The sequence below is a fragment of the Nicotiana tabacum genome, chromosome 21, assembly GCF_000715075.1.
Source record: "Nicotiana tabacum cultivar K326 chromosome 21, ASM71507v2, whole genome shotgun sequence".
NCBI classification, from domain to species: domain Eukaryota; kingdom Viridiplantae; phylum Streptophyta; class Magnoliopsida; order Solanales; family Solanaceae; genus Nicotiana; species Nicotiana tabacum.
In genome coordinates, this window is record NC_134100.1 from 4,767,590 (window position 1) to 4,839,678 (window position 72,089).

The 72,089-nt window shown below is 39.7% G+C and overlaps 1 long non-coding RNA gene across 2 annotated transcripts; it reads right to left on the reverse strand.

Moving 5' to 3' along the window:
- Positions 1–15,503: 15,503 nt before the first annotated feature.
- On the reverse strand, positions 15,504–51,301 carry LOC142175510 (uncharacterized). 2 transcript variants are annotated; one of them, XR_012704615.1, is made up of 3 exons: positions 50,835–51,301; positions 42,573–42,640; positions 15,504–15,696 (listed from the first exon to the last, which is right to left on the reverse strand). It is a non-coding gene; the product is annotated as an uncharacterized LOC142175510 (long non-coding RNA). The 2 variants fall into 2 exon arrangements; XR_012704616.1 differs by lacking the exon at positions 15,504–15,696 and adding an exon at positions 39,832–40,106.
- Positions 51,302–72,089: the final 20,788 nt, after the last annotated feature.

Consider the following 72,089-nt stretch of genomic DNA (forward strand, 5'->3'; position numbering starts at 1 on the left):
ATCCACAACAGAATAATCATGGAGTTTCATTTTTCTTAAAAACTCCTCCGCCTCTTCTTCCGTCACAGCTCTCTTTGTTGGCGTTGGATTGTTTTTAGTTTTTCTTAACTCTTCGGGAGTAAAACATCTTCCCGAACGAGTCAAGCCTTGCACCTCACACACTTCTTCCTTGATTTCTTTGCCTTTGTACATTACAGTCACCCGTTCATAGCTCCATGGGATGGCTTTGTTGTTGATGACCGGTAGCTGGATTACAGGTGCAATAATAACCCGATCTGTACGGGCTCCTTCCACGAATACAATGGGTTTGTTAGCAACCCCTGGTACTATCACTTTCGGCCTTTCTTGTTTTGCAGCAACTTTGCTCGATGATCCCCCATCAACTATCATAGATGGTTCATCACCATTTTTGTTCTGCCTAGACACCGGCTTCTCCTCTATTAACTGCTTATCTGGCTTGGTTTCATGAGACTTGATCATCATGACAGTTTGTGACGGCTTCTTTGTCTCCCCATCAGCTTGTATGATTTCTATCATATTAGCCTCTTGATGGGCTGGCATTGGATTTCTATTGATATTTGGGGCTTCGGGGGTTTGAACCTCGATTTTATTAGTATCAATCAGCTCTTGTATTGCATTTTTCAAATGCCAGCATTTCTCCGTATCATGGCCTGGTGCACCGGAGCAATATTCACAGCTAATGGTGTAATCCAGATTCTTTGGAGGAGGATTGGGTAGCTTGGATTGTATTGGTCTCAGCATGTCTAGCTGTCTCAGCCTGTGGAACAGACTAGTGTAAGACTCTCCCAATGGAGTGTAAGTTTTCTTTTTCTATTCCCTTTCTCCCCTGAATGCGGGCCTAGGCCTGAAACCTGGTCCGGGATAGGCTCGTGGGTAAGTATTTGGTGTGACAGGAGCACGCCAATTGGTGTGAACAGGTGGCTGATTGTATGCTTGAGCATGGTTAATGGAAAAATGAGGTTCTGAAGGGTGATAGTAGTGTTGGGATGAATCATGGTGGTAAGCTGATTGGCGAGTTCGTTGTTGATTATAGTAAAGCGGTGAACCTCTGGGTCCCGGCCAAATTCCTGAATCAACTACTGCTGCTTCCTCCCTCTTCTTTCTTCCAATTCCTCCTACCCCGCCTTGAATAGCTTGAGTAGTTGCCTTAATTGCTGAATAGCTCATGATTTTATTTGTCTTGAGGCCTTCTTCCACCATACCTCCCATCTTCACTACTTCGTTGAATGATTTCCCAACCGCTGAAACCAAATGGGCATAGTAAGTCGGTTCCAAGGCTTGAAGGAAGTAGTCTACCATTTCGCTCTCTTTCATAGGAGGATCCACTCTTGCTGCTTGTTCTCTCCACCGAAAACCATACTCTCTGAAACTTTCATTGTGTTTCTTCTCAAATTTTGTCAAAGATAATCGATCTGGGATGATTTCCAGATTGTATTGGAAATGGTATGCGAATGCCTGTGCCAGGTCATCCCAGGTGTACCATCTCTCATGGTCCTGGAGTGTATACCACTCCAAAGCTGATCCACTTAAACTTTGACTGAAATAAGCCATCAATAATTCATCCTTTCCCCCAGCTCCTCTCATCTTGCTACAGAAACCCCTTAAGTGGGCTACTGGGTCGCCGTGCCCGCTGTATAGGTCAAATTTGGGCATCTTGAAACCAACTGGTAATTGTACATTGGGGAATAAGCATAAATCTTTGTATGCTACACTGACTTGCCCGCCTAATCCTCGCATGTCTCGGAACGATTGTTCTAGACTTTTGACCTTCCTGAATATCTCTTCTTGTTCAACATTTTTAGTTGGCTTGTCAATTTCGGTTGGGAGATCAAAACGAGGAGCAGTTGAATTAATTTAGGAGGCTTTGAGGGTGGGCTCCGGGGGGCAATATTGGTTGTCCTGGGCCTAGAATGTAGGCTCACTAGGAGATTTGTGGAATGTAGCAAGGGGAGGTGCTACGAAAACAGGAGTCATAGGTGGAGGAAAATATTGAACGGGTTTCGGAGGTGGAGACTGCGGTGTCTGAGAGGTGGTGCCTCGGTAGTGCTGGTAAATGGGGAAGTTTGGGGATAATTCAGTGGTAATATTATCCTGAGTTTGGGTCATTGATGGAGCAAGGTTATTTGGGTAAGATGGGGGTAACTGTCCTGTAGACCAGGCTTGGTACATCTCAGCCATTTCCTGCTTGAGCTTAAACATCTCTTCTTTCATTTTCCCGACATCCATCTCCTCTATCTCCATACCTGTGTCAACATCTGGGATAGACATACTTTCGGGTATTGGTCCTTTTGATCTTGTGTGATAGTGATAATATGCCAGTATACTCTTTAGAGAAACTAACTGCTTGAATTCTGAAAATGAACAAACTTGTTAGTTTTGAGAGTTTAACACATATATAATCACACGTTGAGATGCAATGCTCCTAGACAAATAATCCCTTTCTATTATGCATTTGCTCGGCTGCTTGTGTCGTCCCAGCTTTCTTGATTTTTTTTTATTGTTATTCACTTTTATTTATTATATATATCTTTTATCGTGGTGGTCGAATCTTAGAGATTGCCTACGTATCATGTCTTACATGAATCAGACCTTGCGTAGTTCGGACTAAAGGCAATCACTTTTATTCATTACACAAAGATGGAATTACATTTAAAAACTTTAAGAAAATAGCTTGAAACACACACACTTAAATCAAAATAAAAGATACAATTCTTAACATCTCACAGCATGCCCCACTTTCCACTTTTGTTGTGAAATATTGGATTATCTGCTCAATGTGGGGCTTGACCTGGATGGCCTCCCAGCGTACGATACATCCTTTCCAACTCCATTGCTAGATGACGAGCAAAAGTGGGCGCATGCTCTGTAAACCTTTCACAATCCATTCCTTGGCAGTTTATATAACTTTGAGATGTGAAGACTGCCAGGTCGTGGATTTGTGCCCTGAAACCTTGGAGACGTTGGTCTTGGTCTTGCAATTGCTGCTGACGAGTGGTGGCTATATCTCTAACACGGTTTTCACGATCTAGAGCTGATTCTAACAGTGCTCGGAGTCTGGCCTGCTCTAATCTTGTTTGCGATCTTTCCCTGTCGAGGTCTGCTTGTTGATGTTCTCTGTTGCATCTTCTTGCCTCTTCTAGTTGTGCACGAAGCTGGTCTTCTGATCGCATCCAATAGTCTTTTTCCTTCTTGAATTGTGCCTTGTCTTTTTCGGATTGCCTATCTTGGCGTTCCTTGTTAGATCTGGATTCTTCGTTTAATTGTTGGATCCTTTCTTTTGCTTTGCTCAATGCCCTTTCATTTTCCGCAAGAATGGAATCATAATCTTGCATTCTTTCAAAGAGATTGGCGATGGTTTTTTGATCCTTCCAGCTCCTCTTTGGCGTTTCAGAAACTCTTTTCATTTTTTGGAATCGAGCATGAAGATTTTCATTCTCACAAGATAGACTCTTTTTCTCGCCTTCGGCTTCTTGTGCTTGCAAATCTTTCTCCAAACTGAAGCTTCTTAGATTTTCTTTTAGGGCATGGATAGTTGCTTTGTACCCTTTTTCCTTTTCTCCCCAGATCAACCGTTCTTGGATTTTATCATTGAAGTTTTGAACATGGGGTCTTTTTGTTGGACTTCTTAGCTCAGGCTCTGGTACATCATCCACGCGAGACCGTTTTTCAAACCACCTTGCATATCCAGGATTTATCTCACCCTTTGTAGCGTCTGGGACTTGAGTATCACTTTTCAAGTATCGGTACCCATTCCACATCTGCTGAAGTAGAGCCTCGGGAATAGTGGCTTCTAGGTGTAATTCGATTACTTGCACACTCAAATCTTCATCATCAGGAACTATTTGATATCTCCCTAATTGCCTTAGGACTCTCAGTGGTGCATACGGCTGAATGCTTCTCAATCCCAATAGTAGTAGATAACTATTTGAGGTTGACATGTGTATTACTTCCCTCATCGGGAGCCATCCCAGAGTCCATTCAATTTGATTTGCCGTTAAAGCCTTTAGATGAGATACCCATGCTTCTATCCCTTCTGGAGCCTGATAATTTTTTGTTCTTTCCTCATAGCTCTCGATGCAATTATCATTGTTTGACCCATACTGTATGATCTTGGGCTGTTGTTGGAGATGCTCCATCACCCACATTTGCAACAAAATTTTGCATCCTTCGAAGACCTTTGCTCCTGATTTACATAAAGTCAAAGCCCGATAAATGTCTGATAGAATGATGGGGACAAAGGTGTGATTTTCTTTGGTGGTGAGGATTTGCACAATTTTTGCGGTGCGAATATCAATTGTTCGCTCTTTGTTTGGAAAGACCATGACTCCTAGAAAAGCCACCATGAAAGCAAAGCGACGGTGAATCTGCCAAGTGTCTTTGTTTTGCTTATTGGTAAGGCCTTTCTCATGAATTTCGAGCCCATCTGACTTTCCGAACCTTAGGCCTTTCTCATGAATTTCGAACCCATCTGACTTTCCGAACCTTGAATACAAAAAGTTGAAGGAACAACATCCATTGATGACATTGCTTTTCCTGATTTGACTGCTGATGTTCAGAAGACCGAAGAATCGATGTACCGAAGGAGCCTTTGTGAATATCAAGCTTTGATTTCTTAGACTTCCGTCAAAACCAGCATATCCAGCTATCTCCTCTAATGTAGGAGTAAGCTCGAAGTCAGAGAAACGAAAAACATTATGAGCAGGGTCCCAAAAAGTTACTAACGCTGCAATCAGATCATCACGGGGTTTAACTTTCATAATTTCCGTGAGATTTCCCAAATGCTTGACGACCCATTTTTGACCATCTTCGCCTAAATCATACCACCACATTTGAAGTTGAAATAGAAATTCTTCTGTACTCGTGGACGAGGGGCTTTGTGTGGTGCTCATTTTGTATCTGAAATTTAATTTTAATAAAGTCAAAAATTCATTTTGAAAATTTATACTAAAAAAAAATCATTTTCGATTTTTTTTTATTTGTTAGATACCTTTATTTCAAGATTTAAAACTATATTTTTTTTTTGATTTTTTTTTAAAAAAACCCATTTTATTCCTCTCTTCTCACCATGATTTCATTTAAGCTGGTCAACAAGCATGTTCGAGGCAAATAAATGCACAAGTAGCAAGTAGGATGCATCATGATGGTCTTTTTATTTCGGGTTCACCTGTCCTAGACAGACCCAACCCCTGTGTTGAGTCTCCAAGGCCAAATGTACATGATGCAAATATACGTTCCTACTAGGGATCCGGTACATGGCTGAGTTATTCTAAGTGAAAAACCTGAGGTTGATTGTTCTAAACCTGGCTTACCCAAACGGACAGTTTGAGCCGAAGCGGGGGCAACGTACCGGGAGCACGAAAGTCTGCCCGGCCTAGTTACTTGTCCCAACTCCGTCTTATTTGGTATGACTTTAACAGAAAGGTGGGTCACGCGCACGTGTACACCAAAATTCAGAAGACTCAGAAAGAAGGGGGTTTCGTAGCAGTTGTATATATTCACAATTCAAATAATATTAAAGCGGTAAAAAGCAACATTTAGCATATTAACATATAAACAGTTGAAAATCATATAGTAAATAAAGCCAAATAACACAGATATTTTAAGCTCGAATTCTTTAAACCCTGAACCAATGGTTTTGGGTTACAGTAACAATAAAATTCCCCAGCAGAGTTGCCAGAGCTGTCGCACCTCCTTTTTACCGCGCCCGCGGGGGCGCGTGGGGAGTTTTCTCCAATTAAAGGACAGTCAAAACAGGATTTATTTAATTATTTCAGAGTCTCCACCTGGGAATTTTAAGGCGTCCCAAGTCACCAATTTTAATCCCTGAATCGAGGAGAATATGGCTCTGTTTATTATTCTGCGAACCAGAAATCCTGAGTAAGGAATTCTGTTAATCCGGAAGAAGGTGTTAGGCATTTCCGAATTCCGTGGTTCTAGCACGGTCGCTTAACTGTTTTTATTATTGGCTTAATTATCTTGATTTTACTAAATACGTTTTTATTGCATGATTTTATTACCGCTTTTTACTTATTGTTTACGATTATAGGGACGAATTACGCGCACGTATATTCGTATTATATACTTTTTATAATTACCGAGGATCGTGCCACGCATACGTGTACACAATAAATTTGTCCATGTTATAGTTTTTATAAAATATATATTCGAAAAAAAAAAATCAGGAACATCATCACCCCTTTTGTTTAGATAATGAACTGCACACCTCGGGTTATATGAAATTATTTAACACCTTTGGAAAAATCCTTTTCTTCAATATTCGCTCGAAATTGCGCGTACGCATCATCCGAGTTTGCTTTTTAAAATATAATCAGGGTACGCGAACGCATCCCTAATTGCGCAAAATACTTGTAATGGTATTATGGATTTTTCACAAATTGTTTATTATATTCATACATTTTTTATGTGAAAATCATGAGAACTCCCATTTTAGAGGCCTTTGAATTCTTTGAAAAGAATTCACAATCTATTAAAGGTTGCCCGTCGATAATTTCCGAGTATAAATTATATTCATTCCAACTATTCAAATTCAAAGAACAGAATAAAAATATGATTAATGCTATTTTTTGACAAATATAACATATATATGTCAAAGAATGAATTGTATATGAAACTGAAAATGAATTATAAAGGAAAGAATATTTTTCAAGAACTTTTATTATTATTAATTAGTGCAAGTTCTATTCCTAATTACCATTGATATAAAGTTTTGCAATTTGTGTTCGCACATCTCATCTTATTCTCATATACTTGTTTTGATCCAATAGGCGAAATTAATTTAATTAATTATGCCTGTGATTGAGTTATATATATAATCAAACCCATTTGATTCTAAATCTATGTGAATTATTACAACTATTAACTTTCACATCGTATAAGTTCCTAAACCCTTTTATTATTAAGAAAGAGAACAAGTCTAATTGACTTAATAAAATGATATTGCATGCAATATTACTTACCATATTTGACATCGTTAACATAACAGATTATACTAACTCGTCTTTCAACTATAGATTAGGAACACAACCAATGTTATGCCAAAAGATAGCTAATTGCAACCAATCATCATCTAGCTTTAAACAACAACTAATTAACTAACAAAATAAACTAATAGCATATTTTCTTTGATATTTCCATATTATGCTATACCTATCTAATAATACCGTAAAGTGTAAATAAAGCCAACTTTCTGCCATGCTTCCTATTTACATTATTACAAATTTCAGCATGGATAACATTATTACAAAGTGAAAAAATAAGACAATCAACTTGCAGCCATCAAGTCGAACTCACTACTGGCTATCCAACATGAAATCAAAGTTGAAACTTAAATGTTTAAACTTAAACGATAGGAGGCAATATTACAATTTAAAATTTCATTTATTTGTCATGTTGAATCTCTTTCCAATATAAAGTTTAAGAGATATGTACCTGAAAATGAAGGTAGAAGGAGTAAATTTCAGCAGTTGCAGCAGTAATAAATTCAGCAGAATATGCCAAATAATTCAGCAGATTTGAGCAACAAACAGGATCCGGGGAACCCAAATGAACAGTGACGATATTTTTAAAAGACACTGCAGATTTTAACTGAACAATGAAATCAAATAAAGTTGAACAGATTCAACAAAAGAACAATATTTCAGATTTCAGTTTCTTTTCAGTTTCAAATTCCCATTTTTCTGATTTTTCTGTTTCTGCTGATGTATCTGTGTGTGTGTGTGTGACTGTTCTCTTTGTTTCTTTTCTGTTTCTTCTTCCTCTTCAGATTCCGAAAAAAAATTGATTTTTCTGCTTGATTTTCCACACTCAAATTTGACTTTTCACTCTCTTAAAATCTGCTAAGTCAGATTTTCTTTTGAACTACTGATTTTCTCTCTTTCCTTTCTTTTCTGTCTGAAAAGGTTCCTAAATCAGATTTTTTCTTCTTCTCTTCTCCTAAAATCTCTCAAACTCTCTTCAAGTCCCCCCTATTAAGCTGTCCAGCTCCCTGTATTTATACAGGGCTGGTCCTATACTTTTAAGTGCTTCTTGGACCCCTTTATTCTTTTTAAAAAAGAGAAAGTTCCACTACAAACTACTTTTTAATACTTTATATGATCCTATCCTGATTTTAAGCAGCCCCATTACCCTTTGTTTCCCATTAGTATCTTAAATTATAGCCATTATATTCCACTTCCAGCACACTAGCACTAACACTGTTTTTTACTGTTTCATTCCTAGAAATGCCCTGAAATCCTACTGTTATTACTGCCCATTAATACAAGATCAAAATCTATTATGAAACAGATTTAAAAATCTGTTCAAACCTAATTATCAACCTGATTTAAAACAGCTAATACCAATTCTCTTAAGTTCCTAACACAGTTGTATCTACCCAACAATTGTGAAATTGAATTTACCTAACATCTCAACAACATCACACAGAATTCAACAGAACAATTCAAACTAAATTTGAAATATGTATGAATGCAGGGGCATTGTCAGTATACTGACACTGCCTGAAACCAACTGCTCAGAAATTAATACTCAAATGTTTGATAAACTTTCTGACTTATTAAACAAGAACCAACTAATTAGCAAGGACTAACTAACTGATTACAATAACATGATAATAGTCAATCAAAACAGGTGAGCAGGTTATTACAATGTATTATCATAAACGGGGATTCATAATGTAACTAATCGACGAACTTAATCGAGTCGATTACACACATTGTAAACAAACATAACCAACAGAAACATTTCACTTTAGGAATCAAGTAGACGGGTAGGGGACAGTATAACAAAATTGACTAAAAAAATATGAAAAATTAAACAGACTAATGAAAACAAACATAGAATACACATAGAATGCACATAAGAAACAGAAATTACCTCTGAACCTTTAAATTCAACTGAACTCAACTCGACTTGGATTTGGACTTTGTTTGAAATCAAACAGACCTTAGTCGAAGTATTTTCCACTGAAAATACTTCGACTAAGGTCGATTAAACCTCAATCTTTATTCAATCTGGACAGAATCCAAAAGTCTGGTATTTTTAGGGTTCTTGAAAGTTCGATTTGGGATTTACTCATTTCTGGTTAGATTCGAGGGAAACCAAAGATGTTCTAGGCACGAGGGAGGTCAGGGGGTAACTGGTGTGAGTTTGAAGTAGGTTAGGATAAGGTCAGGTTGTACTCGAATCTTCAAATGAAGATTCGAGTAGTTCCAGTATGATTCGAACCATGCAACTAACAGATCCTTGGTGAGGGAATTTAGGAGAAACTGTGGTGTTATTTTGGAGGTCATCGGAGAAGATAAGGTTTTCAGGCCAACCATCGATTTAAGATTCGAAGAGTTGGGGCCTGATTCGAAGGAAACCAATGTTAGATCTGTGTAGAGGATGTTCAGGGGATTCTAGGGTGTTATTTTGGTGACCGGCGGCGTTGATGCCGCCGGGTTTCAGGCGGTGGGATCCTAGGGTGGCTAGGGTTAGGAGTGGGGGTTTGGGGACGATGATGAATAGTAAGGAAGGGGGGGTGTTTAGTTAGGGGGCCGGGGTAGGGGTCTGGAACTTATATAGGGGAGGGGTGGATTGATCTTGTCCGTCCGATCAAGTAAGATTCACGGTCAGGATCATCTCACTTAACCAAACGACGTCGTTTGGTTTAACGTTGGGGTCGGACTGAATCGGGTCAATGGGTCGGGTTACGGGTTACGGGTAAGGGTAGGGGATATCAGCCGTTGGATTGATTTAATCCAACGGTCCTTGATGGAGTGTGACCAAACGTCGTCGTTTGGATTTACTCCTGAGTTGGACCGGACAGGTTGGTTTGGATTGGGCTGTGAGGGGGGGAATTAATTCGATTTGGGCCTGGATTTTAATCCAGGTCCGATTTGGTGTATATGTATTATTTTTTATTTATTTTTTTTCATTTTTTTCTAATTAGATTTCTAATTTTAATTATAAAACAATTTTAACTTCACAAAATATATTAATTATTCTATAACAATTATTTAACACATAGACAAAACATCAATCACACAGTGGAATATTTAAAATAGAACTATTGCATATTTTTGTGATTTTATTTAAATTATCTTTTAAATGCATAATTAAATCCTATATGCATGCAATATGTATTTTATTTTATTTTTTCATTTTATTATGACAATGTAAACACTTACGGACATAACACAAGTATTTAACACCACGCAAATTCAAAAATTATACTGTAAAAGAAATTTATTTTATTTTTTGATTTATTTTGGAGTAGTTTTTCGTAAGGCAAAAATCACGTGCTCACAACCACCGTGCCGATCAGATATTAGACAAATACCTAAACGCTGTTTGACAACGTGCTCTTTCAGGTGGTTCAAAAATAGTGTCCACGTCTCTGTGCTTTCATTGGCACAAATAGAAAAAGCTAGAGGAAATATCTGTCCATTAGCATCCACTGTCACGACTATCAATAGCTTGATATCGTACTTTCCATAGACATGAGTTCCGTCTATGGATATTATGGGCCGGCAATGCGAAAAACCATCAATTGTTGTCTTAAACGCCAAGAACACGTTGCCTTTCTTTTCGTAATGGTATGGCCATATTCCTGGTGGACTGATGTAATGCACTCTTTGATTTTATACCTTATGGATGCTTCGAGTTGCGGAATAAGTACAAGAGAAATCAAGTCAATATCCAAGTTGAAGTGATTCCCGTTGAATGTGTCAATTTCGCATGTGTGGGTGGGAATGTATTTACCCACTTTCCACATACCTGTCTTCTTCTTGGTCGCATGCAACATCCAATTACATGGCCAAAACCACCTAAGACAAACTGCCTTGTATACCATCGGACTTGACTCCCATACCTGCATCTCACGACACTCTTTTATGTTGTGCATTTTACAAGCCCTGCTTATGCGCGCTTTATTAGAAAAAAGTATCCCCTTTGCAAGCACCGTTGGTCTAGACTCATCCCATTTTTCTGTCCGGATTTCATCAAAATCCCTTGTGAGAGATTCCATATCCGGCACGGTTGGCAAGTTATCAATGTAAGGAATCTCCCTTGAATGAAATGGCACTTCGAACTCGTACACTCTTCGTCTAGGGGGGTCTCTCTTCAAATCAGGTCCTTCCTCCTCATCCTGCGCATCACCATCCTCACGAGGAAATGATGTCTCATCTCCGAATTCATCAGCATTGTTATCGTAATCAACGTTCTGTTCCTCACTATGTGCATTTGCCAGATCCCGATGTAATACATCGTTTTCGGGCAATTGAGTGAGTACAGGTGGTTCAACTTGCTCGTTTTCATTGCACAACCAACAAAAATATAAGCTACTGAATTAATAAATGCTTTCCATATGGCTATATCACTTCACTTACAAGTCGTAATGTGATGAAATTCCATGATGGACGTTTTCAATTAGGTGATGACTACCGGATGAGCCACTTGTAAAATTCATATCCGGTCGGTACCCCCTATTAAATATATGGGCATTAATACAAATTCAATACACCAAAAATATACATAATTAACACAAATGAAAATTGAAGTTTACCACTCGTCTTGTGAATTATCGAAAGCAGGGTATAAATTATTTTCTCGCTGCTCATTCGCCGGCGGTGATAAGCTTAAATCAAGAAAAACTCTTTTATCCGGAACCTGTCCGGCAAAAACTGCTCCAAAATAACCACCCGATGACTGGGGGTTATCTCTACTACGCACAACCTCATTTTTTGGAAGGTCTTCGACCTTCGCGTACATCTCCAACATTGTGATTACAAGAAATTCCCGGCATTCATCCGGAGTCCTCAGAAAATCATTCATAGTTTTATCATCGTCGATGTTAAACTCTGAGTAAAAAGCAATCCCTTGCGGAGTGACAGAATACAGATATCTTCCGATTACTTTAAGTATCACTGAACGTTTCCTCACACTCATTTTTTTGCATAACAACCATATCAATTTATCGTACTCCATTGTAAGTGGCAATTTAACATGACACTGAGCAGGTAAACTGTAGCCCACAAAGTTATTCTCCATCACAACCTCATCCCCCAATATCATGAAACTCTTATTCTACGCCCTTCAGACATAATGAAAAAATGCTGGAGAATGTAACAACAATAAACGTTTCAACAAGAGTATGAAAATGGGTAGCCGGGAAATTTCTACGATATACACCTTTTGAATGAATTTCCATACAATCCTAACCTCTTTATATAGGAAATGGCTAGCCCAAATACTGGACGCTATACATAAAGTTTTATGTATAGCGCCGGGTATTTGGGCGCTATACTATTAGTGTCAGCTTTTTATATATAGCGCCCAAATACTGGGCGCTATACATTAATGACACGATTAACGTTAATGTATAGCGCCCAGTATTTGGGCACTATATATAAAAATATCATCTTTTTTTCCCATTTATTAAGGTGCTACTTGTCCAAAAGAACCATATTTTGGTTCCGGACTCCCATTTGTGTTGAACGGATAACCAAAGTTACAGATAAATCTTAGTGGGCGTTTGGACATAAGAATTGTAAAATTCCGGAAAAAGTGGAAAAAAATTTAAGTGAAAATGGTATTTGAAAACTAGAGTTGTGTTTGGACATGAATATAATTTTGGGTTGTTTTTGAAGTTTTGTGAGTGATCAGAGTGAATTTTAAAAAATAACTTTTTGGAGTTTTTCAAATTTTCGAAAAATTCCAAAACCCATCTTTTAGCGAAACAATGATTTCGGAAAAAGTACAATTTTTCTAAAGTCCAGACTGGCTCTTAGTAGGCGTTTGGATATAAGAATTGTAAAATTCCAAAAAATGGTGAAAATGTTTTTCAAGTGAAAATGATATTTGAAATTTAGAGTTGTGTTTGGACATAAATTTCAGTTTGGGTTGTTTTTGAAGTTTTGTGAGTGATTTGAGTGAAAATTTTGAAAAACAACTTTTTGGAGTTTTTCAAATTTTTGAAAATTTCCAAAATGCATTTTCAAGTGAAAATTGAAAATTTTATGAACAAATAATGATTTCGAAAAAAAGTGAATTTTTTTGGGAAAAAAGAAAAAACAATTATGTCCAAACGGGCTCTTAGTGATCATCAACACAAGAAAAGTAAACCATCTGTTTTATTTCTCCTTCACCATTCTTCTTTCCTTATAAGAACCAAACATATTGCAATAATAGTCATCCTTTATCAATTTTCTTGTTATTGATCAATATAAAAATTTAACCCAATTTATTTTAAAAGATATTCGAATCCTGTCCCTGCAATATATAATATTTTTAAATATTACTAATGTTAGAATCAACTTTTAAATAAGCATATGTTGACATTTAGCATGTTTAAATTATTACTAATATTTTAAAATATTAGTCTCATGTAATCATAGACCACGTGAAGGTTATGAGACATAATTTTTTAAGCCAACCAATAGACCTTTCTCTATTCACCGTCAAATCCTAAGCACCTCCCCCACCAAAGTTTCAATGGTAATTTGTTGAAACATGAGTCCATACACCAAAAAATGACATATTTATAACCGGATATGAGTTCACATACTCATAATATAATTCTAAATAATCAATCTGAATCATATATGCAAAATAATAATACGTATATTTACAATGCATTAAATATAATTCAAATCAGAGGCGGACCGAGGATTTGATAACTACGGGTGTCATTGTCTTTAATAAAATCTACAACTAGTGAAGGACATTGAATTAAGTTGTACATTTAATCGATTCGATGCGTTTTGAATTAATTCGGGTTAGGTTAGTTCGATCAATTTGAATTAATTCGATTCGATTTACACGATTTTTGGTGTATAAATAAAAATGTGATCACCAAACCATATTAGTTTTGTTCATTTCGATGTAGTTCTCTCTATCCAAATCCTAGTGACTAATGTGAGTAAACATCATAAAACAAAATTTTAAATTAGCAAAGACACCCCTTCAATCTACATGCAGTTAGATTAATGTTATGTTTATTGATTCCATCATCCTAAAGGAAATTAAAAATTAAAAAAATAGATGAATAATGAAGAGAAAATTATTAAAATCATCTTCATACGAATTTTTGAAGGTCTATAAAAAGAAAAAGAGCAGCCCGTTGCACTAAGCTCCCGCTATGTGCAGGGCCCGGGGAAGGACTTACAGCTCGAACCCGTGAACTCCTGGTCTATAAAAAGAAAAGGAAGCAAATATATATTTTGAATAAGTAATAAAAATGGATTGCACAAAGAGAGAGGATGTCTTGATCCCGGGTCCGGCGCTTGGAATCTTGACATTTCAACCATGGCACCCAACAACTATTTTATTATTGGGGTGCCACCTCTTAATAAAATCAACTTTTTTGTGTGACATATCAATAAATATATACAAATTTATCTGAGTGTCAGGGTGTCGTACCACCCCTAATGCCCTACATAAATCCGCCTCTGATTCAAACCGTATAAATCAACATACGTGAAATTTATTATGTCAATCTAGCATGTAAACATTTTACCAGCCCATGTAGATTGCAAAATTAATCATATCACATATCTAACAATTTTATGCGCATATATCAAGTCATGTGAATGCACAACAAGTAACAATAATATATCTTATATATTATTTTCGTATCCACATAAGTACTCGTCACTTCATATATATATATATATATATATATATATATATATATATATATATATATATATATATAGTCTTAGTGTACGCACCTTGTTCAAGAAAAGCTCAACCTTCTAAAATAGCTCTTTCCCTCACAAAATCCTCCAAATTGCTCCAACTTATTCACATGACCACTTAACAAAGTCAAACAACACGTTGGACTAATATCCATAATTTAAGACTCGGTCAAAGTTAGAGTAACCCCAAAAGGCCAACCCTAAGTCAATTCGGTCAAACCCCATAACTAATTTCATATTGACGTTATTAATAGCCCTAAGAGTTTAAATTTATGCTTAAATTTCTATTTATAGTCCATTTAGGTATTTAAATCATCAATTTAGTGATTTAGGGTTGATGTCTTAAATTTCAATTTCGCCTATCAAATTTCATGTTCAAATGATGAATATTAAGATAAATTCATGATATAAACTCAAGGACATATTTATATCACTTACACCAAACTTTTGATTAAAAATCTAATCCAAAACTCTCAGAACCGAGCTCCAAAGATCTCATAATGATGCAGAATGAAATAAAATTATGAAACTAGACTATTTATACTTTTTTATTTTTTATACTCATGTTGTAGGCCCCGCGGCGCACGCACAGGCCTTGTACTCTTGTCATGACCCAAAACCTCATATGTTGTGATGGTGCCTATAGCAATACTAGGCAAGCCGACAATCACAATTAACCATGCATCTTTAAATTGAAAACATAATGAAATAAGCTTAATAGTGAAAATCTCATAACAACTGATAAGAAAATACCACAGCTCAATACAAATCCCCCAAAATCAGGGTGTCACTGATTACATGAGCAACTAAATGACAATACAGTCTAACAGCTAAAAACGACTGTCTAGAAGGATAGAACAGTGCAAATAAGCTAAAAAAGGAGAGTCGAGGTCCGCGGACACCAAAGCAGCTACCTCAATAGCCTCCAAGCAGATGAAACTCCACAGCTAGCAATCGTCGTGTCCAGAAGTATCCGGATCTGCACACGAAGTACAGAATGTAGTATGAGCATAACCGATCCAATGTACTCATTAAGTAACAGGACTAACCTTGGGCTGAAAGCAGTGACGAGCTCAGAAAGGTACAGTCCAAACTCAAATTATAACAGTACAGATATGACAGAAAAAATGACAATAATATCTCAGAGAAAACTTGTAATCAGTTGGTACATAGTACAAGCATGTAGACATGCTTTCAAGTTAACAGTTTCAGCTCAACACGGATAAAAATATGCCAAGTATGATTGATATAAGGAATGCTACATCTCTATATCTACATGTCAATGTACATGTCGCATATAATGCATCACAATGATAGCCTCACATACTCCCACTCTCAGAGTACTTAATTTGACTGTCTCAACTTTTACGCATCACACTCCGTCACTCAGCATTGTACGGTACCTACGCGCACTGCTAGTATGTTAGACTTTGGATGGTCGGATCCTGCCCAAGCGCTAGTAAAAACCTGTTGCGGTACACAACCCGATCCCATCATGAATCAATAATACCTGCTGCGGCGTGCAACCCGATCCCATCATGAATCAATAAAACTTGATGTGGCGTGCAGCCCGATCCCATCAATATCACTCACAATCAGGCCATCGGCCTCACTAAGTCATTAATCTCTCCAGTCTTTCGGGTTCACAACACGCATGCCAATCAGCCCAAAACAATGATACATGATATAATAATAAATGGTAACAGAGACTGAGATATGTTATGCAAATGATGAATGCGACTGAGTACATAACTGCAATTTAAGAAAATAACTCAACAGTAAAAGAACGACCTCTATGGGTCCCAATAGTATCAGAGTATAGCCTAAGCATGATTTCTAAAATGAATCATAGCTAAATTTCTCTAACACATGGAGAATACATGAATAATATCAAGATTTGATAACTACATAGTTTCATGGAATCAACCGAGTTATAATTTCTACGGTGCTCGCCCACACGCCCGTCACCTAGCATGTGGGTCACCTCAACACCAACCATATGTCACGACCTAAAACCCGACCCGTCATGATGGCGCCTATCATGGAACTAGGCCAGCCTCAACTCAAGAATCCAACACCGCATAAGTATATTTTTAAACAAGAAACACAGAAGCAACAATTCATTAAGGAACATTTTTGAAAACCAAAATAAAATCCAAATTTCGATACAACTGCCCAAAACTGGGGTACCACTGATTTCATGAGCATCTAGAGGAGAACATAGACTATTACAATGTTTAAAGAAAACATACTGAAATACATCTAGAGATAAAGAGGGAGAGTCAAGGCCTGCGGATGCCGTGCAAATACCTCAATAGTCTCCTAAGCCTGCAACCTCGATCAGCAATTGACATTAGGACCAAAAGTGTCTGGATCTGCACGCAAGGTGCATGAGGTAACGTGAGTACACCAACTCAGTAAGTAATGAGTCCAAACTATGGACTGAAAGGTAACGACGAACTCAACCTCGACGGATATAATAGAGTTAACGTACAGAAACGTAGGCATGCTTTTAGTTAAATAGACAGCTCAAAGCAATAAGGTAAATACAGATCTGAACAGTTTAAGATATGTAACTCAACTGCCTCTACATGCCAATGCACCGACTATATGAAAAACACAATGTACTCCCACTCTTAAGTGCTCAACCACTCGGTACTGAATATGGCCATTCGGCCCAGGGAAATCCATCCCGGAACATATACAACACTGACTGTGAGTCACTCAGTACCGAGGAAAAAGGGCAATCCAACCCTGAAGAGAAATCCATCTCCAAGTATATATGTAAATACTCAACCACTCGGTACCGTATATGGCCATCCGACCCAGGGAAATCTATCCTGGAACATATTCATCACTGACTATAAGTCACCTGGTACCAAGGAAAAAGGGTAATCCAACCCTGTGGAGAAATCCATCTCCAGATATTAATACTTCGGACAAATCCATGTCCTAGGAAATCCATCCCTCAATAATATCATCCGCGCCCACTAGGGGTGTGCAAACTCCGCAGGGGATCCTACGACCCAAGAACTATCATAATCAATATAACTGTTGCAGCGTGTAGCCCGATCCCATAGCTGTCCCTCATAATCAGGCTCTCGGCCTCACTTAGTCATCACCCTCCAATCTCACCCACGAGCTTACAATGTCACGGAAACTAGCCCGGAAACAATGATATATTATGCCAATAACAACAACTGAGACTGAGATATGATATGAAATACTTGAATATGAATAAGTACAAAATAATAGTGAAATCAGTGAAATGGCAACAAGAAACGACCACTAGGGGTCCCAACAGTATCGGCGTGAAGCCCTAACATGATATCTAGCATGTTTTGCAACTCAATTACTTTATCACATAATGGAAACACGGATATCAATAAGAAGGAGTCATTAAACAATGCCACGAAATGAACCAGGTCACGATTCTCACGGTGCACGCCCGCACGCTCGTCACTTGGCATGTGCGTTACCTCAATACTAACCACATAACATGTAGTTCGGGGTTTCAAACCCTCAGAACCAAGTTTGAAAGCGTTACCTACCTCAAACCGAGCAAAATCCTACTCTGCAATGCCCTTGCCTCTCGACTCGGCCTCCGAATGCCCCGAATCTACCCACAAGCAATACAATACGATCAATATAGGCTAGAGGAATCAATTCCACAAGAAAAATACCAAATTCATAGCCAAAATCCGAAATTGTCTCAAACCCGGACCCCGGGCCCACATCTCGAAATCTAACAAAAGTTACAAAACCCGAAAGCCCATTCACTCATAAGTCTAACCATACTAAATTTATCAAAATCTGACATCATTTGCCCCTCCAGATCCCCAAAATTCACTCTCCCAACCTCAAGCCCTAATCTCCCAAATTTCACCTCAAAAACTCCCCAACTAGGTGTAAAATCAATGGGGAAATACCATTATTGAAAATAAATAAGCACAAGGACCTTACCTCAGTAATCAGTTCAAAACCCTCTTCAAAATCCTCAAAAATTCGAGTTCCAAAATGTGAAAATGGTGAAAAATCTTAAAGTCCCGTTTTTATATGTTTCTGCCTAGCAATACCGCACCTGCGGTCCAAAATGTCGCTTCAGCGATGCTGCATCTGCGGTTAATCACACGCACTTGCGAGCCTCGCCCGCTTCTACGGTCCTTGCCTTTCTCGCCTTTTCCGCATCTGCGCTTACGCAGATGCGTACCAACCCTCGCACATGCGCTTCCAGACCAAACCACTCTTGCCCGCACCTGCGAGCACCTCTTCGCTTCTGCGGTCCGCGCCAGTGGGCTCCCCACCGCAGGTGCGAAAACACTAGAACCAGACCACTTCAGCAATTCTTCAAACTTCAATCTTGTTCCGTTAACCACCGGAAATCCACCCGAGGTCGTCGGGACCTCAACCAATCATACCAACGCATCCCATAACATCATACGAACTTAGTCGAACCTTCGAATCACTCAAGACAACATCAAATCACCAAATTACACTCAGATTCAAGGCTAAGAACTTTTAAACTTCCAAATTCAACCAACGATGCCGAAACCTACCAAATCACGTCCGAATGACCTCAAATTTTGCACACAAGTCAAAAACGACACCACAAACCTACTCCAACTTCTGGAATTCCATTCCGACCTCGATATCAAAATTTCCATTGCCGACTAAAATCACCAAAATTCTAACTTTCGCCAATTCAAGTCTAATTCTACCGCAGACCTCCAAATCACATTACAGACGCACTCCTAAGTCCAAAATCACCTAACGGAGCTAACAGAACCATCAAAATTCAAATCAGGGATCGTTTACACATAAGTCAACGTCCGGTCAACTTTTCCAACTTAAGCTTTCAACTAACAAACTAAGTATCTCAATTCACTCCAAAACCACTTTGGACCTAAACCGACTAACCCAGTAAGTCATAATACAGCTTTAGAACACAAAAGAAGCAGAGATAGGGGGAATGGGGCTACAACTCTCGAAACGACTGGTCGGGTCGTTAAATCCTCCCTCTCTTAAACAAACGTTCGTCCTCGAACGAGTTTAGAAACATACCTGAAGTCTCAAATAGCTATGGATATCTGCTCCGTATCTCCCGTTCAGTCTCCTAAGTAGCCTCCTTCACGAGCTAACCTCTCCACTGCACTTTCATTGAAGCTATATCCTTTGATCTCAACTTTCAGACCTGACGCTCCAAAATAGCCACCGTCTCCACATCATAAGTCAAGTCACCATCTAACTGAACCGTGCTGAAATTTAAAACATTAGACGAATCGCCGATATACTTCCGGAGCATAGAAACATGAAATACTAGATGCACACCTGACAAGCTAGGTGGTAAAGCAAGCTCATATGCCACCTCTCCAATCCTCCGAAGCACCTCAAACGGCCCAATAAACCGAGGACTCAACTTGCCCTTCTTCCCAAATCTCATAACACCCTTCAGGGGTGAAACCTTCAGCAAAACCTTCTCCCCAATCATGTAAGACACATCACAGACCTTTCTGTCGGCATAACTCTTTTGTCTTGACTGCACCGTGCGAAGTTGCTCCTGAATCAATTTCACCTTATCCAATGCATCCTGAACTAAGTCTGTGCCCAAAAACCTAGCCTCACCCAGCTCAAACCAACCTACTGGAGATCTACACCGCCTCCCATATAAATCCTCATACGGAGCCATCTAAATACTCGACTGATAACTATTGTTGTAGGAAAACTCCGCGAGTGGAAGAAACTGGTCCCATGAACCACCAAAATCAATGACACAAGCACGCAACATGTCCTCCAATATCTAAATAGTGTGCTCGGACTGCCCGTCTATTTGAGGGTGAAATGTTGTGCTCAACTCAACCTGAGTGCCCAACTCTCGCTGCACGGCCCTCTAAAACTGCGATGTAAAGTGTGTGTCTCTGTTTGAAATGATGGAAATTGGCACCCCATGAAGGCGAACAATCTCTTTGATGTAAATCTCTGCCAACCAGTATGAAGAATAGGTAGTACACACAGGAATGAAGTGTGCTCCCTTGATTAGCCGATCCACAATCACCCAAATAGCATCAAACTTCCTCGAAGTCTGTGGAAGCCCAACTACAAAATCCATGGTAATTTGCTCCCACTTCTACTCTGGAATCTCTATCTGGTGAAGCAAGCCACTCGGCCTCTGATGCTCATATTTCACCTGCTGACAATTGAGACATCGAGCTACAAATCCAACTATGTCTTTCTTCATCCTCCTCCACTAATAGTGTTGTCTCAAATCCTGATACATCTTCACGACACCCGGATGGATGGAATACCACGAGTTATGGACCTCCTCACGAATCAACTCCCGAAGTCCATGTATATTGGGCACACATATCCGGCCCTGCATACTCAATACCCAGTCATCACCAATAGTCACATCCTTGGTATCATCAAGCTAAACCTTGTCCTTGAGGACAAGCAAATAAGGATCATCATACTGACACTCTCTGATGCAATCAAATAAGGAAGACCGAGAAACCACACAAGCTAGAACCCGACTGGGCTCCGAAATATCCAATCTCACTAGCTGGTTGGCCAAAGCCTGAACATCAACCGCAAGAGGTCTCTCCCCAACAAGAATAAATGCAAGACTACCCATACTCACTGCCTTCCTACTCAAGGCATCGGCCACCACATTAGCATTTCCTAGATGGTACAAAATGGTAATATCATAGTCCTTTAGTAGCTCTAACCATCTCTGCTACCTCAAATTGAGATCCTTCTGCTTGAACAAGTGCTGGAGGCTGCGATGACCAGTAAACACCTCACAAGACACACCATAGAGGTAGTGCCTCCAAATCTTCAACGTGTGAACAATGGCAACCAGCTCCAAATCATGAACATGGTAGTTCTTCTCATGAGGCTTCAACTGACACGAAGCATAATCAATCACTCTACCCTCATGCATCAAAACACACCCGATACCGATCCGAGAGGCATCACAATATACTAAATAAGACCCAGAAGCTGACGGCAAAACTAATACTGGAACTATGGTCAAGGCAGTCTTGAGCTTCTAAAAGCTCGCTTCACACTCGTCCGACCACCTGAATGGAGCACCCTTTTGGGTCAATTTGTTCAAGAATGATGTAATAGACGAGAAACCTTGAACGAACCGGTGGTAATAACCCACCAAACTAAGAAAGCTACAAATCTCTATGGTTGAGGATGGTCTGGGCCAACTCTGGACCGCCTCTATCTTCTTTGGATCCACTTGAATACCCTCACTGGACACCACGTGCTCCAAGAACGCCACTAAACTGAGCCAGAACTCACACTTGGAGAACTTAGCATAAAGCTTCTCTTCCTGACTCGCTGCGACACAATCTACAAATGAAGGGCATGCTCCTCCTAGCTACGAGAGTACACCAGGATATCATCAATGAATACAATAACAAACGAGTCGAGATAAGGCTGGACCATACTGTTCATCAAATCCATGAACATTGTTGGGGCATTGGTCAGCCCAAAAGACATCACAAGGAGCTTATAATGACCATATCGGGTCCTGAAAGGTGTCTTAAGAATTTCCGAGTCGTGATACCAACTTGTCAGACCATCTGCTGGGCCTTGAAGAATGAAATCACTCTACTGGGAATATAATCCGATGAACCTCGCCACTAAATCTGTGGTACTCTCGGCATAGCCAACGTCACCGTCTTAGCATAATAGTCCAGAATAACATGACACAGAGACAACCAATACATGCCCAATATTACATCAAAGTCAACCATACTAAGCAACAACACATCCACTCTAGTCTCTAGTCCCCTAATAGTCACTACACATGACCGATATACACGGTCCACAACAATAGTAACGCCCATCGGTGTAGATACATGAACAAATGAAATAAGAGACTCGCAGGGCGTATCCAAATAATGAGCAAATACGGCGACACATACGAAAAAGTGGAACCAGGATCAAATAATACATAGGCATCCCTGTGGCAAACTGAGATAATACTTGTGATCACAACATCTGAAGCAATAACATCTGGTCTGGAAGGGAGTGCATAGACACAGGCCTAACCGCCACCTGATCAGCCTCCCCCTCTAGGGCGACCCCTAGCTGACTAACCTCCACCCGGGCTGGTTGGGCGGGGGGTGAAGTAACTGGTGCTGAAGTCAAAGGCTGACTCCTCTGCTGGGGTGAACCTCACGTAAGGCGAGGACAGAACCTCTTGATATGACCCAATTCTCCACACTTAAAGCAACCTCTATCGGCCACTGGCAATGGGGACTGAAGGGAGCCCCGAGCACCGGGATACCCGCTAGAAGGGTCAGGAAGAGTAGGGAGGAGTTACAAATTAAAGATAGCTAGAACTCTTCCACCATGGAAGAGTATAGCATTAGAACTTTAGTTAATCTTATTCTACTAACTCTATATATTTCAGGATGTTCTCATTTCACTGGCACACACAAACGCTGAAGTTAAATGAGAGTTGAGAGCAAAATAAAAAGGTATTTTGCAAGCAATTCCTATGTGATTCAAGTGTCCAAACTGAGGCTACATGAAGCAGATAGAAGAACCAGTTCCAAGTGTCTGCCTTTTATTCTAGTTCAATTGTAGTATGGCTTTTGAGTTATACCTTTCAGCTTTCTTATAAGCAAATTGTACTAGGTACTCTGAGTGTAGTGTTCAAGTTAAAGTTAACTTGAACTTGTCGCAACAGTCTGAGGTTGGTTCCCACAAAGATTTAAAAGTAATCCTTAGGTTTACAAGAGTTTTGTAAATGCTGTTTTTGGCTCAGTGATTTAGTGAAGTATTGAGAAAAATTCTACTGGGTATTAGGTCATAGTTTTTTTACCTTTTGAGCCGGGTGTTTTCCACATAAAAATACTTGTATTCTTTACTTTCTGTATTTATTACCGCAATAATAGTATAAGGAACACATAGAAGAACCAGGTCCTTCTATAATCTGTGCACGTGAAAAACTGGACAGCGCACAAATCACCCCCACGCTTGTATGGTATTGAAGTATAAAACATTAACCCAAAAAGTAAACCATGGGCCCACATCTCGGAATCTGACAAAATTATCAAAATCCGAATGCCCATTCAACAACGAGTCCAACCATACAAAAATTACCCAATTCCAACATCAAATGGTCACTCAAATCCCCAAATCTTACTCTCCAATCCTCAGTCCAAAATTCCCTAAATTCCACCTTAAAAACACATAATCTAGGTGGGAAATTCTATGGGTATTCAGTATTAATAGATAAAAACGACCAAAAGTTGCTTAACTCTTCAAATCTAGTGAAATCCCTCTCAAATACCGCCTCCAACCGAGCTTGCAATGTCCAAAAATGAAGAAATCTCGGAACAGTTCGAATTTATATTCTGCCCAAGCATTTTCATTTCTGCGGTCCATTTAGCCGCTTCTGTGGACAACACTCAACACCCGACCTACCGTACCTATGGCCCAACCATCTCACCTGCGAGACCGCTTCTGTGGTCCACCCTTCGCTTCTGCGCGTTCGCTTATGTGCATTCCTCTCCACTTCTGCGATCGCTAGCCATACCTACTAAATTCCGCATCTGCAGAGACTTGTTGCATTTGCGGGCTCGCTAATATGGAAAAATTCCTCGCACTTGCGACCACTGCCGTTCCTACAAGACCACACATCTGACCCCTGGCTCGCTTCTACAGTCTTGCACATGCGACCAATCCTCCGTAGGTGTGATGGCACCAGACATCAACAACATCAGAAATTCTTCTAAGTCCAATTTCAATTCGTTAGCCATCCGAAATCCACCCAAGGCCCCCGGGAACTCAACTAAGCATATCAACAAGTCCTAATACATCATACGAACTCACTCAAAGCCTCAAATCGCATCCAACAACACTAAAACCACGAATCGCACATTGATTCAAGTCTAATGAACTTATAAACTTCTAACTTCCAAAACTAATGCCGAAACATACCAAACCAACTCCGATGACCTCAAATTTTGCACACAAGTCATAAATGACACAACGTACCTATTCCAACTCCCGGAATTAAAATCCGAGCCCGATGACAACAAAATCAACCCTCGGTCAAACTTCTTACCTCTCCAAACTTCAACTTTTCCAACTTTTGCCAATTCAAGCCAAAATCATCATACAGATCTATATCCGGACACACCCCTAAGTCCAAAATCACTATACAGAGCTATCAAAATCATCAAGACTTCATTCCGGAGTCATTTACACATAAGTCAATATCCGGTCAACTCTTTTAACTTAGGCTTCCAACCTTGGGACTAAGTGTCCTAATTCATTCTGAAAAATCTCCGAAACCAAACAAACTACCCCGACAAGTCACATAACATCAAACAAATACAGAATAAGTAATCAATGGGGGAACGGGGCTATAATACACAAAATGACTGGCGGGGTCGTTATATTCTCCCCCTCATCAACAAATATTCGTCCTTTTTAGAATCATACCTTGTCTCAAATAGGTGTGGATATCTGTTTCGCATCTCCCGCTCGGTTTCCCAAGTTGCCTCCTCAATAGGATGCCATTTCTTCTGCACCTTCATTGAAGCTATATTTTTTTTACCTCGACTTTGGAATATACCGGTCCAAAATGGCCATTAACTCCACATCATAAGTCAAATCATTATCTAACTGAACTTTAATAAAGTCCAAAATATGAGATGGATCGCCGAAATACTTCTGGAGCATGGAAACATGAAACACTAATTGAACACTCGATAGACTAGGTGGCAATGCAAGCTAGTAAGCCACTTCCCCAATCCTCTCAAGCACCTCAAAAGAGCCAATATATCGAGGGCTTAACTTTCCCTTCTTCCCGAACCTTATAACACCCTTAATGGGTGAAACTCTGAGCAATACCTTCTCTCCCACCATGTAAGCTACATCACGAACCTTCCGATCAGTGTAACTCTTTTGTCTAGACTGCATCGTGCGAAGACAATCACGAATTAACATAACCTTTTCTAAAACATCTTGAACCAAGTTAGTACCCAATAGCCTAGCCTCACCCGACTTAAACCAATTGACCGGAGAGCGACACCACCTCCCATACAATGCCCCGTACGGAGCCATCTAAATACTCGATTGGTAACTATTGTTGTAGGCAAACTCCGCGAGCCGCAGAAACTGATCCCTAGAACCCCCAAAATCCATGACACAAGCACATATCATATCTTCCAATATCTGAATGGTGTGCTCGGACTGTCCGTCGATCTGAGGGTGTAATGTTGTACTCAACTCAATCCATGTGCCTAACTTTCGCCGCACTATTCTCCAAAACTGCGATGTGAACTGCGTGCCCCGGTCTGAAATGATGGACATCAGTACATCGTGAAGGTGAAAAATCTCGTGGATATAGATCTCAGCCAACCGCTCCAAAGAATAGGTAGCCTCAACTAGAATGAAATGTGCAAACCTAGTCAACTGGTCCACAATCATCCAAATAGCATCAAACTTCTTCAAAGTCCGTGGGAGCCCAACTATGAATTTCATGGTGATATGCTCTCATTTCTACTCCGGAATCTCAAGCCTCTGAAGCAATCCACCCGGCCTGTGATACTCGTACTTCACTTGCTAACAATTTAAGCACCGAGCTACAAACCCCACTATATCTTTCTTCATTCTCCTCCACCAGTAGTGCTGCCTCAAGTCCTGATACATCTTCGCGGCACCAGGATGAATGAAATACTGCAAACTATGGGCCTCCTCAAGAATAAACTAATGTAACCATCTACATTAGGCACATAAATTCGACCCTGCATCCGCAACACCCATCACCCCCAATAAAAACCTCCTTGGCATCACTGTGCTGAACCTGTCCTTAAGGACAAGAAAATGGGGGTCATCACACTGACGCTCTATGATGCGATCATATAAAGATGACCTAGAAACCACATAAGCTAGAACCCGACTAGCCTCCGAAACATCTAACCTCACGAACTGATTGGACAAAGCCTGAAAATCTGATATAAGCGGCCTCTCATGGGATTAAATGCAAGTCTACCCATACTCATCACCTTTCTACTCAAGGCATCGGCCACCACGTTGGCCTTCTCGGGATGATACAAAATGGTAATATCATAGTCCTTTAGCATCTCTAACCATCTCTGCTGCCACAAATTTAGATCATTTTACTTGAAGAAGTGCTGAAGACAACGATGATCCGTAAATACCTTATATGACATGCCGTAGAGATAATGCCTCCAAATCTTCAATGCATGGACGATAACTGCCAACTCTAAATCATGAATGGGTTAGTTCATCTCATGAGGCTTCAATTGGCATGAAGCATAAGCGGTCACTCTACCCTCTTGCATCAAGACACACCCAATATCAATGCGAGAAGCATCACAATATATTGTATAAGAACCCGATGTTGAAGGCAAAACTAGAATTGGAGATGTGGTGAAGGCAATCTTGAGCTTCTGAAAGCTCTCCTCACACTCATTCGACCACCTGAATAGAGCACCCTTCTGGATCAACCTGGTCAAAGGCACAACAATGGACGAAAAACCCTTCACAAAGCAGTGATAATATCTGGCCAAGCCGAGAAAACTCTGAATCTCAATAGCCGAAGACTGTCCGGTCCAACTCTAAACTGCCCCTATCTTCTTCGGATCCACCTTAATCCCCTCACTGGACATCACGTGCCCCAAGAACGCCACCGAACTAAGCCAAAACTCACAACTTGGAGAACTTGGCATAAAGCTTCTCCTCCCTTAACCTCTGTAGTACAATCCTCAGATGTTGTGCATGCTCCACCTGGCTACGTGAGTACACCGGAATATCATCAATGAATACTATAACAAATGAATTAAAATATGGATGGAATACACTGGTCATCAAATGCATGTATATTGTTGGGGCATTGGTCAGCCGAAAAGGCATCATAAAGAATTCATAGTGACCATAGTGGGTCCCAAATGTCATCTTCAGAACATCCAAGTCCCAAATCTTTAAATGGTGATACTCATACCTTAAATTAATCTTAGAGAACACTCCAGCTCCCTGAAGCTGGTCAAATAAGTCATCAATGCGCAATAAAGGATATTTGTTCTTAATTGTAACTTTGTTCAACTGTTTATAGTTAATGCACATCCACATAGTACCATCTTTCTTTTTCACAAACAGAACCAGTGCACCCCAAGGCGACACACTAGGCCTAGTGAATCCCTTATCAAGAAGCTCTTGAAGTTGCTCTTTCAATTCCTTCAACTATAGAAATAGGCTGAGTGTCCTGCACCAAGTCAATACCAAAATCAATGTTCCTGTCAGGTGGCATGATCGATAGGTCAGTAGGAAATACATCTAGAAAGTCTTGCACTACCAGAACAGAGTCAATAGTAGGAGTATCAGCATCAACGTCTCTCACAAATGCCAAATATGACAAATACCCTTTCCCAACCATCTATTGGGCCTTCAAATATAAAATCATCCTACTGGGAACATAGTCCAGAGAACCTCTCCACTCGATCCTAGGTAATTCTGATATCGCTAACGTCACGATCTTAGCATGGCAGTTCAGAATAGCATGACATGGGGACAACCAATCCATACCAGAATCACATCGAAATCAACCATACTAAGCAATAAGAGATCAACTCTAGTTTCCGATCCCCAATAGTCACCACACACAACTGATACACATAGTCCACAATAATAGAATCACCCACCGACATAGATACATGAATAGGTGAAACTAGGGACTCACGGGGCATATCCAGATAATGAGAAAAATATGATGATACATACGAAGAAGTGGAGCCAAGGTCAAATAATAAAGAAACTTTCCTGTGGCATACTAAGACAATACTTGTGATTAGTGCATCTAAAGCAACAACCTCCGGCCTGGCAAAGAAGGCATAACATCGAACTTGACCTTCATCTGATTGTCCTCCCCTCTAGGGTGACCTCTAGCTGCCTGAGCCCCTCCCCGAGCTGACTAAGTGGGTGGTGAAGTAACTAGAGCGGAAGTCTCAACCTAACTCCTCTACTGAACTAGACCTCCCAAAAGACGGGTCAATACCTCTTCACATGACCAAACTCTCCACACTCGAAGCAACCCCACTCTGATAATGGAAGCAAGTACTGAAGCGGACCCCGAGAACCAAAATAACTAATAGCGGGACCTGGAATAGATTAACCCTAAACTGATGGAGCAAAAGATGAACTCTGAGTTAGGAGGGCATTGAGAGATGACTGACCCGGACAAGCATTGTATAAACCATGGCTAGATGATGCACCACGATGAACAGGACGAGCCATAAGAACGGGCCTATAAGGACAACCCCTGCTATGGTGGGACTGCCCTCCAGAAGAAACACCACTGAAACTACCCAAACCACGAGGCTTCTTGGCCTCCCTCTCCTCAGGCTCCTGACTACAGACCTGCTCTAGCTTCCTAGCAATATCAACCACCTCATCGAACCTAGCACCCAATGTAAGCTCTCGAGTCATAACAAAGCACAATACATAGTTGAGGCCATCAATGAACCTCCTAATCATCTCACTCTCTATAGGAACCAACCAGATCGCATGATGATCCAACTCTAAAAATCCCATCCTATACAGGGTCATGGACATACCTTCTTAGTGTAGCTACTCAAACTACCTCTACGACTCCTCCCTACGGGTCGGTGGGACAAAAATCTCCAAGAAGAGAACGAAGAACTCGTGCCATGTAAGTGGTGCAGTGCCGACTGGCCTGATCAACTCATAAGCCTCCCACCATCTAAAGGCTGCCCCCGACAGCTAAAAAGTAGTAAATGAGACTTCACCAGTCTCCAGAATACCTATCGTGCGAAGAACCCGCTGGCACCAATCTAAGAAGTCCTGAGCATCCTCTGACTCAGTCATATTGAACAATTGAGGCTTAAGCCTCCCAAACTGCTCTAGCCTCTTCTGCTCCCCATCACTCATCGGTGGACCCACCTAGGCCTAAGAAGTTGCAACCGGCTAGGTTGGTAGTGCCCCCAGTGCCTGAAGTCCCTACACCACCTACTTTAAGAGTACGGGCAACGAGAGTCTGAGCACCTCCCCTAGCCTTAGAAGTGGCTGGTACGGCCTGAACTAAAATTGCCTAAGCAAGGCTAGTGCATACAGTCAATATCTGGGCTAGAGCCTCTTAAAGGCCTGGAATCATAATGGGCACAGCTGGTGTCTAAGATGGTCCCACCGGCTCAACCATATCTGGGATTTACTCTTGAGCTGGAGCTACTGGTGGGTTTACACGTGTTGCTCTAGCAGTTGTACGAGCTACACCCCAACCTCTACCGCGACCCCGGCCTCTCGTGGCCCTAGGTAGTGGTATTGGTGGCCGTTGGCCCGATCCGGTAGCACATGTCCTCACCATTTATGAGAGAATAGAATAACAGAAGTTTAATTTCCGGAATCAACAAATCCATATGACAAGAATACAAGAAAGTGGAGTTTTCCTAAGGGTTCGGTAGCCTCTCAAAGATAAGTATAGACATCTTCGTACCAATCTGCAAGACTCTACTAAACCTGCTCGTGACTCGTGATACCTATGTAATCTAGTCTCTAATACTAATTTGTCACAATCTAAAACCTCACATGTCATGATAGCGCCTATTACAATACTGGGCAAGCCAAAAATCACAAATAACCATGCATATTTAAATTGAAAATATAATGAAATAATCTTAATAGTTAAAAATCTCATAATAACTAATAAAAAATACCGCAACTCAATACAAAATCCCTCCGTTGGCCCAAGTACAGGTGAAGTTTTACAGACTGACAAAAGAACTCAAACATGGACCAGGTCCATCTTGTGAAGCACAGTCAAGATCAACTCAAACATGTGAGATGCACGTGAAGGAGATAAATCTAACTTATCAGAAGTAATATCTCCTGATCTGATCGAAAAGGTTGCATATTGGATAAGGAGAGAAAGACTCCTTACATGAAGAGAACGCAGTTTAGGAAGAGGATAGTGTTAGAGTTTGAGATCAAATTGAACTCTTCTACGATAGAAGAGTAGCATCTATATCCCAGTCAATCTCTAATTACTAACCCATTATATATCAGTGTTGTTCTCTTTTATAGGTAATGCATATAAGCAGAAGTTAAACATAAATTAAGAGCAAAAGAGCAAGGCAATTTTGCAAGCAGTTTATGTGTGATTCAAGTGTGCAATCCTGAAACTACTTGAATGAGATAGAAGAACCAGTTCCAAGTGTCTATCTTTTATTCTAGTTCAATTGTAGTAGGTGATTTTACATTGTACCTTTCAGCTTTTATAGAAGCAATTGTATTAGGTAGTTAGAGTTTTCAAGTTAGAGTTAACTTGAAGTTGTCGCAACAGTTGAGGTTGTGTGCCACAACGGAATTAGAGTTAATCCTAGGTTTACAAAAGAGTTTTTGTAAATGTAATTTTTGGCTCAGTGATTTTAGTGGAAGTTTGGGAAAATCCTACTGAGTAGTAGGTCGTGGTTTTTTCACCTTTTGAGCCAGGTATTTTCCACGTAAAAATCTCTGTCTTCTTTATTTTCTTTATTTATTATTCTACAAACAGTAGTAGTTAGAACACAAAGAAGAACCAGGTCCTTCTATAGTTCACGTTAAGTAAAAATTGGGTACCACACAAATTACCCCCTCCTGTGTGGTATTGACGTTTAAAACATCAATTGGTATCAGAGCGGGTTATCCTTGAAGAGGTTAACACCTTAGGAAAAGATCAAGATGAGTGCACCACCTGGAAACTAGGAAGGGCAATCCACTGCTAGGCCTCCACTCTTTAATGGTCAGTACTATTCTTAGTTGAAGAACATGATGAGATATCACATCATAAGAGAAGACTATGAGCTCTAGGACATAGTCACTGATGGTCCCCTGGCTAATACAAAGAAGAATACTGAAGGAGTGGACGTGCCAAAGACAAGAGCTGACTACACTGTTAAAAACTTGAAGAAATGGGAAAAGAATGCCAATGCCAAGAAATGGCTTGTGTGTGGACTAGGTCCAGACGAGTACAACAGGATTCAAAGTTGTACCACTACTAAGGAGATATGGGACATTTTACAAGTGGCTCATGAAGGAACTCCTCAAGTAAAGAGATCAAGAGGAACACTGCTATATTCTCAATATGAGAATTTCACTATGAAGTAAGGAGAAACTATACAGGAGATGTACACAAGGTTCACAACACTAACAAATGAACTTAAATCTCTTGGAAGAATTATCCTTGAAGAAGATAAGGTTGAGAAAATATTGACAAGCGTCTTACCAGTAACTTGGGAAAGCAAAATCACTGCTATTCAGGAATCAAAGAACATTGCTACTCTCAAGTTGGATGAACTTATTGGAAATCTCACTGCCTATGAACTGAGAAGGCAAACCATGAAAATGGATGTACCCAAGAAGGAAAAAAGTCTGGCTCTCAGAATAGCTGAAGGTGCAGATCTGGAGGATGATGAAATGGCCATGATCACAAGGGATTTCAAAAAGTACCTAATGAGAGGAAAGGGTTCTTCAAGAGGTTCAACCTTCAACAAAGTAAGGGCTCCTGAGAAACAAACCAACGAGGGTTGCTACAAATGTGGCAAGACTGATCACATGATCAAGAACTGTCCTCAGTGGGAAATTGAATGGAAGAAGGAAAGGGCTGAACGAAGGAACAGAAAGAAGGAACAAGTTAAACCTAAAAGGAACAAAGGATCAACAAAGGCTATGGTTGCTGCTTGGGGAGAAACATCAGATGAGGATTCAGAAGATGAAGCTGGATATGAACAAGCACTTATGGCCATCAGAGAATCAGATGATGAACAAGAGGTCCAAGTGAAGAAGCAACCAATTATGGTACATGGATAGTGGTTGCTTAAAACATATGACTGGAATCAAGAACCAATTCCTTTCACTTGAGGACTTAAAAGGAGGTAATGTCTCCTTCTGAAATTGGAAGAAAGGTGAGATTATTGGGGTTGGAAAGATAGGTAAGACAGACTCACATTCTATTGAGAATATCTACTTGATAGATGGCTTGAAATATAGCCTAATCAGTGTATCACAACTATGTGACAGAGGTAACCTTGTAGCATTTACCTCTACCAAATGCTTTGTGATTAATCTTACCACTGACAAGATTATTTTACAGGGAAAAATAGTTAACAATATTTACATTGTATATTTGTCCACTCTTTCAGAAAATGAACTCACTTGCTTCAGTGTGTTGGACAATGATACCCTCCTGTGGCACAAAAGACTTGGTCATACAAGTTTGAATCAACTAACAAATTAGTCTCCAAGGACCTGGTGATAGGTTTACCTAACATCAAGTTCAAGGAAGGCAATGTTTGTGAGGCCTGTGCAAGGGGAAGCAGGTAAGATCATCCTTTGAAATCAAGAAAATGGTAAGCACAACCAGGACGATGGAACTGGTTCATATGGATCTCTGTGGTCCAATGAGAACTTTGAGCAGAGGTGGTAAGAAATATGTGATAGTACTTATTGATGATTACTCTAGGTTTACCTGGGTATTGTTCTTAACATCTAAGGATGAAGCATTTGCCACGTTTACTGCCTTTGTTAGAAAAACTCATAAACAACTAGGTAATCAACTTGCATCAATCAGGTCTGATCATGGAACTGAATTTGAAAATGCTAAGTTTGCTAAATTTTGTGATGAGCATGATATAGATCATAATTTTTCTGCCCCTAGGACTCCTCAGCAAAATGGAGTAGTTGAAAGAAAGAATAGGACTCTTGAAGATATGGCTAGGACGATACTTCTTTCTCGCAAACTACCCCATAACTTCTAGGTAGAGGCTGTAAATACTGCATGTTACATCATTAATAGATGCATGACTAGACCTCTTGTAAAGAAGACTCCCTATGAGTTACGTAAAGGGAAAAAAACAAATATATCCCATCTTAGGGCATTTGGATGCAAGTGCTTTGTGCACAATAATGGTAAGGACTTCCTAGGTAAGTTTGATCCCAGAAGTGATGAGGGAGTATTTTTGGGATATTCTTCACATAGCAAAGCTTATAAAGTGTTGAATAAAAGAATTTTGTGTGTAGAAGAAAGTGTACATGTAGTTTTTGATGAAACTAACATTCTTTCTGAGAAACAGGATCATGAAGATGACGCTATTGGGTTGGTAAAAGATTTGAGTGAAACCTCAGCTCAACCTAAAGTTGCACCAAAAGAAGGAACATGTGATGGAATAGGTTCTTCCATCCAGGGCAACCTGATAGGGGAAACAGAACAAAGAGGAACTGAAATCAATCCCCTAAAGGAACCTGTTCATGACCCCGTTCCTCAGCAACAGAACATGGGAGAAACATCAAGTAGAAATCAGTTGGTTGTGAAACCTCACAAGTATCAAAGTTCTCATCCCATTGAGAACATAATCACTGATCCAACCTCTGGAGTTAAAACTAGATCACAGTTAAAGAATCTATGTGCTTTTGATGCTTTCCTATCTCTTATTGAACCTAAAAATGTTGTTGAGGATTTGCAGGATGCAGATTGGGTAAATGCAATGCAAGATGAACTCAATCAGTTCGAGAAAAGTCAAGTTTAGCATCTAGTTCCAAGTCCTAAGGATAGATCAGTAATTGACACTAAATGGGTCTTCAGAAACAAGCTTGATGAAGATGGAAAAGTTACAAGAAACAAGGCAAGACTGGTTATCCAAGGTTATATCCAAGAGAAAGGTATAGATTATGATGATACCTTTGCTCCAGTTGCAAGACTGGAGGCAATAAGACTCCTCATAGCTTTTTCAGCGCACATGGAATTCACTCTTCATCATATGGATGTTAAAAGTGCCTTCCTAAATGGCTACCTAAAAAAAGAAGTGTTTGTTAAATAACCTCCAGGGTTTGAGAGCAAGGATTGTCCAAAACATGTGTACAAATTAGACAAGGCTCTCTGTGGACTCAAGCAGACTCCTAGAGCATGGTATGAACGATTGTCCAAATTCCTGCTTGAAGATGGCTACAAAAAGGTAAAATTGATAGTACTCTATTCTTGAAGGAAAAAGGTAAAGATCTTTTTGTGGTACAAATATATGTTGATAACATTATTTTTGGGTAAACCATTGACAAACTAAGTAAGGATTTTGCCAAATTAATGGGGAGTGAGTTTGAAATGAGTATGATGGGTAAGATTAACTTTTTCTTAGGTTTACAGGTCAAACAAAATCCAAATGGAATCATGATCCATCAGCAGAAATATGCAAAAGAGTTGATCAAAAAGTTTAAAATGGATGAATCAAAGGAAATAGACACTCTCATTGCAATAACTACTAAATTAGACATAGATGAACCTGGTTCATCTATTGATCAAAAGTTGTATAGGGGTATGATTGGTTCACTTTTGTATCTTACTGCCAGTAGACCTGACATAGTTTTCAGTGTAGGTCTTTATGCTCATTTTGAGGCAAATCCAAAGAAATTTCACTTGACTGCTGTTAAGAGGATATTGAGATATTTGAAAGTCACTATTGATTTGTGTCTTTGGTACCCTAAAGGAAGTAATTTCAATCTAGTAGGGTATGCTGATGCTGACTATGTAGTTTTTCTTGTAGATAGGAAGAGCATCTCAGGTATGGCTCATTTTCTTGATTAATGTCTTGTATCATGGGCCACTAAAAAGCAGAATTCAGTGGCCTTATCCACTGCTGAGGCTGAATATGTTGTTGCTGCCTTTTGTTGTGCTTAATTATTGTGGATCAAATAACAGCTGATAGATTTTGGCATTGAAGTTGGTTGTATTCCTATCTTCTGTGATAATACTAGTGCTATAAGTATGACAAAGAACCATGTTCATCATAAGAGGACTAAGCATATAGATGTTAGACACCACTTCTTAAGAGATAACTATGAGAAAGGATTGATAACCATAGAATTATGTGCCACTGATAAACAAATTGTTGACATCTTTACTAAAGCACTGAGTAGAGAAAACTTTGAAAGGAATAGATTGGAATTAGGGATGATTAAAATCACCTAATAGGACAAGCTCAGAATGCATAATGAAAAAAAGAAAAAAATAATAAAAATTTGGCTAGGAAATCTGAACTTGTGTAAATATCTAGATTAATTTTTACTCAGCTTCATTTGTAATTAGTATATTCCTATGACATATGTTAATATGACTCACTGATCTCTTACAAATATTTCTATATTATGGTAAATTAAGGCATGATCAAGAGAATTCTAAATGAAGAACATGGTTCATCAGTATTGGTTCATCTGAATGCTAAGGTATGTTTTCTATACTTTGCACGATTAGAAATATCAATATTTAAATCATGAGCAGAAGTCCTACAATTGTCCAATTCCATAGAAAATTCTATCCGTCTATTTTTGAACTAGTTCCGACAGTATTAGAACTCTAAACCACAAAATTTGCCTAAAATCTAGGGAAGCTTAACCGTTCATTCAAACCTGAAATTTCAGGTTGATTACACCTCTAATTGACCACTACTAAAGCTGCCATTATACATTAAATGTGTATTTCTCTTTAAATAAGAATCATTACCTCCTACCATCTTTATAATTCTAAACCGTCAAAATCCTTCTTTACTTTCAATTGCTTTCTTCTCCAAAGCTCTAACTCACCAATTCTCTCAAGAAATCAGCGATAATGACAAACCCATAAGACAACCCTGGAACTCCTCCACAGCCCACTCCCTCTGATTTATCTACCTCTCCTCCACCTAGCACGACTCCCAAACCCAGGCTAAGAAGGGTAAAAATGCTTGCTCGAAAAACAGTAGCTTCTGGGCTCTCTCAAGGAAATTGAATGAGAAATTAAAGGCAAGTCAGATTCAAGACTCTGACTGTAACTCTGATTCTGAGTCATACAAATCTGCTAGTGAGGGGGAAAGACCTGGTTCTTCTGACTCTGAGAAGGCTCAAGAATCCCCTTCTAAGGTAAGTTCTTTTTTGACTAAGAATGTAGAAAATAGGTTTGTTTTAGTTGGGCCTATTAGGGATATGGAATTACTTGAGTTACGAAGGAGTGGAGGTAAAAAAAATCTGAAAAAGAAAAAGAGAGAGAGGGTGCATATGGTAACGAGAGGGGAAAAGGGAAAGGAGTGGCTAATCATTCACCCACTACTGATTTTTCTGTACCTGCTATTTGTGGGGTTGAACACGAAAATGTTGAAGAGAGTGGCAAGAAGTCAGGGGAAAGTGGTTTTGGTGAAGCTGTTGAAGGGTTAGTTAATCTAAGCGCACAAGGAGATGAACCTGGTTCATCAACTGAAGAGACCCTAGCAGACTTGTTGAAAAAGGTTGGGGCAAGTTATGATCCAAAGAAAAGAAGAACTCCTACACCAAAAACCCTCAGTGATCCTAAACCCTCCAAGAAAAGAAAGGCTTCATCCCCAATAACTACTGAAACTTCCTTGTCAAAGGGAAGAGCCACAAGAAGCAGGATGAAACAGAGTGAGAGTGATCTACAAAAGGCTCTGGCTGAGAGTAAGAAGAAAATGATGGCTAAAGGAAAGAGTAAGGTTGCAGAGTCCTCAGAAGCTGTTGATATTGAGGAGATGGAACTGGTCCATTAGAAGAAAGTTACAACAGTGGAGATTCAGACCCCCAAGCCCAAAAAGCCCAAGACTTCTTCCAAGAAGTCTTTCTCTGTGTCTGAGGCTGCTGAACCTTTATTGGCCAAGAGGAAAAGGTCTGCAGTAAAAAGTAAACAAGTTAGAGTTTCTGAAGAGGAGGAATGGAGTGGTTAAGAAGAAAGTGAGTCTGATGGTGAACAAGATAAGCTAGCCAAGTTTGGCAAGAGAAATTTTTTGAAGGGTAGATTGCTGAAAGACCTGTTGAAACCAGGAATGATGAGACTGGTAGATGCCTTAGCTGCTCAGGGCTGGAAGGACATGGTCCTTTAGATGGATGGAATGCTATCCAGGAATGAGATCATTGAGTTCATGGCAAATGCAGAGGTTAGGGATGGCAGAGTTAGCAGCCTGGTGAAAGGAGTTCAAGTGACCTTTGATGCAAAGAAGCTAGGTGAGATCTTTAACATACCCTCTTAAGGGTTTGATGACTATACAAGGCAAAGGTGGCCATGTCTGGACTCCCTTCCTACTGTCCTTGAAATTACCAGGAGGTTCTGTGATGCTGTAGATGTGAATGAGGCTAGGGCTGTTCAGAAGAGTGAAATGAGGCCACATCACAAAGTGATTCTTGAGTTTGTCAACAAGTTCCTACTGCCCAGGCAGGAGAGAAGGCATATTTCAAATTATATGGACTTAGTTCTGATGGAGTGCCTGGAAAGTGGAAGGCAAATTAGTTGGCTTGCATTCATCATCAAGCTACTGGACAAGGTCATCAATGGCTCCAAGGCTCATACTACTCCCTATGGCTTTATTCTGACTACGGTTCTGGATAGGTGCAATGTGCCTCTGAAGAAATAGGAAATGACCTCAATCAAGGAATACTTTGGCATTAATACTCTACTTGCTTGTGACTATTTAGTCAATGCCATCCCAAATGAACCTGGTTCATCCAAGAAAATTCCTATCAATAGTAAAGTCAGGGCTCTTATTCAGGAAAGTGAAGCCAAGGATGCTGAGATAGCTAGGCTAAAGGCTCGTGTGGCAGAGGTGGAATCTGAGAGGGATGCTCTCAGAACTGAGTTCACCAAGGAAAAGGAGAAGAATGATGGAATTTTTCACAATATGTTGAATCTTCTTCAAGCCCAAAACTAACCCTCTAGCTCTCCCAAGCCTTAGGAATTCTAGCCTCTATCTCCTGAACCTGTCTAGTACTTTCAGTGACCCGGATAGGGATATTTCTTTCTTTTTGCTCATATTTTGAATGTTTTTGCTTTCTGGTTGTGGATTGTGGTAGCAACATATCTTCTATCAATGATATTTACTATTTTTGCTCTTGTTCAATGTTAATCATTCCTTGATAATTTAAATATGTTTGCTTGATTATTGAAGATTGATCCACGATTGCACTTGCAGTTGCCCCAGTGGCCATGAGTACTTATTAAAATCTGGGACTCACACTTTGTATGCAACTTTTTGATGATGCCAAAAGGGAGAAGAGATATTGTGCTTTACATATTCTGAAACATTTGATCCTGGTTTTGTCAATGATGGAGATTCAGAGATAGGGACAAGTACTAGGGGGAAAACTATTGGAGTTATTGCTTAAAGTGATATTTATAACTTAACTAACTTGGTCCTTGATGATAAGTGAATTGTCTAAACTTTGTATTGATGGTTAAGCTGAGTTCTTACAGGATCCAAGTAAGTAAAAACACAAATTTTATCATCATCAAAAAGGGGAAATTTATTGGCCCAAGTACAGGTAAAGTTTTGAAGATGGAAAAAGAACTCAGACATGGACCAGGTCCATCTTGTGAAGTACAATCAAGATCAACCCAAACATGTGAGATGCACATGAAGGAGATAAATCTAACTTATCAGAAGTAATATCTCTTATCTGATCGAAAAGGTTGCATATTGGATAAGGACAGAAAGACTCCTTCCTTGAAGAGAACATAGTTTAGGAAGAGGATAATGTTAGGGTTTGAGATCAACTTGAACTCTTCTACGATAGAAGAGTAGCATCTGTATCCCAGTCAATCTCTAATTACTAACCCATTAAATATCAGTGTTGTTCTCTTTTATAGGTAATGCACATAAGCAGAAGTTAAACTTAAATTGAGAGCAAAAGAGCAAGGTGATTTTGCAAGCAATTTATGTGTGATTCAAGTGTGCAATCCTGAAGCTACTTGAATGAGATAGAAGAACCAGTTCCAAGTGTCTATGTTTTATTCTAGTTCAATTGTAGTAGGTGATTTTACATTGTACCTTTCATCTTTTATATAAGCAATTGTATTAGGTACTTAGAGTTTTCAAGTTACAGTTAACTTGAAGTTGTTGCAACAGTTGAGGCTGTGTGCCACAACGGGATTAGAGTTAATTCTAGGTTTACATAAGAGTTTTTGTAAATACAGTTTTTGGCTCAGTGATTTTAGTGGAAGTTTGGGAAAATTCTACTGAGTAGTAGGTCGTGGTTTTTTCACCTTTTGAGCCAGATGTTTTTCACGTAAAAATCTCTGTCTTATTTATTTTCTTTATTTATTATTCCTCAAACAATAGTAGTTGGAACATAAAGAAGAACTAGGTCTTTCTATAGTTCAGTTAAGCAAAAATTGGGTACCACACAAATCACCCTCCCTCTTGTGTGATATTGACGTGTAAAACATCACCCTCGAAATCCATGTGTCACTAAGTATATGAGCAACTAAATGACAATACAGTTTAACTGCTAAAAATAACTGTCTAAGGATAGAACAGTGCAAATAAACTGAAAAGAAGGAGAGTCGAGGTCTGCGGACACCAAAGTAGCTACCTCAAGTACCTGGATCTGCATACAAAGTGCAGAATGTAGTATGAGTACAAGCGACCCAATGTACTCATTAAGTAACATGACTAATCTTGGGCTGAAAGTAGTGACGAGCTCAGAAAGGTACAATCCAAATCAGATTATAACAGTACAAATATGACCGAAAAAATGACAATAATATCTAAAAAAAACACGTAATCAGTTGGTACACAGTACAAGAATATAGGCATGCTTTCAAGTTAACAGTTTCAACTTAACACGGATAAAAATATGCCATGTATGACTGATATAAGGAATGCTACATCTCTATATCTACATGTAGAACCGCCAAAATGGGCTTAGACCGTGAGGCCAGCCCAACCCAACTTGCTACTTGGGTAAGGCTGAATTCGAATTTTTTTAGCCCATTTAAAACTGAGGCTTATAAGCCCGGCCTAAGTCAGTCTGTTGGCTTTTGAGGCTTGACTGAGGCTGGGCCTAGGCGGTCCCGTGGGCCAAATATTAATTAAATTCAAATTTAAATATTTAAAAAAAGTAAAAATTAAAAAAAATATTAAATAATCCATATTTTCCAACCTTAGATTGCTCATTTACCCTTCCATATCAACTAGAATTTATATTTTTGATATGCATGTAGTATGACAAGATTAGTTTTTCTTTTGATCAATTAACAACGAACTAGGAAAGTTTTAAGTGGCCAATCATTTTTTTCCAAAAGAAAATATTACTTTAACTGGCCAATGATCAGTTTTAAGTGGCCAATCATTTAATTATTATAGGAAGATGCGGAGGTCGAGTATTAGAGTTGTAGGTTAGGAGATAGTTGAGTTTTTCCTTACTTCGCACCTTTGTAAGACTAGTCTGGTAGAGTTTTTTGTCTAAGATAGTTAATGGCAATGTTGTGTCTTACTATTTTGCCTTTCAATGCAGGGCCTTTTGATTAGCTTTCGCTTTTTCTTTGCATCTTTCTTTTAGATTCATATTGTTCCTATTTTTCCTACGATTTCTGTGGTGATACTAATATTGTCTCATTTTTGTCTTTTTATTTTCTTGAGTCGAGGGTCTTTCGGAAACAACCTCTCTACTCTTTCGGGGTAGGGGTAAGGTCTGCGTATACACTACCCTTCCCAGATCCCATTAGTGGGATTTTACTGAGTTGTTGTCGATGTTGTTTGTTAGCATAAAAAAGGTCAAGTTTTAATACCCAAAGAAAATTGACAACACTAGCAAATATCATGAATTTTAAAATTTGTATGTACTATAATGATGAAATCAACAAATAATATTAAACCTAAATTAAAAAACCTTAACGTATAAACTTATTGAAGCAATTCTTGAACCTAAGGAAAGTGAAAGAAAAGTACTAAAAATATTTATGTAATGTTAAAAAGAAGAGCTAAAGATATAGAGAATTTACATTTCAATTACGAGATTCCTTGTCAAATATCAAGATTCTTGTACAATCTAAATAAACAAAAATCGTTCATATGATTAAGAGATTACGTCACAAAAAATATCTAAAGATTTGGAGAAATATTTTTTTCTAAAAATATTGAAGGGTTGGCCTGCCCTAACCCGCGACCCTCTTAGAGCTGGGCTAGGATGGGCTGGTCATTTTAAGGCCCATATAGATGGAGGGCCGACCCACCCTATCCCACCAAATTTAAAAGCCCACGAGGCTTGGGCTAGGCTTGCCCGTTTTGACAGCTCTATCTATATGTCAATGTGCATGTCGCATGTAATGCATCACAATGATACACGTACTCCCACTCTCAAAGTATTCAATCTGATTGTCTCAACTCTCACTCATCACACTTAGTCACTCCGCACTGTACGGTACCTGCACTCACTGCTAGTATGTCAGACTCCGGAAGGGCGGATCTGCCCAAGTGCTAGTAAAAACCTACTGCAACGCACATCCCGATCCCATCATGAATCAATAATACCTGCTGCGGCGTGCAGCCTGATCCCATCATGAATCAAGAAAAATTGCTGCGGCGTGCAGCCTGATCCCATCAATATCACTTACAATCAGGCCATCGGTCTCACTAAGTCATCAATCTCTCCAGTCTCTTGAGGTCACAACACTCATGCCAATCAGCCCAAAATAATGATACATGATATAACAATAAATGGTAACATAAACTTAGATATGATATGATGAATGCGACTGAATACATAACTATTGTTTAAGGAAATAACTCAATAGCAAAAGAACGACCTTTGTGGGTCCTAAAAGTACCATCATATAGCCTAAGCATGATTTCTAACATGAATCACATCTAAATTTCTCTAACACATGGAGAATACATGAATAAATATCAAGATTTGATAACTACACAGTTCCACGGAATCAACCAAGTGACAATTTCTACGGTACTTACCCACACACCCGTCACCTAGCATGTGCGTCACCTCAACACCAATCATATAACATGTATTTTAGGGATTCATACCCTAAGAACCAAGTTTAAAAGTGTTACTTACCTCAAACCGCGCAAATCTCTACTCCAACAGGCCCTTGCCTCGCGAATCGGCCTCCGAACGACTCGAATCTAGCCACAAACAACCCAATATAATCAACACAAGCTATAGAAATCAATTCATATGATAAAGTAAGGTTCTTTAACAAAAGTCAAAAAGTCAACCCATGTTGGCCCAAGTAAATTTGTTTTGATGATTGGCAAAGGAACACACGCATGAACCAAGTTCATACACAGTGCACACAAACACAGGTAGATTCAAGCACAATGCATGCACGTGAAGGAGATAAGCTTAAGTGGTTATATCTGATATCTCCTAAATGAAAAGGTTGCATAATTGATAAGGAGTAGGACTCCTTACTCAAAGAGAATTCTATCCTAGAGAAGGGATGAGTTAGAAGTTGAAGATAACTTGAACTCTTCTACCGTGGAAGAGTATAACATTAGATCTCTAGATAATCTTATTCTACTAACTCTATATATTTCAGGATGTTCTCATTTTATAGGCACACACAAACGCTGAAGTTAAACGAGAGTTGAGAGAAATATAGCAAGGCATTTTGCAAGCAATTCCTGTGTGATTCAAGTGTGCGAACCTGAAGCTATATGAACCAGATAGGAGAATCAGTTCCAAGTGTCTGTCTTTTATTCTAGTTCAATTGTACTATGACTTTTGAGTTGTACCTTTCAGCTTTCTTAGAAGCGAATTGTACTAGGTACTCTAAATGTAGTGTTCAAGTTAGAGTTAACTTAAAATTGTCACAACAGTCTGAGGCTGGTTGCTACAAAGGGTTAGAGGTAATCCTTAGGTTTACAAAAGCGTTGTAAATGCTGTTTTTGGCTCAGTGATTTAGTGAAGTGTTGGAAAAAATCCTACTAGGTAGTAGGTCATGATTTTTCACCTTTTGAGCCGGGTATTTTTCGCGTAAAAATACTTGTGTTCTTTACTTTCTACATTTATTATTCTGCAACAGTAGTATAAGAAACACATAGAAGAACCAGGTCCTTCTATAATTTGTGCACGTAAAAAATTGAATACCACACAAATCACCCTCCCTCTTGTTTGGTATTGATGTATAAAACATCAACCCAAAAAGCCAACCCGGGCCCACATTTCGGAATTCGGCAAAATTAACATAATCCGAATACCCATTTAACAACGAGTCCAACCATATCAAAATTACCCAATTCCGACATCAAATCATTACTCAAATCCCCAAATCTTACTCTCCAATCTCTAGCCCAAATTTCGCTAAATTCCACCTCTAGGTGAGAAATTCAATGGGTATTCAATATTAATAGATAAAAACGACCAAAAGTTGCTTACCTCTTGAAATTTAGTGAAACCCCTCTCACAAATCACCTCCAACAGTGCTTGCAAAGTCCAAAAATAAAGAAATCTCAGAACCCTTCGAATTTATATTCTTCCCACGCATTTTCGCTTCTGCGGTCCATTTAGACGTTTCTGCGAAAAATACTCAACACCCGACCTGCCGCACTTGTGGCCCAACATCGTGCTTGTGAGACCGCTTCTGCGGTCCACCCTTCAATTTTGCTCTTCCGCTTCTGCGCACTCCTCTCTGCTTCTGTGATCGCCAGCCACACCTACTAAACTCTCTATCTGCGGAGACTAGCGGAAAACTTCCTCGCACCTATGACCACTGCCCAACTCACACAAGACCGCACCTGTGACCCCTGGCTTGCTTCTGCGGTCGTGCACCTACGACCAATCCTCCGCAGGTGCGATGGCACTAGACATCAGCAGCATCAGAAATTCTTCTATGTCCAATTTCAATCCGCTAGCTATCCGAAAGCCACTCGAGACCCTTGGGACCTCAACCAAGCATAAAAACAAGTCTTAAAATATCATACGAACTCGCTCGAAGCCTCAAATCGCATCAAACAACACTAAAACCACGAATCGCACATCGATTCAAGCCTAATGAACTTCTAACTTTGAAAACTAATGCCGAAACATACCAAACCAACTCCGTTTGACCTTAAATTTTGTACACAAGTCATAAATGACACAACAGACTTATTCCAAGTTCCGGAACCAAAATTTGACCCCGGTAATAACAAAGTCAACTGTCGGTCAAACTTTTCAACTCTTCAAACTTCGACTTTTCCAACTTCCGCTAATTCAAGCCAAAATAATCTACGGACCTCCAAATCAACATCAAAACACACTCCTAAGTCCAAAATCATCATACGGAGCTATCAGAACCATCAAAACTCTATTTCAGAGTCATTTACATAGAAGTCAACATCCGGTCAATTCTTTCAACTTAGGCTCCCAACATTGGGACTAAATGTCCCAATTCATTCCGAGATATCCCCAGAATCAAATCACCACTCCCACAAGTCACATAATAACAAACAAACATAGAATAAGCAATAAATGGAAGAACAGAGCTATTATACTCAAAATGACCGGCCATCTCGTTACAACTTTGGTAGCACGATCCATGTCCCTTGCGCCTGCACTAGACCTTGTGTGATGGCGTGGCACAAGCACCTAAGGCATGCCTGCATTTTCTACTTTTTCCAACTTATTGAATGGAAAATCACCTTGAGACTTATGATTCGTTACTGCTAGAGATTCCATGAGATTGATAGTATTATTGTAATATTGTAAAGTTATACTTTGTGTATTGTTTTGAGATTGTGGAAATCATATTTATTTAAAATAAAATATTTTCCGAAACTATTATATCGCATTGTTCATGGAATGAGTAGAATATAATTGGTGCACTTGGTGCTAGTTTAAGGCAATGGGGTCGATCACTTAATCATCCGAAATTGAGGTATGACAATTTGTAGAAAAAATAGAATTCACTGCAAAAAAAGAGAGGTGAAAGTTGGCAAGATGAGAGATGACAAATTTTAGGTACGAGACGGTTCAAATAATTAGGCTCCATTTGTTTGTTTTTCTTCCAGCCTATAAAAAATTCGAACTTGGTCCAATCCATTGTATTTAAATATGTCACTCATATTATTTAATCTTTAATATCTCTAGTAACAAAATATATTTACAATTATGATTCTATGTTATTAATCTAATGAGCTAAATTTAACATAAATGTCAAAAGGAGACACTATAATCTTAGTGCACATGATATTATATTAGGACTATGAATTAGAGATGTATCATAATCAACTACCAAAATTTGATCTCGCCCAACTATGCCTTACAAAAATGACTAAGCTAGCGCCGTAAATATAATGTCTGGTCTGAGAGTCCAGAGTTGAATCCCACAAAGAACTAAGATTTAGCTACAAATATTAAGATATTATTTTGATGTGCCGTGGAATTTTGGCACTTTTGATACAAATTACTTAGATTTTAGCTTGTCTTTCAATGCATTTTTAGTTAATTCTTATCAAGTTTTGATGTTTTGAAGTGCATGAGACTTGAGGACCCAAAAACATGGAAAAGAAGTCAAAAAGTCACAAAGGGACAGAAATGCTGCAAGTATGCGACCGCAGAAGTCAAATGCGGATCACATAACCTCCGCAAAGCGAAGCAGAGCTTTTGGCCAGCTGAAAAGAAGAATATGCGGTCGCATAACACTTTTGCGGACCGCATAATGATCGCATAAATTCCAACTGAAGTTGCTGGCAAATATGCTGCGATGGAACATGCGGTCACATAACAGATATGCAGCCCGCATAATTGGAATGTGGCAGAGATCTGGACTTCAAGACCTATAAGTATGCGATGTTGCGGACCGCATGCATGGTCTGCGATCATTATGCGATCGCAGAAGGTCTCTGCAAGGGAAGTTTTGTCCAACTTTGACCCCGACTTTTAGTACACTATAAAGAGAATAACTAGAAGTTTTGTGGGTCATTAAGTCTGAAAAAGGGGTAACATTGAAGGCAATGAATACTCCATTAATTTGGAAGCTTGTGAAGAGAGAATCTTGCACTTTTGTAAGCTTTATGTCTTTATTTATTGCTTTGCTTTTGTATTTTAGTATAAGTAGCTAGTTTTACATATTAAGGTTGTGGACCCTAAATGGGTGCAATGTTAATGGGTGTTTGACACTGAATATATATATAATGCTTGGTTGATATTTATTCATCTCTTGTGCTTTATTTATTGTTGGTGGTTGCAAACATTAACATATTCCATTTTACTCTTTCTTTACTTGGAAAAGTGGATTAGAGTTTGGTAGAAGTGAATATCAAGAACTCAAGACTTTAAACCTTGTTTAATAGAATCACTTAGGAATAAGTGGGTTCTACTTGGCATAAATTGGTTGTTCTTAAGTGCAACTATTTTATATTTGGGAAAATCATAAAGAGAAAATACTACCCAACCATTGAAAAATATTGGGTAGCTATTAGAAACCATTTGCATATCAAAAGGACCTTCAATTAGAAATATATCATATTAACACTAATAGCATTAAATTTTATTGATGGGGACATAACCTTGGTTTACCTAATCAAATTAATCACATTCTCATAATAAAATTAGTTATCTTATTAAATCATAATTACATCATTCTCTTGTTAAGCTAAAGGAATAGAATTACGACTTAAGTCAAGTTTCACACTACTCAAGTAACCTTTTCACACCTATTCCATGTGAAATTCGACCCCAACCTTGTTGGGTTATTATATTTGACACTGACCGCCTTACACTGTTTAAATAAAGTGTAATTTGAGCGTATCAAATTTTGGCGTCGTTACGGGGAATACGGTTTTGAAATTACTAATTAGTGTGTGCTTTACTTTACGTCTTCTTCTATTCCATCACACTTTGCTTGTTTTGCTTGGTGTTGATAGGAAAACATGGTCGAATATGATGAAGAAGAGAATCCTTTTGCGGATATAGATGAGTACATTGAGGATATAAATGCTATTGTACCTCCGAGAGTTGACACTACCACTTTCAAGGTGGAACACGGTTTAATCCTAATGCTCAAAGCAGAGGTTTTTTTTAGAAATTCCACCGATGATGATCCGACACAACATCTCAGAAACTTCTTGGGTATGTGTACGATGCACAAACAGAACAACGTCTCAGATGATGCCCTAAAATTGAGGGTGTTTAAGTACTCACTGACTGGAGAGGCGAGGAAATGGATTCAAAATATACCACCAAATTCCATCCATTCTTGGCATGAACTTGTCCGAGCATTCCTAGCTAAATGGTTCCTGCAAAGCAAGAAATCTGAGCTCTGGGATAAAATTTTCTTTTTCAAGCAATTACCGGGAGAACATCTACATGAGGCATAAGATCGATTCAAGTTATATTTGGTGAGGTTGCCGAATCATGGTTTTACGGATTTTATCTTGTTGGAGAAATTCTACATGGGTTTGGATGCTATGAACCAACCTATAGCCAAGAATGCAGCTGATGGATCTTTTATGGATAAAACATTTGCGAGGATCACACAAATCCTTGACAAAATGGCTAAACATAACCAAGCTTGGCACTCAGAGGACACCACGGGTGGAATTGCATATGGTACTCTTTCCTTGACAAACATGAACCAAGAAAGAGATCAAGTAATTGTCGGGCTTGCCACCAATGTCAATGTGTTGACAAAGATGTTCACTGAAAGCCAAACAAAAAAGGTGAATGTGGTGGAAGATGTTCAACCCACATCAAATGAAGATTATGAGGAAGCAAATTATGTCAACAACTCTCAATGAGGTTATCAAAGGCAACAATACCAAGATTCAGGACAACAAAACCAATGGAGGCCTAACCTGCAAGGGCAAGGCAACAAACAATAGCGAAATGACCAAGGTAGTTCAAATCAAGGAAATTGGAGTAACAACAACAATAACAACTTTTCAAATCGGAGTTCAAACCCTTATGTTCCACCGAAAGGGCAATATTCCAATTCTTCGCATTGGAAGGAAGGTTCTTCAAGTGATTCCAAGTTGGAAAACATGCTTGAGCGAGTATTGCAAAATCAAGATAGGTCCGACACTTCAATGAGGAATATGACCGAGCTTGTCGGTTCACATACCGCATCTATTCAAAAGTTGGAGATGCAAATGAGAAACCTCTCAAGAGAGCAAAATCAGTGGGAGTATTCCAACTTTCCATTGCATGACAATTACAACTTGGAGTGGGAAAGTACTTCAAGGAGGAAATGAACAAGTGGTCGAAGTGGAAGATTCCAAACAAGAAGTTGAGGCACAAGTTGAAGTGGCAATTGTTGTTGAAGCTAAAAAGGTCCCGAAAGAGGTGAAAATTCAAGAAGTAACCTGGGAAGATGTTAAGGAAAAGGTGAAAGAGACGCCAAAAACTCTAGCACCAATTCCTAGACCCCCTCCTCCTTTCCCTCGAAGACTTTCTAGGAAGGTTGATGATAGCAAACTCAAGAATTTCTATGGCATTCTCAAGCAATTATCGGTAAATATTTCATTTATGGAAGCATTTCAAGAGATGCCGGGTTTTGCTAAGTATTTGAAATACTTGACACCAAGAAAAAAACCACCAAGAATGAAGTGGTGAATGTGACTCATCGGGTTAGTTCTATCATTGCAACAACCACTGTTAAAAAAAAATAAGACCCGGGAGCTTTTATCATTCCATGCACTATTGGGGCGCGCGATTTTGCAAGAGCTCTTTGTGATAATGGGGCTAGCATCAATTTAATGCCTCTTACTATTTATAAGCAAGCAGGGTTAGGTATGCCGAGGCCTACAAGTGTGAGGTTTGTCACACCTCCTTTTTACACACTCGAAGGTAATATAAGGGAGTTTTTCCATTTTAAGTGACATTATTCGAAATGAGATTATTTATTTCATTTTAGAGTCGCCACTTGGAATATTTTAATTGGTGTCCCAAGTCTCCGATTTATTTTTTAATCCCAAATCGAGGAAATTTCGACTTTCCTTTTGAAGTCTGCGAACCAGAAATTCTGAATAAGGAATTCTGTTAACCCGAGGGAAGGTGTTAGGCACCCCCGGATTCCGTGGTTCTAGCACGGTCGCTTAAACTATTACAATTGGCTTGTTATCTGATTTTAATACTTGTTTTAACCTATGATTCAATTTTAACTTTATAAGCGCTTTTATTTAATTATTATTTTTTAGGAAAGATTCAACGTCATCTAAAACATGTCTTGAACCACGTCACATAAATGCACCCGCGGTCCACAACACACTTTATCCAATGTTATTGAGATTTGGATTTGGGTCACATAAATGCACACCCGGGTGTAGGAAATTAATTTAAATTACACGCCTAAAGCAACTACGCACTTTCAAGTTTACGAGGGCCATGAAAAATTTAACTAAATGACACACCTCGATTTCTAAAGGATTAAAATTAATTAAATGAGGGCCATGAGTTTAGGAATTTTATTTGGCATGGCACACCTCAAATTATTTCAAATTGTATTCAACTAAAGCAAACCACGATGTTCATAATTTGAGATTGTTATTTTTCTGAAATCTACAACAATAACAATGTAATAGAGGTTTGTTTTCCAGCATCCAAGACAAAAAAAACGTTTCTTCTTTTGCCACTGAAGTAAATAACACATCTGAACACCTATACTTTATATTCTCATGACATTTCTCAAAGGTATCATTACCATCTTAAAGAATTCCAAGCATATGATCAAGAATAAGTAACCAGCTACTTCTGGTGCATGATCTTATTAGAATTAATTCTCAATCAGAAACTTATTAATGAAGAGGTTGGCTTAGAATACGCTTATTAAAGGAACTCTAATTAGAAGCTGTAATTCTCTTAAACCTTCAATGGATACTAAAATGGAACCACTGACTCATGCATTGTTGAGCTTCACTCAAATTGCCAATTTCCAACCCATTCAACCAAAGATAAAAAAAAAACCCATAGAAGTGTAAATTTTGATCCTCACATTCCAAACAACATCACGGCAGTTCAATAATCAATGTCACTGCTTTGTGCTCAAAATCTCAACATCGTGAAAAAGGAAAAGAAAAACAGCATGGTACATACTTCAATTCTAACATGACAACTTAAAATAAACCAAGACTAGGGAAACGCATATATGCTGCTTCAAAGTCAGTGACACTATTTTAACTGTGCTAAGCATTTTGAGCAACAGAGGAAATAGAGTCACGATAATTCCAGGCAGCCAAAATGTAAACAATCTCATCCAATCTTTAAAAGACAAGCGGTCATAAACAGACATAACAAGGTAAATACAATGAGCATACAAAACTAAACATGGACAACAACATGAATAGTTCAAATTTCATTTGCCTAGTTGAAAAGAATTACAGAACGGTCTTGACATACCTAGCAGCGAAAACGGAAATAAATTTCATGAAGACGAGGCAAAGGTTGAAATCTTTCAAGGTAAAGCCCAGCAGAATATTTTCAGCAGGAGCAGCGACAACAATCACAAAGCTGAACTTCTATAGCTTATATAAATCCAAAAAAAAAAGTTTGAGCTTTGAAATCAGTTTTTTCGTCAAACTTCCTCTTGAAATTTCAAGTTTCCTTTCTGTTTTTCAGCTTTTAGTGAGAGAGCAGGTGGACGAAACTTCTATCCAAACAACTTGAAGTTGAAATCGAGCCGATTGACTGTGTGCATCCACTGCTTTTTGAGCGAGAGGTCAAGAGCATGGATAGAGAAAAATGAAGTTTCTTTAGAGAGGAGCCTCTGATTTTTTGTTTCCCTTTTAGGTGTAATCAGTGAGGGATTAGATCTGATTGTTCTCAAGAGGAGGAGCAACGCCGTTTTCTCTTAAATCTGAAGGAGAAGCTCCGCCTTAGATTTTAGGAAAGTGGGGTTTTTAAAGAGAGGAGTTGGGCCAATCCGGGTCATAGGCTGGCGGGTTTGGGGTGAAATTTGGATAAATTTGGGCTGGTTTTGGCTAATTGGCCCAATTCCGAAATTAACAAACTCCTTTCAATTTTAACTATTTTATCCTCTTTTCTTTTCTTTTTTAATTAAAATCTAAATTAATATAAAATATAAAATTAATCTAATTATCTAATTATAACATTTATAAAAATCACTTAATCCTAAATTAAGAAAGAAAAATCATTAATCTAAAACTAAATGGTAAAAATGTAAAAATGAGCCTTTTTTTATGATTTTCATTTTTAATAAAGCAATTAATTAACTAATTAATCCTAAAAAAAGGTATAAAATGAGGCTTAAATGCCATGCGTGATATTTTGGTATTTCATTACTTAAATAAAATTTAAACATGCACAAAATACAAACAATTAAATAAAACTCTACAAAAATTCCTAAAAGGGCAAATAATTAACAAAAAATCTATTTTTTTTTTGGGATTTTATAGGAGTATTTCGTATAAGGCAAAATCACGTGCTCACAAGGTTGCAAATGGCCGAACGTTCAATAAAGAGACTAGTGGGAATTGTTAATGATGTTCTTGTGAAAGTGGGAAAGTTCCTCCTCCCCGCTGACTTTGTGATCCTTGATTGTGCTGTTGACAAAGAGATCCCTATCATCTTGGGGAGACCATTTCTTGCTACTGGAAGAGCACTTATAGATTCATAACGAAAATAGATCAAGTTCCGAGATAATGACGAAGATGTTAACTTTCAAGCGAGTAAGGGTATGAAGTTGCCACATGCATATGAAAACATCTCAGTCATTGATGTTGTTGATGAGGTAGAAGATGCAATCGAGATAAAGATGGAAGAACAATGCCTTGGTGAGGCGTTGGCGGTTATTTTGGTAAATTTTGATGGTGAAGACATGGAGGGATACATGGAATAGGTGAATGCATTAGAAGGACTTGGGTCCTACACTTATGCTCCAAAGAAACTTTCTCTTGACTTAGAGAACAGAGTCACTCCTCTCGCCAAGCTTTCAATTATTAAGCCGCCGCAACTTGAGCTCAAGCCACTTCCACCGTACTTGAGGTATAAATTTCTTGGCTCTAATGACACTCTACCGGTAATCATTTCTTCTTTGTTGAATGATGTGCAGGTAGAACAACTGTTGAATGTCTTGAGGGAGCATAGGCAAGCAATTAGGTGGACAATAGCGGACATCCGAAGGATTCCCGCCGGAATTTGTGAACACAAGATACAATTAGTGCAAGAGATCAAACTAAGTGTGGATCATCAAATAAGGTTAAACCCTTACATGCAAGAGGTGGTAAAGGTGGTAAAGAAAGAAATCATCAAATGGTTAGATGCAGGGGTGGTCTAACCGATTGCCGATTCTTGGATGAGTTTGGTGCAATGTATGCCAAAGAAAGGAGGCCTGACCGTGATTCGAAACGACAAAAATGAGCTCATCCCAATGAGAATAGTGACCGGATGGAGAGTTTGCATGGATTACCGGAAGCCAAACAGTGTGACTTGCAAAGACCATTTCCCTATGCCTTTTATTGATCAAATGCTTGATCGGCTAGCGGGAAGGTCATTTTATTGCTTCTTGGATGGATATTCTGGCTATAACCAAATCAACATCGCCTTGGAAGATCAAGAGAAGACGATATTCACGTGCCTATATGGGACTTTTGCTTTTAGCCGTATGCCATTTGGGCTATGCAATGCTCCGGCTACTTTCCAAAGGTGCATGATGTCAATCTTCTCGGACATGGTGGAAGATTTCTTAGAGGTGTTTATGGATGACTTCTCTGTAGTGGGTGATTCCTTTGAGCATTGTCTTTACAATCTTTGACAAGTGCTCAAAAGATGTGAAGAAACAAACCTTGTGCTAAACTGGGAGAGATGTCACTTTATGGGGGACGAGGGCATTGTTTTAGGCCGCAAAATTTCCAAACAAGTCATAGAGGTTGACCGGGCAAAGATTGAAATCATTTCCAAGCTTCCTCCACCCACTTCAGTAAAAGGTGTCCGAAGCTTTTTGGGACACACCGGCTTTTATAGGCATTTTATCAAGGACTTCTAAAAAATTGCAAATCCCATGTGCAAGCTCCTTGAAAAATATGCAAAGTTTTTATTTGATGAGAAGTGTCTAAATGCTTTTGAGGAATTAAAAGAAAAGCTCACCACGACACCTATTATTGTCACACCTGATTAGTCTCTTCCATTCGAACTCATATGTGACGCTAGTGGTGTATCTATTGGGGCAGTGCTTGGTCACCCGATTAATTCGCTGGGTCCTTTTGTTCCAAGAGTTTGACTTTGAAGTCAAGGATCAGAGAGGGACAGAAAATTAAGTTACAGATCACCTGTAACGACCCGATCGATCGTTTTGCTTTTTAGAACTCCGTTCCCCTAAATAAGACTTCCTATACTTGCTTTAACTGATTTATGACTTGCGGGGACAGTTGGTTCAGGATTTGGAAAAGTTTGGGTTAAAATCGGAACACTTGGTTCCTTAAGGTTGGCCTAAAAAGCCAAGTTTGAATTCGGTCAATATTTTGAGTAAACAACCTCGGAATCAGGATTTGATGGTTCCAATAGGTTTGTATGATGATTTGGATTTGGGCGTATGTGAGGATCGGGTTTTGGATGACCCGAGAGCATTTCGGCGCCTAATTGTGAAAGTTAGTTCTTGAAGAACTTTGAAGTTCTTTAAAATTGGTTTGGAGTGAGTTTTGGTGATATCAAGGTTCAAATTGAATTTTGAGACCGAGAATATTTCTATAATGTCATTTAAGACTTGCACACAAAATTTGGTGCCAATCCGAGTAGTCTAAGTATGATTCGACGCATTCGGCGAATTTGGAAAACTTGAAGTTCAAAGTTTGATTCAATTTAGTTTTGGCGTATGATTCTTGGTTTTGTTGTTGTTTTTTGCATTTCGAGAATTAGAGCAAGTCCTTATTATGATTACAGAACTATTAGTGCCTTTGGACGGGGTCCCGAGTGACTCGGGTGTGTTTCGGACCCCTTGGAGCTAAATACATGATACCAGATCTGCCTAGTTCTGGTTTCCTTCTTCGCGAACGCGAAGGAACCATCACATTCACGTAGAAGGGGTTGGGCTGGGGGAGAAATGCTCTTCACGTTCGTGATATCTATTCCCAGAAATGCTCTGGGTCAGTGACCTTCGCGTTCGCGTGAGGCGACTCGCGTTCGCATAGAGTAGAGTAGCTGGGCCTGACTAGCTTTGTTCTTCGTGTTCGCGTAGGTCTAGCCATGCTAGCCTTCGCGTTCACGTGTCTATGGTCGCTTTCGTGATGAAGGCCCTTCAGAAGGCCTGAGCCAATAGCCTTCGCGAACGCGAGGCCCCTGTCGTGTTCACGATAAATGGGGCAGCTGGGCAGTTAGTTTAAAATCTGGACTTATGCTTAGTTGGGGTCATTTATTGTATCCTTGGGCGATTTGAGAGCTTCTAAAGAGGGAAATTCAACCTAGCAATTGTGAGGTAAGTTATTTCTACTTAATGTGAGTTTAATACTTGGTTTTTGGGTAGATTAACATATAAAAATTAGTGAAAATTATGGGATTAGAGTAAAACCTAGTGTTTTGATAAAAACAACATTTAACCACGAAATTTGTTATGTAATGGAGTAAAAATCATATATTCTCGATCCTTAGGTTATGGGTAACAACTTTCTTCCAAAATTTCCGAAAATCCGGGTACGTGGGCCCGGAGATGAATTTTAGGAATCTTGTAATTTGGATTGGAAAATCACTCTAATGGTTGGGATATAAACGTTTTAGCCTATATTGCCTATATTGATTAGTTTCTATGCTATTTGGATAGTTTTGGAGTGTTTGGCGCCAAATTGAGGGTTTGGGCTTAAGCTTGGACCGGAAAGTAGACCGTGAAGCGAGGTAAGTCTGTTTTCTAACCTTGTAAGAGGGAAATCTCCCCATAGGTGAACTGAATAAATATGTGATTTGATTGTGGGGGGGGGGGATGGTACGCACTAAGTGACGAGAGTTCGTACGTAGCTATTATTCATGTTATGTCCGAGTAGGTTCTAGGCTTACACCATGCTTTGTGGGTATTGTTATATGATTATAAATTGCTGAATTGTGTTGATTGAAGCTTCGTTGAGAATGTCATGATTTCAAGGATTTCAAGTAATAATTATTTTGAAAAGAATTAAGGAAAATATTTAAGTTGTATTTATACTTAACCGCGTCACAAGTATATTCCGCGAGCGGGTGATTATTTCCACTACTCTCATAGGAGCGGGCCGTTCTAATCGGAAGGTTGGTAATTGTATATATATGGTTCGGTCCTTTCGATCCTTGGTAGTACACAATTTACTTTTATGTTGGATCGGGTTGAACGTCCTCGGTAGAAATTGTGTGTTATTGGAACCGGAACCTCTTATAATCCGTATGATTTATTGCTTGAAAGATCACTTGTTTTAAATGAAGGAAATGCCTAGATTTATTAATTTGATGAGAGGATTTTCAGTATTATTTCTTATTTGAACTTGTTGCTATCTATGTACATTGTGAATTGGAATATTGAACTTCATTCTATTACATTTATTGACCCTAGTAAGTGTCAAGTCGACCCCTCGTCACTACTTCTTCGAGATTAGACTAGATACTTACTGGGTACATATTATTTATGTACTCATACTACGCTTCTGTACTTAATTATATAGGATCTGAGGCAGGTGCATCTGGCTACCCGTCTGGTGAGCATTCTTGATAGTTGGCCGAGATTCCACGGTGAGCTGCTCCTTTCCGATGTTGTTCAACAACATGATGGAGTCTCTCTTTTGTTTTTGATTGTCTATTATATTTCAGGCAGTAATATAAATGTATTCTTTTGTATATTCTACTAGATGTCCATATACTTGTGACACTAGGTTGTGACACACACATTAGTAGACTATTCTTTTGGAATGTAATCTCTTAATTATGATATCATTTGGTCAAATCATTTTTAAATTGCCTAAACTTTTCATTATCATTGAATGTTTTAAATTTAATCTAAGTAAATGTCAGAAATGTTTTAGTAACATAAATGGAACCCACTAGTTGGTTAATGTTGGCTTGCCTAACCTCGGTGTTGGGCGCCATCGCGACCTAGATTGTAAATTGGGTCGTGACAACTTGGTATCAGAGCACTAGATTCATGTAGGTCTCACAAGTTATGGGTAAACCTGGTAGAGTCTTACAGATCGATACAGAGACGTCTGTACTTATCTTCGAGAGGCTATAGGGTGTTAGGAAACTACTCTTTATTCATCTTCTATCGTGCAGTTGATGGTATACTAAATTTCCTTCTTCTATTCTCTCACAACTTGTGAGGACGCGCACGGCAGACGTTCCAGACCCGGGAGGAGCTGCTCCTTCCATTGCTAGAGGCCGAGGCAGAGGCCGGGGGAGGGCACCAGCCTGAGGTAGGGGACGAGGGCATCCTAGAGCTTCCCCAGTTGCACCATCGGCGAATCCAGCAGAGGATCCCATTATTGAGGAGCAGGGCGAGGTGCCCGCAGCAGCACCTGCCCTGGCGGATTTCATGACGGCACCAGGCTTCAGGAGGTTATGGGTCATATGCTGCGGTTCATGGACTCTATGACCTAGGTTGGTTTATTTCCAGCAGACCCAGCCACATCTCAGGCAGGAGGGGGAGCACAAAACCCTACTACTCAGGCTCGTAGGTATGCAATGGCCATATATCAGACCCTGGGTACTCTACTCGTGGGCGATGCTCAGCCAGTTACAGCAGTAGTACTTGAGCCTAGACTAGTTGCGGACGGCGATCCACAGAAGTTATTGTTCAAATGGACTAGGATACACCCTCCTATCTTCGGAGGTGAGCGTCATCAAGACGTCCATGATTTCATTGACAGGTGCAGGGACAGACTATATAACATGAGGATATTGGAGTCCCATGGAGTAGATTTCACCGCCTTCCAATTATAGGGCAGGGCCCGTAGATAGTGGCAATCTTACCTTCTTGGAAGACCAACATGTTCTCCTTCCATGACTTGGGGTCAGTTTACACAGCTTCTTTTGGATAGGTATATTCCACCCTCTCAGAGGGAAGAGTTACGGTATTAATTTGCGCAGCTTAAGTAGGGTCGGATATCTGTGACCGACTATGAGGCGAGGTTCTCTGAGTTGTCTCGTCATGCACTCATGATACTTCTCACTGATGCAGAGAGAGTGCAGATATTTGTTGCGGGGTTACACCTCAATATTCGATCTAGCATGGTCCGAGAGGTTGCAATGGGAACTGAGTATCAGCTAGTGGTAGAGATTGCTCGAAGGATTGAGGGTTACCAGCAGAGGGCTGGAGAGAAGTTGTAGTAGGATAAAAGGGCCCGATTCTCTGGAGAGTTTAGAGGTTCCCCAGCTAGGGGAAGAGGTCACCTTGGGAGGGGTCAGCCCAAAAGGCCCCTATATCCACCACCACCACCTCCTTAAGGTGCTCCAGCGAGGCCTTATTTAAGTGCGATACCAGAGAGTTCTTACCGCCCACTAGCTATTCAGGGTTCCTCCGGCGGGTATTATGGTCATTAGGGTTCTTCCAGTGCTTACTTCAATGCTATGCCAGAGAGTTTTTACCTCCCACCATCCATTCAGGGTTTATCTAGTGGGTATTCACGCCAGCAGGCTCAGGCTTCAAGACATCAGCGTATGGCACTGTGGGGTTGTTATGAGTGTGGGGATCCAGGTCATATGAAGAGATTTTGTCCTAGCTTTGAGGCAAGGCGGTACAGTAGGGTTATCGGCCTATGATTACAGCACCAGTCATCCGGCTGCCCAAAGGTGGAGGACAGGCTAGCAGGGGTCGTCCTAGAGGTGGAGGCCAGATAGAGGGAGGTCAGTCAGCCATTGCTCAATTGGGTGGAGGCCAGCCAGCCGACACTCCAGCCAGATTCTATGCTTTTTCGGCCAGACCAGATGCAGTGGCCTCAGATGCCATGATCATAGGTACTATTTCTGTTTGCATTAGGGATGCTTTAGTATTGTTTGATCCAGGGTCTACATATTTATATGTGTCATCTCTGTTTGCTCATTTCCTGGATATTCCTCGTGAGTCCTTGTGTATTCATGTCTATGTGTCCACTATTGTAGGCGATTCTGTGGTTGTGGATCAGATCTACCGGTCCTGTGTGGTTACCTTCTTTGGTTACGAGACTAGAGCTGACCTTTTGTTACTTGACATGATCGACTTTGAGGTCATATTGGACATGGATTGGTTATCTCATATCACGTCATTCTTGATTGTCATGCCAAGACTGTTACTTTAGTGATGCCAGAGTTGCCAAGATTGGAGTGGAAGGGTTCCTCCGTCAGTTCATCTAGTCGGGTCATCTCTTTTCTGAAGACTCAACACCTGGTCGAGAAGGGTTGTTTGGCGTATCTAGCATATGTTTGGGACACCACTGTAGAGTCTCCAACGATTGATTCAGTGCCAGTAGTTTGGGAGTTCGTCGATGTGTTTCCTTCTGACCTTCCAGGCATTCCACCAGATCGCGACATTGATTTCTGTATTGATTTGGCTCTAGGTACCCAGCATATATCTATTCCACCATACTGTATGGCTCCAAAAGAGTTGAAGGAGCAGCTTGAGGAGTTGTTAGCAAAGGGGTTTGTGAGACTCAGTATATCACCTTAGGGTGCACCTGTGTTTTTTGTGAAGAAGAAGGATGAGTCTATGCGGATGTGTATTGATTATCGCCAATTGAACAAAGTCATCATCAAGAACAAGTACACGTTGCCTCGTATCGATAATTTGTTTGACCAGTTGAAGGGTGCTAAGGTGTTTTCTAAGATCGACTTAAGATCAGGGTATCATCAACTGAAGATTCGGTACTCAGATGTCCCGAAGACTGCCTTTCGTACTAGATATGGCCATTATGAGTTCCTAGTGATGTCTTTCAGCTTGACTAATGCCCCAACGACATTTATGGACTTGATTAATAGAGTGTTCAGGCCTTATATTGATTCCTTTGTTATTGTCTTCATTGACAACATCTTGATCTACTCACGTAGCCTGGGGGAGCATGAGCAATATTTGAGAGTAGTGTTTCAAACATTGCGAGAGTAGAAGCTATTGCTAAGTTCTCCAAGTGTGAGTTTTGGCTTGAGTCAATAGCATTCTTGGGACATGTTGTATCAGAAGAGGGTATTAAGGTAGATCCTAAGAAGATTGAGGCAGTTCAGAGTTGGCCACGTCATACTTCAGTGACTGAGATCAGGAGTTTCCTAGGGTTAGCAGGTTATTATCGCCGATTTGTGTAGGGTTTTTGTCCATTGCAGTACCTTTGACTAGATTAACCCAGAAGGGTCCCCCTTTCCGTTGGTTCAATGAGTGTGAGGCGAGATTTCAGAAGCTCAAGACAACTTTAACCATATCACCAGTTCTAGTGCTGCTTTCCGATTCGGGGATATATACAGTTTATTGCGACACTTCGTGTGTTGGCCTGGGATGTGTGTTGATGTAGGAGGGGAGAGTTATTGCATATGCTTCACGTCAGCTGAAGATTCATGAGAAGAACTACCCCGTGCACGATTTGGAGTTGGCAGCGATTGTTCATGCTTATAAGATTTGGAGGCATTACTTATATGGGATGTCTTATGAGGTTTATACGGACCACCGCAGTTTGCAGCACTTGTTCAAATGGAGGGATCTTAATTTGAGGCAGCATAGATGGCTTGAGTTACTAAAGTACTATGAAATCACCATTCTTTATCATCTGGGCAAGGCAAATGTGGTCGCAAATGCCTTAAGCAGGAAAGCAGAGAGTATGGGTAGCTTGGCATTCATTTCAGTAGAGGAAAGACCACTAGCCTTGGACATTCAGTCCTTGGAAACAGACTTGTAAGGCTAGATTTTAGAGCCCAGCCAAGTCCTTGCGTATGTTGTTGCTCAGTCTTCACTATTGGGGCCGATCAAGGCTCTGCAGTTTGATGATCTGCATTTGGTAGTTCTTAGAGAGACGTACTACAAGGTAATGCGAAGGAGGTTTCTATTGGCGAGGATGGTGTTCTATGACTCCAGGGTCACCTATGTGCTCCTAAAGTTGATGGCTTGAGGGAGAGGATTCTAGAGGAGGCACACAGTTCACGGTATTCCATTCATCTAGGTGCTACGAAGATGTATCGGGACCTGAGGCAGCATTATTGGTGGCGGTGGATAAAGAAAGACATAGTTGAGTATGTGACTAGATGCTTGAATTGCTAGTAGGTTAAGTATGAGCACCAGACGCTAGGTGGACTACTTCAGCAGATGCCTATACTTGAGTGGAAGTGGGAGCCATTACTATGGACTTCATAGTTGGGTTGTTGTGGACCTTGTGGAAGTTCGATGCAGCGGGTCATTGTCGATAGGCTGACCAAGTCAGCACACTTTATTCCAGTTGTGACTACTTATACTTCAGAGAGTTTGGCTCATATCTACATTCGGGAGATAGTTCGGTTGCACGGTGTGCCTGTTTCCATCATATTAGATAGAGGCCCTTAGTTCACTTCACATTTCTGGAGAGCTGTTCAGAGTGAGTTGGGGACCCGTGTGAAGCTCAGCATAGCATTCCATCCTCAGACCGACGGATAGTCGGAGCGGACAGTTTAGATTTTGGAGGACATGCTTAGAGCATGTGCGATTGACTTTGGAGGATATTGGGATCAGTTCTTGACTTTAGCCGAGTTTGCTTACAACAACAGCTATTAGTCCAGCATTGAGATGGCTCCATTGGAGGCGTTATGTGGTCGGTAATGTCGTTCTCCTATCGGGTGGTTTGAGCTTGGTGAGGCTAAGTTGTATGGTATAGACTTGGTGAAAGATGCCTTGGAAAAAGTAAAGTTGATTCCGGAAAGACTTCGCACAACACAGTCCAGACAGAAGAGTTATGCGGATCAGAAGTCACGTGATATATTATTCATGGTTGGTGAGAAGGTTCTCTTGAAAGTCTCGCCGATGAAGGGTATTATGAAATTCGGGAAGAATGGCAAGTTAAGCCCTAGGTTTATAGGCCCATTTGAGGTATTGAGGCGAGTTAGGGAGGTTGCTTATGAGCTCGTTTTACCTCCCAGCTTATCAAGAGTTCATCCAGTTTTTCACATGTCTATGCTTTGGAGGTATCACGCCGACTTCTCTCATGTGTTAGACTTCAGTACTATTCAGTTAGATGAGAGCTTGGGCTATGAGGAGGAGCTAGTCACCATTATTGATAGGCAGGATCGCCAGTTGAGATCCAAGAGAATTTCTGTGGTAAAGGTCCTGTGGAGCGGCCAACCAGTCGAGGAAGCGACCTGGGAGTCCGAGGAGGACATGCAGAGCAGATATCCACACTTGTTTAGCATTTTAGGTATGAATCAAAACCCGTTCGAGGACGAACATTTATTTAAGAGGTGGAGAATGTAACGACCCGACCAGTCATTTTGCTTTCTAGAACACCGTTCCCCTACATAAGGTTCCTTAAGGTTGGCCTAAAAGACCAAGTTTGACTTCGATGAACATTTCAAGTAAACGACCTCGGAATCAGGATTTGATGGTTCTAATAGGTTTGTATGATAATTTCGAACTTGGGAGTATGTCCGGATCAGGTTTTGGATGAACCGGGAGTGTTTCGGCGCCTAATTGTGAAAGTTAGTTCTTGAAGAACTTTGACGTTCTTTAAAATTGGTTTGGAGCGAGTTTTGGTGATATCGAGGTCCGAATTGAATTCGAGACCGAGAATAGTTCCATAATCTTATTTAAGACTTGCACGCAAAATTTGGTACCAATCCGAGTAGTCTAAGTATGATTCGACGCATTTGGCGAATTTGGAAAACTTGAAGTTCAAAGTTTGATTCAATTTAGTTTTGGGGTATGATTCTTGTTTTCGTTGTTGTTTTTTGCATTTTGAGAATTCGAGCAGGTCTGTATTATGATTACAGACTTGTTAGTTCCTTTGACGAGGTCCTGAGTGGCTCGGGTGAGTTTCGGATCCCTCAGAGCTAAATACATGTGTATACGGCGAATCCGGGGGCCCGATTTCCCTATCATAAGGTCGTCTCGCGGTCATGCTCCTCAAAGCTCGAAGCCAAGGTCGAAGACTCACCCTGGTGGTCGTCAGGTACCGGTCTGGAGGGCATTGCATTCCAACGAATGTAGTAGGCTATAGCATGCAAGAGGGGAGTTCCCAAGGCACATGGCTTAATCTGACAGGGCTAACCTATCCGGGGCCTATCTCAAGATGTCATGCTAGCCATCCTATCTCCATGTCTTTACAGTTAACACATTTTGTACTATAACGGATTTCCCTCCTATATAAAGGGGATCCCCATCACTTTGTAAAGCCCCTGGCAGATGTTTCTCCAACTATTATCCACAAGATCAATAATCTCTCTCTCTCTCTCTCTCTCACTTCTCTCTAACCCATTTGCCCGAGGCTACTTTTAACATCTATTGCTTTCATACTTGTTCTTCATTTATTGCTTGATATTGGCCATAAAGAGCCTTCTTTAAATATATTCTAACTGTTATCCCTCTCCTGGTTATCCCTGATAGCTCGAGCTTGAGCCAGATATCGATCCCGAGGCCCCTCATCGACCAGTCCGAAGCCCGGGCGGCAAGCCCCTCGGTTTGATTGCTATCCCGTTTTAGCTTGTATATCTTCGTTAAACTTCATACTCTTAGCATCAACTGCTCTAACAACTAGCATAAAAATAGATCACGTATTTTTAGAGTCCCATTTACAAATTTAATTATTGTTACCATTTTCACGGTAAACAGTTTGGCGCCCACCGTTGGGCTAAAAATAATAGTGATTATTTTCTTGTTAGTTTCATTAAAAAAACGCAAGTTATCTTTCACACTTTTTCTGGTCCAAAATCTTCGATTTCAGGACAGAGCGCCTAGCTCGGTGAGTAAAAAGGGAAACCAGAACTTGAGAACAACAGAGAGAAGGACACGACTGCCCCATATGCCGGTACACCACCGAATTCAACCCGGACGGAAGGAAAGGTTCCCCAACATGACGTCTGCATGATTATTGGGGGAACCAACGTTCCCCAAGGACATGTGTTCAAATAGGCAAGAATTTCCACTACGGAAGAAGGATCGATCCGAAGCCACGTGCCCGAAGATACCCTCGTATTCAGCGAGGAGGACCTCGAGGCCATGATGGAACCGCACAACGACGCGCTGGTGATCTCGTTTCTCTTAAACAATACCAGGATAAAGTGCGTACTCGTGGATCCGGGCAGCTCGACCAACATAATTAGATCAAAAGTAGTAGAACAACTGGGGCTGCTTAATCAAGTCGTTCCCGTCCCTCGAATCCTCCACGGCTTCAACATGACCGGCGAAGTAACGAAAGGAGAGGTCACCCTCCCGATCAACACGTTGTCACACCTCCTTCTTCCGCCCCCGCGAGGATACAAAGGGAGTTTTTTCCAAATAAAGGACAATCGAAACGAGATTTATTTATTTATTTCAGAGTCGCCACTTGGGAGATTTAGGGTGTCCCAAGTCACCAATTTTAATCCCGAATCGAGGAAAAGAATGACTCTGTATTACAGTCTGCGCACCAGAAATCCGGATAAGGAATTCTGTTAACCCGGGAGAAGGTGTTAGGCATTCCCGAGTTCCGTGGTTCTAGCACGGTCGCTCAACTGTCATATTTGGCTTAAATATCTGATTTTTATACAATTATGAGCTCATGTGCAAATTTTATCTTTTTACCGCTTTTATCATTGTATTTTTTTTAAAAAAATGTGAACATCGTTTAAAAACATGTCTTTGGATTGCGTCACATAAAATGCACCCGCGATCCGGAACGTATTTTTATTCAATGTTTTGGGATTTGGATTGGGGTCGCATGAAATGCACACCCGAATTTAAGAAGGTAAGCTTATTAAAATGCGCGCCTAAAGCAATTAGCGTATTATTATTTCTGGATAAGGCCGTGGAATTTTGCTAAACGGCTCATCCCAAAGTCTAATTAATTTTAATTAAACATTTTATGAGGGCCCCGCAATCTATACATTTTATTAAGCGAGGCTCGTCTCATTTTATTTTTTAAAAAAGACAGTCCTAAAATACCTACATTTTTCTATTGAAATTTGTCTCTACACAATAAAAGAGAAAATATCTTAATTTATTTACATGCTTGAGTTGTTATAGATGAATTTTGAATATGATTCATAAAATCTGAAGATGATGCAAACAGGACAGTCAGTTGCCACTGCAGGCCCAGGCCCAACGTGTATGACATAAAACTAGACCTGGGCCGTCTTATTCACATGTTATTACCTAGTTACATTATACTAGGCATGCTATCAGTTTGTCAAATTAAAAAAAACTTAGCAATCTAATTTTAATCCTAGACCATTTACATGCTGAAATTAACCAATATTATTTAACTAAATAATATTTGTACCAAGTTCCTACTAGATGGCCTATTCATTTGATTTTTACTTGACGGAGTTACTACATCATTTATTTATTTTTAGGCAATATATAGATAGTTCAATCGTTAAGCTATCGTCGGATGTTCCACTATATGTATTAAATAGCTACACGATTCTGATTTTTTGCAAACTAAATAAATTATACATACAAATAAAATTCAGAATATAATTAAAGTAAATTTAGAATTTCAACTCTTCATTTTTCGTATTCATGCTTCCTGTTTCAGTTTACAATAATCATTGTGTCAGTTGTGTACCTGATATTGGAAACAAAAGAAGATGAAGATGAGAATCAGCAGCAGTAATAACAATACAGCACAGCAACAACAATCCAGCAGCAGTAACAACCCAGGAACAGAGTTTGCAAACCGGTAGAGTATTAATCCCAAAACAAAAACTTCCAACTTTTATGAAACAACAACAATTAATGCTGATTTTAAACAATGAAAGAAAGTAGAAGATTTTTTTTTAGTTTTTTTTTATTTGAAAGTTTGAATATTTTTCGGAATTTTTCTCTCTCTTAAATATTCAGCTTTTTTTTTTCTTCCTCTCTTTATCTGTCCGTTCTTTTTTTCTGTTCTCTCTTCTATTTCCGTCTTCTCCCTATTCAAGACTTCTATCTATATATCCCATCCCATAAATCTTTTAATCAATTAAAATTAACCCATTTTATCCTACCAAACCCATTGTCTTCCCACTCATCCCTATTACGTTAAATAAATATATCAACTCCACCCCATTATATTTTGTCCCACATGCTTTCACTAAACAAATACAAGATTCCTCCCCACTGAATTTTGTCTTGTCCCCCCTTTATGTTAAACAACTATATCACAACCAACCCCATTTCATTTTGTCCCCCATGCTTAACATAAAGAATCAAAATAATGTGCAATTATCAAACTACCCCTCCGACCTTATTGCAATTACAAATCTACCCCCGAATGCAATGCAATTTACCAAATTACCCCTCTGCTCTAAACACTCAATTAATCATAACTTGACCAAAATATAGTCAAGATGACCAATTTCTCAACAATCTTCAACAACAATTATATGAACACGATGAACAACACAACTCAAAATTAATGGAATGAATTAACCATATCGGGAACCAATCCTAGTTAATTTAGACCATGAATGTATGAGCAAGGATACAACAATACAAACAACAATATGCATGATTCAAATTAAATCAACAAATCACCAACAAACATAAACTCGCATTAAATCACTGGATTTAAACATGAACTTCAAACAAAGATGAACATGAATTAAATCTATTTTTAAGCAACAAACATGACGGATTCACATGACTCAAACAACATCAATAATTTCTGGAAAATACATAACACATGAAACAAATTGAAGAAGTAATTAATTAAATTTCAATTTGAATCTAACAAACATTAAACTAACAAATATTTATTCTAACAACAATACAAACATGAAATAAACATGGAAAACAACTAATTAACTTCCATTTGAAATCTGAAAATTAACTTAACAAAATACATGAACAAACTAAAAATTAATTCAAACGATAAACAAAACAAACATTTGTTGATTTTAGATTCGAGAAATATCAAAACAAAATACGGACAAAATAAAACTCAAAAATCTACTAACCGGATCGAAACGACGAACAACAACTAAACAAATGACGAGCTTGATTACGCAGGGCCTGTTTTGACGAGCGTCGACTAAAGCTCGAACAAACGACGATGGAGGCGAATTTAAGAAGCGAACCAAGCAGCGCCGAAGCAGTAGCAGCAGTTCAGCGCAGCAGAAGGGACGCGACGAGCTTCTTCTGATGTTCGTAGCCGAAGCAGTAGCTGCAGCGCCGAAGCAGTAGCAGCAGTACGGCCCAGCAGCGACGCATCCCTTCAGCAGCGACCAAGCAGCTACGAACCAAGCAGCGACGAGCTGCTGTGTTGTTTGGATGGGGAATATGAAGGCAGTGACAGTGGCGTGAAGTAGCTGGAACGAAGGAGGGGAAGTAACCAGGGACATGGCTTCCATGACTGCTTGGAGCTTCCATGACCGCTTCCATGACTGCTTGGAGCTGGTTATGGCGACGAGGTCTGTTTGGGTTTGTTTGGAGGTGGACGATGGCGGACAGCAGTAGTCCATGGCAGACGTCAAGATGGCGATGATGAGGGTGGTCGGGGTGGACGAAAAGAAAGGTAAAGGCAGCCATGGGAGGTCTTCATTTTGGTGATGGAGAAGAAGAAACCAAGGTTGGGGGGGGATGGTTTTCCTTAGTTTTAGGGTTTTTTGTCTTGTCTTTTCTTTTTTGTTTTGTGTTAGGACAAAAATGAAGAGTGGGTGTTGGGTTAATGGGTTAATGGGGCGGACCAGGTCGATCCGGTCTGAAGTGGACTGGGTCATGGGGAAGATTGGGCAATTATTTGGGCCTATGGTTTGAAAATTGAAGAAGTGGCCCAATCCGATTTTTCTTTGTATTTTTTGTTCTCTTTTCTTCTTTTATTTTCTAAAACTAAATTATAAAAATACTTAAATTATTATTAAGAACTAAATTAAGTTATAAAAGCGCAAATTAACTCCCAATACCAATTAACGCACAATTAAGTAATAATTAAGCATAAAATTGTTCATTTGGACATTAAATGCTAAAAATGCAAAAGATGCCTATTTTTGTAATTTTTGATTTTTGTAAAACTAATTTAATTACTAACAATTGTAGAATTAAATCCTACATGCAAAATGCGACATATTTTTGTATTTTTTATTAATTTAACAAATAAGCAAACACAGACAAATACAAATAATTATCCAAAAATATCACAAAATCTCACAAAATTGCACACCAAGGAAAATTATTTTATTTTGAATTTTTTTGGGAGTAATTCTCATATAGGGCAAAAATCACGTGCTTACAACTGCCCCTCTTTGCCCGAAGACACGAAGGGTTTTCGCGCAAAGATAAAGCGAGCAATTTTTGCTCATCCGAGTACTCCGTGTGAAGCATTTTTTGAAAAAGATTTGACCGAATCTTTGCTTCAAAGGTTTCCTACATATCCTGGGCTAAACAGGAATCAGGTCAATGTAGTTCGGGAAGTTTTTGGTAGCTGGGACTACCGTGGGACTGCATTGTTACTGTTGTTGCATGCTATTACTACTGCTTACCGATCTCCTTGTTACACCTTGCTTAAAAGAAAACAAGAAGCTAGGCTATACTGCAATTTTTTGTGTTGCCTTGCTTTCTTGTCTGCTTGCATTTTTTTCCGGTGCTTTTCTTCTGATGTTTTTCTTCCTTTCGACACATGCACTTGAGCTTTTGCTGGGACCTCTTATTGCAACCTTCTGCTTCCTGATGCTGGGGATTTTTATTGTTTTCTGCTGGGGATTCCTGTTGTAACCCTCTGTTTTATTGTCCTGTGAATTGATCTTGAAATGTATGCCTCTGTTGTATGGGCGGGCTCCCAACTTCAATACTTGAAAATTAATGCTGAATGTGTTCCTCTGTTATATGGGCGGGCTCCCAACTTCAACACTTGAAATGAAAAGACTGAAATGTATGCCTCTGTTATCTGGGCGGGCTCCCAACTTCAACGCTTGAAATATAAAGACTGAAATGTATGCCTCTGTTATCTGGGCGGGCTCCCAACTTCAATGCTTGAAATATAAAGACTGAAATGTATTCCTCTGTTCTATGGGCGGGCTCCCAACTTCAACACTTGAAATGAAAAGACTGAATGTATGCCTCTGTTATCTGGGCGGGCTCCCAACTTTCAACTCTTGAAATGTAAAGACTGAAATGTATGCCTCTGTTATCTGGGCGGGCTCCCAACTTCAATGCTTGAAATATAAAGACTGAAATGTATTCCTCTGTTCTATGGGCGGGCTCCCAACTTCAACACTTGAAATGAAAAGACTGAAATGTATGCCTCTGTTATCTGGGCGGGCTCCCAACTTCAACACTTGAAATGTAAAGACTGAAATGTATGCCTCTGTTATCTGGGCGGGCTCCCAAATTCGATGCTTGAAATGAAAAGACTGAAATGTATGCCTCTGTTATCTGGGCGGGCTCCCAACTTCAATGCTTGAAATGAAAAGACTGAATGTATGCCTCTGTTATCTGGGCGAGCTCCCAACTTCAACACTTGAAATGTATGTCTCTGTTCTCCAGGCGGACTCCTGACATCAAACTTGAAAAGTATGTTTCTGTTCTCCAGGCGGACTCCTGATTTCAACAATCAACTTAGGAGGAAATGCCTCTCCTATGGGTGAAACTAAACTCAGGAGGAAATGCCTCTCATATGGGTAAAAACAAACTTAGGAGGAAATGCATCTCTTATAGGCAAAACTAAACTTAGGAGGAAATGCGTCTCCTATGGGTAAAAGTAAACTTAGGAGGAAATGCATCTCCTATGGGTGAAACTAAACTTAGGAGGAAATGCCTCTCCTATGGGTAAAAATAAACTTAGGAGGAAATGCATCTCCTATGGGTGAAACTAAAACAAACTTAGGAGGAAATGCATCTCCTATGGGCAAAACTAAACTTAGGAGGAAATGCGTCTCCTATGGGTAAAAGTAAACTTAGGAGGAAATGCGTCTCCTATGGGTAAAAGTAAACTTAGGAGGAAATGCATCTCCTATGGGTGAAACTAAACTTAGGAGGAAATGCCTCTCCTATGGGTGAAACTAAACTTAGGAGGAAATGCCTCTCCTATGGGTGAAACTAAACTTAGGAGGAAATGCCTCTCCTATGGGTAAAAACAAACTTAGGAGGAAATGCATCTCCTATGGGTGAAACTAAAACAAACTTAGGAGGAAATGCATCTCTTATAGGCAAAACTAAACTTAGGAGGAAATGCGTCTCCTATGGGTAAAAGTAAACTTAGGAGGAAATGCATCTCCTACGGGTAAAAATAAACTTAGGAGGAAATACATCTCTTATGGGTGAAACTAAACTTACTTAGGAGGAAATGCATCTCCTATTAATGAAACTAAAACAAACTTAGGAGGAAATGCATCTCCTATGGGTAAAAACAAACTTAGGAGGAAATGCATCTCCTATGGGTGAAACTAAAACAAACTTAGGAGGAAATGCCTCTCCTATGGGTGAAACTAAACAAACTTAGGAGGAAATGCATCTCCTATGGGTGAAACTTTAATGATTTCAAACTAGGAAGTGCGTCTCCTATGCGTGAACCATTTCCTTCTTCCTGAATTATTTACTTACCTGTGTTGTCTTCCCTCGAAACTGCTGGGGATTATTTTGCTGGGGATGACTTTTCCTTTTCTTCCTTACCCACTCTGGGTTGCCCGAAACTCTGTCGAGGATGCTTCTACATCTCGATGATCCACTGGGGATAACACTGCTGTGGATAACTCTGCTGAGTAAATATGTTATCTTACTCCTTCCAAAATTACTTCCTTTTTGAGTAGGATGTTTCATTCCTCTGCAAACTACTTCCCCCTTTTTCTTTTTTTCTTTTTTTTTCTCTTTCTTTTTTTTTTCTTTTTTTTTAAATGAAAAGACTGAATGTATTCCTCTGTTATGTGGGCGGGCTCCCGACTTCAACCAACAAATCACCATTCTGTTCTTCAGGGGGGCTCCTGACTTCAACCAATAATGTCAAAAATAAAACGCCATTCTGTTTTTCAGGGGGCTCCTGATTACTTAAAATTTGAATTGTATTCCCTTATTCTCCAGGTGGGCTCCTGATTGCTGATACTTCCATTGTATTCCCTTATTCTCCAGGTGGGCTCCTGATTGCTGATACTTCAACTGCTCTTCCTTGTTCTCCAGGTGGACGCCTGATTGCTAATACTCCAACTGCTCTTCCTTGTTCTCCAGGTGGACGCCTGATTGTTGGGGATAATACTACTGGGGAAGTCTCCTTTCTTCCCCTCCTTCAAATTCAATTTTTTTTCTCTTTTTTTGTTTTTTTTTTCAACACTGCTGGGGATAAAAATGTTATCTTCTCGGGATAACGTTGTTGAGGATAACGCTGCTGGGGAATTTTATCCCTTCAAATCGATGCTTCATTCTTCTGGAAGCTGCTAGGGATGATAATGGCTTTTTGCTTTTCTGAGCACAAGTGTCATCTCTTTATTCTGTCTGCTGGGGAATACTTCCTCCATTTAAACTTATTATGTTGGGGCAACACTGGTTCAAACACCACTTCCCTTGAGACTGGTGCTATCTTTATTCTTCCTCGAATGGGTACCTGACTTCCAGAAAATTTTCCAAATGAAAGGAAAATTTTCTGCCCCAGTTTGACAGTCTCCCTTATGGCATGCATTTCTGTCATCAATGCCATTTCCTTTACCTGTTTCAAATCAAACAAAATTTCTTAGTTTAAAACGTGGTGGTTGGTTGTGATACTCCTACTGGGATGACTTTTCTCTTTCTCCTTCCTTGCTCTGTGTTCCACAACTTGTTGGGAATGATATTATTTGCTGGGGATAATCCCTTTCTGCTGGGGATATCCTTCTTCTTTTGTGGCATAGCTCGGAAACTGGCATTTCCACGACCTTTTAGTCTCGCATGAATTTCCCAAATCATGCTCATTGCTCTCCTTGATTTGTCCACGAGCCTTGGCCTTGAGGTTTATAACCTTTGATTTCGGCAAGGGTATTCCTCTTGACACTCGTCAATCCTTTTGTCAATTCCCTTTTGCTGGGGATATCTTTTTTTTTTTGACACTGGACTCACGCTTGTTCCTTGTTGACTATACCATTTGGATGTACTAGTCAGATCTCATCTTGCATGATTGGAAAGATGATGACCTATTTTGAAGTCAATTCTCACTTGTTCTGACCAGACAGACTCTACTGGGGAATTTTTCTATGAAAGGAAAAGATAAAAGGTAACAGAATAAAAAGACAAAGGAAAAAAATGACTCTTTAACAAAAGAAACTATAAATAAAAACCTATCAAACGCAGATACCGACTCTAATGGTCATGACATGCACATGTGGCCTATCCTCTGCCATCTTTCAAGACCTTCAATTGGAAATTCTCCATCTGATTCCCAATCTTATTCGACTTGTAGTGCCCGAAGGGTTTTCACTATCAAGTCTCTCTCATTTTGGTTTTTCTCTCAGCTTTCATTGCCTTATGGTGTCCGTGAAGATTTTCACCGATAATACTCTCTCATTTATATCACTTTCCAACTGGGGATTTGGAGTGTTGATGGTATGACTCTCTCTGCTGGAGATTAGAGTCCTTTCTGCTGTGGAGGAGAGTGTTATGTTCACTGGTAAGACTCTCATTTGTCCGACTTGGAATCTTTT